Raw genomic sequence first — 63916 nt, forward strand, 5'->3', positions numbered from 1 at the left:
AGGAGCTACTACTGCATGAGTATCTGTTGCTGATGCATGGCCTGCTACTGCTGCTGTAGAGCCTGAGTCTGCTGCTGAATAGGTAGCTGCTGCTGCTGGAACTCATCCTGCTAAGTCTGGAACTGTGCAAACGTAGCAGCTGTCTCTTGAGCCTAGCGTGCCTGGTCCTGCCTTATCCGCTCAAGTATAGCAAGGAGAGCGGGGTCTGTTTACAGGGTAGGTGGCACTAAACTGGAGCTACCAGCCTCATGATCATGCTGACGCGTAGGCATATGAGGAATAGGATGATAATCATCATTTGAGCTGTCACTGGGATCGCTCTTCTCCTGCTGAGCCTCAAGCTGCTCCTCCTCAGTAGCTGCAATGCCCTTGATGATTTCATCCTACTGGGCTGCAGACTCTGGCACCTCAGGACGTCGACATGGCTAACTGGGTGCTATAGGTGTATTGTGCCTGATCATCTGTGTCATGTTATAGGTAGGAAACTCTGTGGTGGCACCACTATACTCAGCACGCATCTCTAGCAGCCTCGTAGTGACTGCCCTATGGATAAGCCATGTGATCCAGTGAGCATAAGGTAGCTGCCTGTGTCCTCTGAAACCCTTAGCTATCATGTCCTCTATCTCTGACAGAATAAGATCCTAGATATCAAAGACTGTCTGCTGCATTAGGGAGTTGATCATCCAAAGGTATATTTGAGTCAAGCCCTCTCTGTATCCCATCCTAAGAAGCAGTGTCCTCTTCATAATAGCCTCAAGTATGCGAGCAGTGGGATTTAGGTCACTGGGGTTCCTGCGTGATCCCTCTCCAAAGGGCTCAGTGAAGCAGTGGTGAACCAAGTCCATAGGGTGCACATTGCCACCATGAGGGCATCTAGGGGTGCTATCTAGCCATAGCACACCTCGTGAAGTCTGACTGGCTGCTCCTAAAGTCTCAGTATCTCCCTAACCCGAGTACTCGTCAGCCGGTAGTCTCTACCTCCAAATGCGAAGTGAATATATCGATGCTACGGGTCAATCTAGAGAGAAGCATAGAACTGCTGAACCCAAGATGGAACATATAGTCCGGACCATCCAATCAAACCTGATAGCCCTGGCAGATTTGTAAGATAGGAGCGAATGTGCTCTCCTGCTGCTTCAACTATAGAGTTAATGTGGCACACCCTCTGAGATTTGAAAACTACCCTACTGTTGAGATAGGCATTGTAGAAATCCTCCTGCAGTGGAGTGTAGAAGCCCTCTGAAGCTCTCTCATCCCTCCTCGGTGGAAACCATACCTTAAACTCAACGAATCTCAGCTGCTGAACCTACTTGGCCGTGGCGGCCCTCAAGTCAAGATGGGTCACTAGAGGCGAACCCTGTGGTCTGGACGGTGGACGAGAACCCCTCCACTATGTGCCAGCCCTCGGCGTGACTAGGACACGAGTACGACTAGAGCGGTGAAGTTGAGGCTGAGGTGCCTGCTCTGTCTCCTCGTCCTGCTGACCCTCCTGAGTCTGCTGTGTTGGCTTTGCTAGTGGGGGCTGCTGTTGTGGCTCCTACTGTGACTCCCCCTAAGGCTGAGGCTCCATAATGGGAAGTCATCGTCCTACCATCATGACAGTCCTAGGTGAACTACCATGAAGACACTCAATACGCTCAAGTCTACCCTACGCCTCTGGTGACAGATATCTGCAATAACAACTCCACTACGAGCACTCCTCTCTCGGCACGGTCTGCGGCCTCTGCAACTGCGGCGGTCCTCACTGTATCTGCATCTAGATACTTGCGCTTTTTGACTACCAGCTTCTTAGTCGCCTTGCCTTTAGGATCTGTAGGCTGGCAAGGCGGGGGCCTCCGATCCTCATCACCAGGACCACCTCCGACGTTCTTTGTCCGAGCCATCTGATGGATCAAAGAAGAATCAACTGCCCCTAACAAAGAAGCAATTGCCTCTATCAAAGATCAACTGCTGCTGACACTTTTGAGGCTTGGCCTCGATCCTTACTCGCGAGCATGGCTCCGAGTTAAACTATCACTGCCACATGATCTCAATGGCACCGACTCACTGCACGATGGAATAGATAGGATATACAATAAATACAATGTATCTAATAGATGTGAAACCCTAGGAAGCAAGCAATTTGGATACAAAATTGAAACGCAGGGCATTGCTACCTGACAAACCGATGATCTGATGAAAAGATAAGCGACGCGCGTGGGAAACCACCGAATCTAGGATTAAGGATTGCAGTGGAGGATCGGCGATCCGATATGGTCAATTGACGGCCCAGTGAAAACAGTGCTGTGATGAATGGCTAGGTCACAGCGAAGTTGCAATATGGATTGCTAGGGCACGATGGTAGGGCCTTACCGGCGATGGACGTGGACGGCACTATGGCTCGGGCTTGCTCGGTGGTGGAGCACGGCTAGCTCAGTGGCGGCTCTGCTGTGGAAGATTTTGGTGGTGAGCTGAGCAGCGGTGGCGTGCAGGGCAACTGGCAGCAGCGCTGGAGCAGCGACGCATGGGCTTGCGGCGGCAACGCGCGGGCAACTGGCGATGGATCTGGTGACTAGGCGCGGCTGCGGCGGCGGCGAGGAACAGCGGCGGCGAGCACAAGAGGCGGCGGCTCAATGCACGGGCATGAGAGGTGGCGATGGAGAGGAATAGGATAGGTCAACGCTCAAATGGATTAAATAAGGTGACCCCCCTGAATCAAAGAAGGAACACAAGAAAAGAGATCTGATGCCACACGTTTTCTACTGACCGGACGCTCTAGTGGTAGCGACCGGACGGTACCACCCAGCATCCGGTCGATTCTAGAGAGGTCCAAATCCTCTAGAATTGCGATCAGACGCATTCGGTGGACACCGACCGGACGCAGCTAGAGTCCAGTCACCTAGCCTTGATGTCTTTATGATCGACCGGACGCGGAAGCACCTTCTGACCGGACGCTGGAAAAACACTATTTCAGCGTCCGGTCACTCCTTCAGCAGCAGGTTCACCTCTTGTGAACTGACCGGACACTGGACATCAGAGTCCGATGCAGCATCCAGTCACTCCTTCTTCAGTAGATCTTCAAATTCCTTCGCGCTGTCTGTTCCCAATCAAGTCTCAACTCCAATAAGATCCAAATAAACACCAATTGGGACTGATATGAGTGACCTCTCTCAAACCCTCAAGTTTTTTCAAAATATTTTGCCTTAGGCTATAATTCTTTTTAAGAAAATAGGCGAGAAGAGGGCGATTTGAAAACAAACGACAAAACAACATTCATGCATATGCAATGCAATACTTGAAAGTAAATCTAGTTGCTTGTCAAGTTTGATCCAAGGTTAAGCTTCTTCACACGCTTTTTGGCGGTTATCTTAACCATGTTAGACAAGCACTATATGCATTATAAAGCATTAAACATGTTGTATATTACAATGCAATGCAAGGGACAACACAAGCTCAATTTTTAGTGAAGTTGCTAAAATCAAGCACATTGAGTTCATTCCGCAATCTACAAAATGTTGCCTCATCTAGCGGTTTAGTAAAGATATCCGCCAACTGATCCTCGGTCCTTACACCTTCTAGTGATATATCATTTTTAGCAACATGATCTCTAAGAAAGTGATGATGGATATCTATGTGCTTAGTGCGAGAGTGTTGAACCGGATTATTTGCAAGTTTTACTGCACTTTCATTGTCGCACAAAAGAGGCACTTTATCTAGAACTACACCATAGTCTAGCAAAGTTTGTTTCATATAAAGTATTTGTGCACAATAAGCACCCGCGGCAATGTATTCCGCTTCGGCGGTGGACAAAGCCACACTATTTTGTTTCTTGGAGGACCAAAACATAAGTGATCTACCAAGCAAATGGCACCCTCTAGATGTGCTTTTTCTATCAACTTTGCAACCGGCATAATCCGAATCGGAATAGCCAATTAATTCAAAACTAGCTCCTTTGGGACACCAAAGGCCAATGCTTGGTGTGTGCTTAAGATATCTAAGGATTCTTTTTACGGCAATTAAATGTGATTCCTTAGGTTTAGCTTGCAATCTAGCACACATACACACACTAAACATGATGTTGGGCCTAGATGCGGTTAAATATAACAACCTACCAATCATAGAGTGGTAGAGAGTTTGATCAACCGTGTTACCTCCCTCATCTAGATCAAGATGTCCATTAGTTGGCATTGGTGTCTTGATTGGCTTACATTCATCCATCTTGAATCTCTTGAGGAGATCTTTTGTATATTTCTCTTGAGAGATGAAGATCCCTTCTCTCATTTGCTTGACTTGAAAACCAAGAAAGAATATAAGCTCACCAATCATGGACATCTCGAACTCCTTCGACATCAATTCACCAAATTCTTTGCAAGAGTCTTCATTTGATGATCCAAAGATGATATCATCAATATACACTTGACAAATGAAGATATGCCCATCAAACTTTTTGGTGAATAGTGTGGTGTCGACCTTCCCAATTGTGAAGCCCTTCTGAATGAGGAACTCCCGAAGGCGCTCATACCAAGCTCTTGGGGCTTGCTTAAGCCCATATAGTGCCTTGGACAACCTATAAACATGATTAGGATATCTAGGGTCTTTAAACCTGGAAGGTTGATCAACATAGACTAGTTCATTAATAAAGCCATTTAAAATGCATTTTTCACATCCATTTGATATAATTTCATTTCATGATGTGATGCATATGCAAGGAGGATACGAATGGCTTCTAATCTTGCAACCGGTGCAAAAGTCTCCAAAATCCAAACCTTCAACTTGAGAGAACCCCTTTGCAACTAGTCTTGCCTTGTTCCTCACAACAATACCTTGATCATCTTGTTTGTTTCGAAACACCCACTTTGTTCCAATGACTCTTGCTCCTTTTGGCCGCTCTTCAAGAATCCACACTTCATTGCGAGTGAAGTTGTTCAACTCTTCATGCATGGCATTTATCCAATTCGGATCTTGAAGAGCTTCTTCAACCTTAGTAGGCTCAAAACAAGAGACAAAAGAGTGATGAGCAATAAATGAAGCAAGTTTTTATGAGTGAGTCATTACACCCTTTGATGGACTCCCTATGATGAGATCTTGTGGATGATCTTGTAGTAGAGGTGTATTTCTTCTATTCATCACTTGAGGAGGAGGTTGTGAGCATCAACATCTTGTGCTTGTACCACAATTTGCTCATGGGAGACATGAGTATCTTCATTTTCTACTCTCCCATCTTTTTCATCATCTTGTGGCACATTTGATGAAGAAGGTGGATCAATCACTTGTACATCATCTTCATCATCTTTAGGCTTGATGTCTCTAACTAGAATGTTCTTTATAGCCTCCCTCAATGGTTCATCACCTACATCATCAAGATTCTCATGTGCTCCTTGGGAGCCGTTAGATTCATCAAATTCCACATCATATGTTTCTTCAACCAAGCCGGTGGCATGATTAAATACTCTATATGCTTTGGACTTTGATGAGTAACCAACAAGAAAACCAATATCACAATGTCTTTGGAACTTCCCTAGGTGTTGTCGCTTCTTGTAGATGTAGTATTTGCAACCAAATACCCTAAAGAAGGAGACATCCGGCTTCTTCTCATTGAGCAACTCATAAGGTGTCTTGCCAAGGAACTTTTGAAGGAATAGGCAGTTTGATGCATAGCATGCGGTGTTGATTGCTTCCGCCCATAGAGCTTCGAGGGTGTTGTACTCATCAAGCATTGTTCTTGCAAGAGTGATCAATGTCTGGTTCTTCCTTTCGACTACACCATTTTGTTGAGGAGTATAAGTTGCGGAGACTTCATGTTTGATTCCAACTTCATCACAATAAGCTTCTATGTTTGTGTTATCAAATTCTTTCCCATTGTTACTTCTTATTTTCTTGAGCTTCACTTCAAATTCATTTTGTGCTCTCTTGGTAAACTTCTTGAAGCAAGATGCAACTTCAGATTTGTCATGAAGGAAGAATACCCATATATACCTTGAATAATCATCAACAATCATAAGACAATAAAGATTTTCTCCCAAACTCTTGTATGTTGTTAGTCCAAATAAGTCCATGTGGAGGAGTTCTAGCACTCTTGCGGTTGACATGAAAGCTTTTGTTGGATGGGTATTTGCAACTTGCTTGCCGGCTTGACATGCACTACAAAGCTTGTCCTTCTTAAACTTCACATCCTTCAACCCTCTCACCAAATCATTCTTCATAAGCTTCTTGAGTGAGCTCATCCCAACATGAGCAAGTCTTATATGCCATAGCCACCCAAGTGTTGTTTTGGTGAAAAGGCATGTCTTCAAGTTTGCATCTTCAGAGGTGAAGTCCACTAGATATAGATTGTTGTATCTAAATCCCTTGAATATCACATGATCATCATCCTTCTTGGATACAACAATCTCCTTCTCGGTAAACAAGCATTGGAAGCCAAGATCACACAATTGCCCAATGGATAGCAAGTTGAAGCTCAACGAAGCAACATATAGCATATTGGAGATTGAATGATCATTTGATATTGCCACTTTGCCCAATCCTTTAACCTTGCCCTTTGAATTATCCCCAAATGTGATTCTTTCTTGTCCATCTACTTCTTCATCTAGTGACGTGAACATACAAGGATCACCGATCATATGTTATGTGCAACCACTATCAATAACCCAATGACTTCCACCGGTCTTGTAGTTCACCTACACACAAGAGATCAAGCTTTAGGAACCCAAACTTGTTGAGGGCCCTTCACCTTCTCAACAAGTGACTTTGCAACCCAAATTTTCTTAGGCCTATTCTTATTTGGAGGTCCTAAGAACATCACTTTCATCTTTCCACTAGAATCCTTTCTAAGCATGTAGTGAGCATTGAAAGCAAAGGGTCTAGCATGTTTGGGCAAGGGTTGTGGTGGTGGAGTTTGGCACTCATGAGCAAAATGGCCTTCTTGTCCACACTCAAAGCATCTCTTTGGTTTTGACTTTGGCTTTGATTGTTGTTGTTGAGCTTGAGCCTTCTTCTCTTTATTTGCCATGTACCCAATGCCACTTCTATCCATCTTCATGACGGTATTCATTAGAAGCTCACTTTGAAGATATTTGTCTCTAGTGAATTTGCTCAATCCAATCTTAAGATGCTCTTTCTCCAACTTGAGCTTCTTGTTTTCTTCCTTGAGAGCATCATTGTTCTTTTCTTCCTTGAGCTTCTTGTTCTCATCTTTGAGCTTATCATTCTCAAGGATCAAACCATCATTATGAACAATAGTTTCTAGCACAATAGGCTTGGTGGTTTTGAGTTCTTCAAGATCTTTCTTGAGCTTTGCATTATCATTCTTGAGCTTGACAAACTCATCATAGTCATCGGCTTCAACCACTTGCTTGCCTTTGCCACTAGATCCTTGCTCAATGCTCTCATCAATTAAATCATCACATGATGTAGCTATATCAATCTTAACAATATTGTTAGTAGCATCATGTGGCTCATTGGGTAAAAATTCTTGAGCAATAACAAGATTGTCATGATTAATCTTGAGAGTAGTATATTCATCTTTTAGCTTGTTATGGCTAGTGATGAGTTCTTTGTGCACCCACTCAAGTTTATCATATTTATCTTTAAGCTCTTAGAAGATTTGAGCTCCTTGAGTTTGGATGACATATCATCATTTGCTTCTCTAAGCTCAACACTAGTCTTTTCGGCTATGTCACATTTAGCTAAAAGAGAATCATTCTTAATCTCAAGCTTTTCATTTTTAGCTCTAATCTTTATAATGATCTTAGTGTATTTCTTTAGCAATTTAGCAAGATCATCATAAGTAGGTGACTCATATTCATCATCACTATCACTATCATCATTATTGGCATGATCATCACCACTACTATCATCATCATGTGATACCTTGCGTTCACTCTTGGCCATAAGGCATAGGTGAGTAGAGGATGATGGTGGTCATGGCAGTGAAGATGATGAGTCAATAGCAATGGTAGCAACCTTCTCGTCATCACTATCATCATCGGATGATCCACTAGATGAATCAATGTCCGTGAGCCAATCACCGACAATGTAAGCCTTTCCACTCTTCTTCTTCTTGTGAAAGTCCTTCTTCTTGCCATCTCTCTTCTTGTATGACTTGTTCTTTTTCTTCTCATCTTCATCTTCATTACTTGAGTCATCTTTCTTACCCTTGTTCTTGTTCTTGAACTTGTCTTTCTTGGGCTTTGTACATTGGTGAGCTAGATGACCAAGTTCGCCACAATTGTAGCAATCCATCTCAGAGATTGGCTTTCTTCTTGAGCTTGTGAAGAACTTCTTCTTCTTGCCATCGAACTTGATGCCACTCTTGTTGAGCTTCTTTAGCATCTTGGCGGTTTTCTTCACCATGAGAGCAAGGCTTTCATTATCAACTTCATCATCACTTGAGCTCTCATACTCAAGCCTTGCTTTACCCTTCTCTTGGCTAGCTTTGAATGCTAAGTCTTTTTCTTTTTTCTTTGTAGAGGATGAGCCATCTTGAGGTGTGATGTGCATATACATCTCGTGAGCATTGATCTTTCCCAAGATTTGCGTCGGTGTAGCGGTGGAAAGATCACCTTGATATAGCACGGTCACAATATGCCCATATTTGTCAATGGGAGGACACTCAAGATCTTTCTTACAGCATCGGATGGTTGCATTTGAGTAAGTCCAAGCCCATTGACTTCCTCTACAAGAACATTCAAACGTTAATACATTTCATTAGCACCTTCTTTAGGAAGCATTTCAAAAGAGTTGAGCTTTTTCATGACAAGATGATAGCATTCCTCACGCTCACTCTTAGTTCCCTCATGGAGCGCACAAACGTCCAACCATAGTGCATGGGTGTCTTTGTGGTTCCTCACCCGATTAAACACATCTTTGCAAAGGCATCTAAAGATGGTGTTTCGAGCCTTTGCATTCCACTTCTCGTAATTTACCTCATCGCCTTGTAAGTTAGTAGCATCCCGAGGTTTTGGAAAGCCTTGTGAGGCGGCTCTAAGTATACCAACATCTAGAGCCTCAAGATACGCCTCCATGCAAATTTTCCAATAAGGAAAGTCATCTCCCTCAAAGATAGAAGGAGGTCCATCCCCATGAGACATCTTGCTCTAGGCGGTTAAGCCTAAAACGTGAGCACGAGGCTCTGATACCAATTGAAAGGATCAAGATGCCCAAGACGGGGGGGTGAATTGGGCTAATTCTAAATTTCTTTGCAATAATTAAATCCTACGGTTAGCCCAATTAACCCCTTGTGCCTAGAAAGTGTTTCTAAGTGTTCTACCACACAAAAGACTTGCAACCTAAATTCCAATCCTACTCTAGCATGGCAATTCTATGAATGTAAAGACAAGTATTAAATTGCTCAAAGTAAATGCTCAAAGTAAATGGGGAGGGAGAGGAGATACGACGATGTTTTGCCGAGGTATCGGAGAGTTGCCACTCCCCACTAGTCCTCGTTGGAGCACCCGCGCAAGGGTGTAGCTCCCCCTTGATCCACGCAAGGATCAAGTGCTCTCTATGGGTTGATTCTTCGACACCCTATCGCGGTGAATCACCCACAACTGCTCACAACTTGAGTTGGGTCACCCACAAGCTCGCCAGGTGATCACCGAACTCCCAATCACCACCAAGCCGTCTAGGTGATGGCGATCACCAAGAGTAACAAGCATGAACTCTCACTTGACCACGACAAGCCTAATAAGAAGGTGGATGCACACTTTGCTACTCTTGATCTTCACTAGTGAGGGCTCTCTTTGGATTCTCAAATCTCAATCATCTCACTAGGACCTTGCTCTTCTTGACACTCTCTAAGGTGTTTCTCAGCTGTTGATATGAGCAAAAGTACCCCCACACACGAGTGGAGGTTGTATTTATAACACCGGCTGAAAAACAAACTGTTATGTGCCTCTGCGGGGTGACCGGACGCTTCGGTCATGTTGACCGGATGCTTCGGTCAGTATACCCCAAACTCTAGTGTTTACAGTGTGACCGGACGCGTTCGGTCATGATTTTCCCTCTTTGGAACCTTACTGGAGTCGACCGGATGCTGGCTCTCAGTGTCTGGTCACTTGACCTTCTAGCGTCCGGTCACACTAAACAATTTCACCTCAGTCAAATGAACTGACCGGACCCTGTGCCAGCGTCCGGTCGCACCGAAGCCAGCGTTCGGTCAGTATTTGACCCTCCATTCACTTCCAACTCTCGATCATACATGAATGAAGTTTGCTTCATTGGATCATAGGGCTATTGTGGAGCTACCTAGTGCTAGTTTTAACAAGTGTGCACCACACCTAACTCACCAGACTCACCTAGGTCAAGCTACCCATCCATACCCCCCTTAATAGTATGGCCAAAGGAAAAACAAAGTCCTAAACTACTCTAAGTATCTCTCCAACTCTAATCGACACTTAGAACTAGTCATCCTTAACTTTGTCGTCCATCATTTGAAAACTGAAATGATTTCCATCGTAGGGGCATGACCACCTCCATTGCCCAATCGATCTCTATTACCATGACCTAACTTAATTGCCTCTACAAAACACACGTTAGTCATAGTAATCTTGTATTGTCATTAATCACCAAAACCCAACTAGGGGCCTAGATGCTTTCAATGCCCATGAAGGGGTTGCTATGCCGTAGACAACATATCGTAATATGCCTTTATGGTTGGCTCTGGCTCCTCCCTACATCCTTCATTGAAGTGTGCTTCATGATAGTCATTTAACATGTATCCTACCCCCGCATCAGCATCATAATCCTCGATGCGTTATCTCACGACCTCGTCTCTCACACGATCGGATTCACCATGGTAGATCCATCAGGTATAGTCTACCATAAATCCATTCTTGTAGAGATGTTGACCCATGACCACCTTTGTTTGTCGATGCGAGTTTGCACAAATATTGTAGGGACACCAAGTGACACGCGCTCCTTTAACCCTTGCAAATGCTAGTTCCAAGAAAGCATCGGTCTTCTGAATCCATTCATCGGTCAATGAACCCTGACTAGAGCGGCCCGTATACATCCACTCACGGTCATCCATCCTCTAATATATCAGCAAGTAATATAAAAATCAATTGCATCTATAGATTCCTATACTGTCTAATAGATGAAGATAGGTCCTAATCCTACCCAAGGATGTGTAGATGTAGTTAGTTTCCATGCTCTACTCCTATCCGAGACATAATTTTGGTAGTACCCCCCCCCAGTGTTCTACAAATACATGTCCTGGCATGGTTATTGTATATGTGGAGAACAACAGGGAGATGCTACCGAAACTCTATCTCGGATCAGAGTAGAGCATGGAAACTAACCCTATAACACCTCGGGTGTTAGCCTTGCATAACTTGACTTGCATAGCATGAGCATGATCATCACGCATTCATAAACAAGCATTTATAATTGAAACATTTGATTGAAACATCTGCAACATTTGCTTGTTATCGCATGTCTCATTAACGTATGCAACCTTTCTCGTTATTTCATGTCTCCATGTGTATATGCATATGATCATGAGTGGACACATGTACTTGGTTAAAATGAGTCACCAAAATATTTTGGCAATGCTTAGGTTCATAATTGGAACATGGTTCATGAATGTCATTTTCCATGATCAAGTCCTTAAGTCATGTTTCATGTGATTACTTTAAATGGCCCTATGAGAGACTACTACATGAAATGATTGAATGACCTTGCAAATTGCTTAAACATGTTTAGAGTATCTTTATGAACAACTTTGGTATTTAGGGCTAGGGCTAATTTGGTCATTTAGTCATGGTTTGAGTATGTATCATCATTTAAAAGTGACATGTTTGACTAAAGTTGAACTATGTGCTAGAGACTTTGCATGGAGGAGCTCACTAAAGCAAAGTTGTAGTGTTTGACATAAGGAACAACTTTTATTTTTAGGTCATGGACTGATTTAGCTTCTAACATGCTTGAATGGGTCCCACAAAAATCAGAAAAATCAAGCTTTCAACACTTAACGAATTTTTTCTAAGTCCTGGATCACTGACAGCCTGACAAGCTGACCTTGAGCGTGATTTTTCTCAGTCTCAGTTGAGAATTGGAGCATGATCCTTGAACGAAAGTTGTAGCTGGTACTTTGGTTTATCATTTTGGTTTAGGGTGTTTGCACATTGGAGCTACGGATTAGTTGTTAAATCGTTGTCAATACGCGCTATTGGGCTCAGCTGGCTTAACTGAATCAACTGATGACGCCGTTTGGTGGCCGACCACCGGCAGAGCCCACGTGTTGCGTGTCTGTGGCGATGGCCGCGCGTCGCCGTTGCCCTGACGGCGCAGGCCACGACATGCCTGAGCGTGGCTTCAACACTCCAGCGTCCGCCCGCTCCCTCCCATGCTCACCATTCTCATTTTCCCCGGCCTCATTCCTCGCCGCAGCAGTAGCCGAGCACCGCATCGCTCCGCCGAGCTCGCCTGAGATCACCGCTGCCCCATTCTTCGATCAGTCGCGCCTAAAGCTTCGCCTCCCTCTACTCTATCCTTCCCTCATAGCCGCATCCACAGCCAATCCGTTGGTAAGCTAAGTTCGCCTTGCGCCGCCGCGGGGATGCCTCACCAGAGCTCCGCCATGGCCGCTGCCGTGGCCGTGCTTCGTCGGAGCAGCTCCAGCCATTTAGGTCGCGTAGCCACCGTAATAGAGTCTCCGTAGTCCTGTAGAGTGCATCGCGTGACTTTGCCGTGGCCTTCACCGGCGTGGCGCCGCCGTCCTGCTCCTCCGAGCCGCCATGGCCGCCACCGTCGTAGTTAGCGCCGGCGAGAAGCCCCACCAAGTATCTCAATGGGTGCACTAGGTCACATAGGTCGCTCGGTGAAGACGTCACCGCCGGTGGACTCGTCGTCGATGAGCCATGGTCACATGAGCTTGCTCAGCGCCGCCAGCTCTGTTTTGGTCTCGCTGACCGGTGGGGTCAACTGACCAGTGGGTCCCGCGTGTCAGCGACTCCATGTTTTAAATCCAATTCATTTTGAATGCAGATTTCACATGTTTTTGTAATTTTTGTATCTTTAGTTTGCTGGATCCAAAAATTGTGAAAAAAATTTGGTAGTGCTCCTTAGGAAGTGTAGTATTTAGGAAAAATATGTTCTTGACATTTATAGTAGTAATTTTTGGAGATTTAAATAGAGATTTGAAATGTGCTTTTGAATGCATTCAAATTTGTTTATTTTATATCTAGAGTTCCTTTGCTCCAAAATTATGAAATTTTTGTGGTAAGCTAGTCTTAGCATATATGAGCTCTGGTAAAAATTTAAGGACCAGTGCATGGGTAGATCTATAGTTACAGATTTTTCTTTTATGAATAGTTAATCCTTGTGTAAATTTTTATAAATTATTTATGAATCCAAAATTCATGAAAATTTTTGGAGGTAATCCTAGTAGTATATGGATGCTAATAAAAATAGGAAATCTGTTGCTTGACACTTTTTAATAGGGTTTTCCATTTATGCTATTTCAAGCCTTGCTGCCTTGTCATTTTTGCATAGGATGTTCTACTTGGTAAAATGACATGAAATTTTTATAGTAGTCATTTGATAGCATTAGTTAGGCACTGTAAATTTTTGAGAATTTATGAAGCACATCTGGTCTGTGTTTATTATTTAACCTAGATATCTAAATAAAATAATAAAGGCATTTAAATAAATAGTTTGGGCTTCACCATTATACTATCTAAAATGTATTTGGTATGCTCACACTGTTGGTAGATTTTAGGTTGTCAAATTTGGAATGATTACATGAAGTAGAAGTAGTGTTACTTTATATTGCATGTTGAATAGTTTCTAGACTGATTCTGGAGTTGGATGAATTGCATGTTGAAAATGATGGGTACTGTAAAAATAGTTAATAACAAAGTTGTAGAGAATTTGATAAGCTTTCCAGAAAGTCTAGGATCACTGAATTTGGATTAGTAGAACTCCATTTATGAGTAAAAAAAGTAGCTACTGTTTTGTGGCATAATCGATGCGTTGGGGAAATAGTTAATTAAATAATCGAGAAGAGATATGCACCTACTCAATAAACATGATGCACTGGTTAACATATATGCATTCGTAATACTTATGCCATACTCATGCATCTAGGATTGGAGGAAGAGATCATGTTGCTGGAATTCGAAGAAGCAGAGGAAGGGAACCAGCAGGAGGATCCGCAAGCCGCAGCTCCTGAAGGCGTGGAGCAGAACCCTGAAGAGCTTTCGGAGTGTCCTGACCACCGCCCTACTTCCTTTCTATGAGGCAAGCCCCAGAGCATTCTAAGTCTCCCCATAATTTACAAATGTTTACTTACGTACTTATGATTGATGCATTAGGTTATAAGAGTTGAATGGAACCACTTGATGCATGTAAATTCCTTGTCCAGATATTAACCCTTTAACCGGTATAGGTCCAGGATCGAATTTATGCTTAGCCATGCTTAGACCGGTAGAAGTTGGGTGATGTCCTGTCACCTGTGAGATGTAGGTGGATACCGGAGCACGGTTGGCTATATCTGCTATCGTGGAATAGAACCATGGGGTAAAAGTAAATTGAGACCGGACGGGAAGTCGATAGAGAAGCAATAAGACATAGAGGTCTTGGGTGTGGATCTATCCCCATCTATGTTGATTAAGGACCATACCGTTGTTGGTGCTTCTGACAAGATTGAACGCATGCCTCTCACTTAGCTGGCCGGATAACTCATTCCGACCGCGAAGCCGAGTAATTCAACTCAGGCTAGGAACCGTTCTGTTGTGCGCTCCTTTCGGGGAACGAACAGACTGAGCCCAAGGGCAGGCTTGGCCTGAGCATCCTGGCATCTAATGTTCTAGATTGTGCGGCGCGGTACGGACCCGCGAAATGTGTACCTGAGTTATACCAAAGGTGACCTAAGGCTATCATGGCTGGTAGACCTGGGTTTGTGTTAGGAATAAATTCCCAGCTGGTTGAAATCGATTCGAATCGCCGTCTCTCCCAGATAGTGAGAAACTTGGCTAGTCCCAACATCGTAGCAACTGTGTTATGAAACATGATGGTTCGGATGAATATGGAATTACAATACCTGCTATGGTTACTATTGTATGCTTCTAAATAATATACCACATGTTTGGTATAGGATAGTTGCTAATCTAGAAATGGATAGTTATAATTAACCTGGTAAAGAAATTGTAACTGTACCCTAATTCAATTGCTTTTACGCAAAAATGTTGTCAAGTTACGTCCACTTATACAGCCTTGCATAATCCTTGGAGTCGTTTTATTTCTAGTTCATGATGGGTAAGTCTAGCTGAGTACCTTCTCGTACTCAGGGTTTATTTTCCCATTGTTGCAGATGGCACTGTGTATCATGGTTATTGCAAGAGTTGCTTCTATCCCGCTGTGGATGAGGAGTAAGCCTTGGGCAGGCTTCCTTATTAAATCTTCTATATGCTTTTGTGGACCGTGATCATATGGTTGGCACTGTATCAAACTATGTTGGAAACTTTATTTTCAAACTTAATTGCTTCCGCTTTATTTATCAACTCGGTTTGTAATAACTTTTATTCATACTCTGATGACGAAATGTATCTATGAACTTTATGTAATATGTGGCATGAATGTTGAATTCTGTACGATCTTAGTTGTTGTAAATCGTTTATCGAGACCCGTCGTGGTACTCGACGGACTACCGGGTTTATATGGGTTCAAGTATGACAGTGCGACCGCTTGCGGGCTGCCATTGTACTTGTACTCTTATAAATTGGTTGGTTCTACGACAAACCCCATCTATACATCCTTGGACTGTCCAAAAAACGTAGACATTTCGAAACAGATACGGTTATAGATATGCAAAGATCTGCATATTTCCAATCATATTCCTTTTGAATGGGAGATGCCTAGCTAGGTTACGTGATATACAAACATCCTATGTTTCACATCATATGGAAAGAGGGGTGTAGGATGCCTCACCTTGCTGTAGGGCGAAGTGATGAGTCGAGGACGGTGGGGAACGATCTTTGCAATGGCCTCTCCTGCAACAAAGAAACATAATAGTGTCAATTATAAATTTTGGCAACACCTCCCCTGCACGGAGAGGTAACCACAACCTACAACAAACCAACGGCACGATGGTCGACAACCACATACACAGCAAACCAACGGCATGATGGCCGATAACCATATACACAGCTTATACCTTGCAAAACCACGACAGGGAGAAGGTGGGGGTAGTGGGAGGGCAAGTGATGAGGACATGGCACCTTCGGATATGAACAATGATTATAAGGTGCGCTCATTTCTACATTTGCATAGTGGCTTTGGTTATAATTCACTTGGTTCCACATGTACATGTCACTATTTGATTGTAGGTTCAAATGTGTTTCATAATGGAAGTTCATCAAAGTTGAACTTTCGGTTTGTCGGTAGCCCGATAGTGCCTCATTGGGAAGGCCATAACTCATCCATCCAGAGTGCGATCGAGGTCAATGAGCACTTGATGGAAAGCTTGTTTGATAAGCTTTCAAATAGATCTAGTTTAATCTCAATATCACGTCGACAAGGCCTCCAAATCACCAATATATTTTGTCGCTATTTCTAGCGGGAGCTACACTATCGTCATGGGCTTGTTAGACATCCTTGGGACCCAGGCCCAAGTTGGAGTATGCCCCAAGAAGATGGAGAACGCCTAAGAGATGGCCTTGGACGTCCTCCTCCTTGGCCACCACCTTAGGAGGCCAGAAAGGACGTCCAAGCCAAGCCAGAGGCCCAGTCCAATCCGAGTTTGAGTCTGCCTCGGCTGTTAGGACCAGTCTGTAATAAAATGGACACCCAAGACGCATCTGAACTCCATTTTTGATGATCCACATATGGATAGAAAGATAATTTCATAAGGAAACCAATGGAAGTGGTCCCACATCAAAATTCCATCAAAATCAATGGGAATTGTCGAAACAAGTTGACATCTAGAATCTATCACGACGCTGCATCGTCGTCTTTTGGGCCGTTAGGCCTTGTAACGTGTTGGGACACCTTTAGGACATGAAGAGGGATCCTTGGACATCCCTTAGGCTATATAATCAGTAGCCACCACCTACATTAGGTTTTGGGTTTTGTTTTAGATCAACCTGTCATTGAACAGTCACCGTTATCGGTTTGCAAGACCCCAACTTCGAGTGCTTAATCATTCATCTGCAATTGTCACTTTAATTGAGTTGCTTTTTATCTTGTTCTTGCTTGTGTTCTTCGATTCACAGCAGGGATTAGTCTTCTTGGCGAGGTCAACCAGATTGTGATACGGTTGATAACCAGAGGAGACGTGGTGCTAAGGTTGCAGGGTTTGGGTCTTTATGATCTGAAGCCGGATCGGTGTGTTGCTCTCTGAACAAATCGTTGTTTATCTTGAACCTAACGGAAGATTGGGACCCTCATCCCCATTAGCGAGGCACGGAGCGACGGACGGCGATGGCAGGGCGGCGCAGGGAGCGGCAGCCGCATAACCTATTAAAACATAAAACAAGCCATGTCACTTGTATGCTGAAATTAAATGTGCATGTAGCAAGAGAAGAACTTGTAATTTCCTAACTTTCTTATGCTCATGGCATATAATCGAAGTATGTTTAACTAAGAAATTATGGCATTTCCATCTAGTATCTCTTTATACTATCTTTCTAAAAGTATGTTTAACCAAGAAATTATTATGTCTCTAGTAAGATATATCGGCACTTCTTTTCTACGTCAAATAGCTTTTCAAACCACCAAGTATGTCACATTCAAACAATTCATAGTTATCTGAAATCAAGATTCATAGGTTATATGGCAAACAGATGCTATTGACAAGCCAACAACTTCATCGACATTTCATCAAACACCTTCAATGCATGGTCCAAGGCCCTCACCTGCTTGGGCGTCGGGGGCAGCAGTGGTGTCATGGGTGGGTGCGCGGAGGGGCACGGGGCTAGTGATGCGAGGCTGGCGGAGGGGGTGTAGGGCCAGTGGCAGGGAGCGTGAGGCCGATGGTGGTAGGGCCGACGGCGGAGGAGTAGGCAGCGTGAGGCGGGACCGGGAGGCCAGTCGCCGAGGATGGGGGGCCGTGCACCGGCGGTGGGAGCACGGCGCAGGAGGACAGCGAGCGTGGCCGCGGGGCGCTGGGTGTGCGAGTGGCTGTGTGTGTGTGCGTGCGGCCGGCCGTGGGGTGCATATAAGGTGGGTTTACCGAGTGCCCCTGATCTGACACTCGGCAAACCCAAATTTGTTGAGTGCCAGATCAGGGGCGCTCGGCAAACCCATTTTTTTCATTGACACTATGCGTGTGTCAGGTCGGTGGGGGGGGGGGTTGTCGAGTGTTCCAGATTTGACACTCAGCTAGATGAGGGGCACTCAACAAACTTTTTTTTCATTTTCCTTCTTTTCTTTAACGTGTTTTTCTAAATTTGTTTCGATATACTTTGAAAATACCCTGTCAAATTCACTCAACAATATATATTTGATTTTTCTACGAATATTATTCTATTATTTCAAGCAGTTATAACTCAAATTCAATTTATATCAATTAAAATTCTATAATTGCACTTAATAAATTAAAAATTATCAAACGGATATAAAAAATTACCAAAATTTCACATGAAACAATCTATGTTCTTTATTGCCTATAGAAAAATTTTTGAAGTCAAACCCCAATTTGACCGTCACTTTGACTCCAAATCTTACCGAATCCTTCTCAACGCTACGATTCTTCTTCTAAGATGCTTCGATTTCTAGACATCGTACGTAACAGATTGTGTGAAACCTTCTCAATTTTTAGCATAGCCTCCACGCATGATATCATGAGATCTTGACAAATGTCATGATTTTGAGACTTCGTTTGCTTTTTTAGAATTTAAAAACCATTCGGCCACACGTTCGGGGTCGTGTTTTCTGAATAAGATGTTCAAAATTTCTTTTCATTTTTTGGATAAGGCCTCACACAGGACTCAATAACATGAATATCATTTTTGTACTCATTTTATTCTATTATTTGAATCACTTGCAGTTCAAATTTGACTTATACCAAAAAAATCCTTGAAATGCAATAAACTAATTAAATATAGCAAATAGATCCAGAAATATACCAAATCTTAACATAAAGTACCACATGTTGTATGTGGAGAGTAGAAAAAGTTTCATAGTCAGAAGAGAAAAAAACTTATTATTTCATGCAGTTATAACTCAAATTCAATTTATATCAATTAAAATTCTATAATTGCACTTAATAAATTAAAATTATCAAATAGATCTAAAAATAACCAAAATTTCATATGAAACGATCTATGTTCTCTATTACCTATACAAAAAGTTTTGAAGTCAAACCTTAATTTGACCGTCACTTTGACTCCAAATCTTACCGCATCCTTCTCAATGCTACGATTCTTCTTTTCAGATGCTTCGGTTTATAAACATCGTACATGATAGATTGTGCGAAACCTTCTCAATTTTTTACCACAGCCTCCACGTATGATATCATAAGATCTTGATAAATCTCATGATTTTTAGACTTCATTTGCTTTTTTTAGAATTTAAAAATCATTCGGTCACACGTTCATGGTCGTGTTGCCTAAACAAGATGTTCAAAATTTCTTGTCATTTCCTGGGTAAGGCCTCATACTGGACTCAATAACATGAATATCATTTTTCTGCTCATTTTATTCTATTATTTGAATCACTTAGGTTCAAATTTGACTTATACCAAAAAATTCCTTAAAATGCAATAAACAAATTAAATATAGCAAACAGATCTAGAAATATACCAAATATTAACATGGAGTACCACATGTTGTATGTGGAGAGTAGAAAAAGTTTCAAGGTCAGAAGAGAAAAAAAACTTATTTATTTGCCGAGTGCTAAAAAAACACTTGACAAACTTATTTCTTTGCCGAGTGAAAAAAAACACTCGGCAAACTCGAGTGTCACTAATGGACACTCGGCAAACTCCTAACGGCCGACACACTAACTGACAGATGTCCACGTGGCGGTTTGTTGCCGAGTGTCTCTCTTTTGTCGAGTGTTGTTTTTAGCACTTAGTAAAGAGTTCGTTTGCCAAGTGCCATTATTTTGCCGAGTGTGTTTTTTGCAGCACTCGGTAAAGAGCTTGTTTACCGAGTGCCCAATAGAATAAACTCGGTAAACATTTTTGCACTCGGCAAATCTATTATTTTCGGTAGTGCACTGTCTTGGTCCATACCTACTTATATTCAGACCCTCCCTCGTACTGCAATTTCATTATTTTACTACATCTGAAATAAATTTGGGAAAAGAAAATTCGTGTGTGCAAAGTTATTATCCATATAATGGGAGTATTTATTGGGTATAAGTTTATTGGGCCAGAGATGCGTGTTGATTTGTTTACCCCGTTAAAACACAGAGGCACTTTGCTAGACAAGCAGTGAGCGAAGTTGACAAGAATCGTGTACAGATACAAATACAAATGGATTTAAGTTCGCTTTTAGCCCCTCAACTGTTGGGTTAGTCTAATTTTGACCATCAACTACAAAACCATCATATACTGGTATCTCAACTGTCAAAACCGTTCAGTTTTAGCACCTGGACGCGGCGCGGGGCTGTGTTTGTCCGACGTGGAGCGGGTTTGACCACACCACGTAGGACGTTGGCCTCCATCTCAGCGACATGTGGGCCCCACACATCAACCACTCATCCCCTCCCTCTCCATCCTCACAGCAGCGCCCCCACGCCACCACTGCCCGAGCGACGTTGGCGCCGTCCCCCACGCCAGTGCCGCCCCTATGCGGCCCCCACGTCTCATCGTGGCTAGCGGGCAAAATCCCGACGCCGCACCCTACCTATTGCCTACACCAGCCCTCCCGCGCGTGGCGCGCCCCATCGCCGGACTGCGCCGCTGCGGCGCCACGGCCATGGCGTCGTCGCTGCCACAACTGCCTGCACGTGAACCCAGCCCGAGCCCCCTCTGCCCTAGTCGCGCCCTCTACCGAGCCCCCTCCACTAAGCCGTGGCCGACCCCAAGACCACATGGCCCTGGCACTGCTCGCCGGTCGGTGTCCTCCGCTGCTGGCTAGTCCTGTCGGCCACTCCCCCCCGCCTCCTACCAGTGAGTCACCAGGGAGCAGGGCCCTATGGATCTGACCGGCTAGAGAGCAGGGTGTTACGGATCTGGCTAACATTAAGGCGGGGAAGAAGCCAACCCTCACCCACGCTAGGAGGCTGGCCCACGCCGGTGAGAGGAGTAGAGGCCAGCACCGCCGCGTCGAAGAGAGCAGCGCCCTCGCCGTCGCGCCGGAAAGAGGAGGCGACAGGGGAGTGGCCATGAGTACGGAGAGGGAGGGGAATGAGTGGGTGACGTGTGGGCCCCACATGTCACTAAGATGGAGTTGGCGTCCTACGTGGCGGTCAATGCCAGCGTGGCGTGGTCAAACCCGCTCCACGTCGGACAAAACAGACCTGCCGGCGCCTAGGTGCTAAAAGTAAACGGTTTTGACAGTTAGGGTACTCGCATTTGATAGTTTTATAGTTGAGGGTCAAAATTAGACCAACCCAATAGTTTAGGGTGCAAAAGTAACTTTTGTTTTTATTTCACCGAGCACAGTAATAAGAACACAAAACAACGGTCGCAACCTACAGAACAAAAAAGGAGAGGGCGCGAGATAACTATGACTGTAGATCTATGCCAACCACGCTACACAATGATTTTTTGCAAGCAAAAGTAAGAGAAGGGGAAGAGCCGAAGAGGTGAGCGATTGGAGATCAAAACCAAAATGGATTACTCGCCTCTTTTCGTCGAGCAATCGGACAACCTAATCTGAAGCCAAATTCGTACCTGTACACCTGCACATCGCAGCAGAAAGGCGACGATGAGGGCCGAGCTACGACGGCGAAGTTGATGGGCAGGTGCTAGAGGCGGGGGATGGAGTTATACCAGAAACCAACAGGAACGTGGGGAACCTGAGGATCCCGGTGCTCCGGCGGCGCGCGCTCCGCGCCGCCTTCTCCCGTGCTCCAGCCGCTGCGCCGGCGGCGGAGAGAGTCCGGAGAGACAAGCGAGTGGCGGTGGCAGGCCGAGCGGCGCGGGTGGAGGAGTGACCGAGTGAGGCTTTGGCCGACTCCCGAGCCGGAAAAGGACGCCTTGTCTGGCGGGCCCCAAACGTCACATTTGGGGCCTTGTTTAGATTGAGGTTAGGAATCAGTATTAGGCACTGTAGCACTTCGTTTGTATTTGACAATTATTGTCCAATCATGGCCTTACTAGGCTCAAAAGATTCGTCTCGTAATTTACAATCAAACTATATAATTAGTTATTTTTTATCTATATTTAATACTTCATACATATGTCTAAAGATTTGATGTGATGGAGAAAGAGTAAAAAAACTTACAATCTAAACGCCTGGGCCAAGTTCAACAATAAAAAACTCGGGCAGCCCACTAGCCCACCGAAGGCCGAAGCTTCCTCCTGCTTTGCCCGCTGCCCGGTCAACCATTCGGCGACACGCGCCACCCAACCTGCCTCCACGGCACCCACTGACAGTACAGCCCCACCGGACGCGCTGGTGGGCCCAGCGCGTCATCCTCCCGCGGCTAGCCCGCCGCTTCGTCGCGGAAGAAGGCTATACCTCGCTTCGCCGCTAGTCCACCTCTCCACCCGCCCGCACGCACACACCTAACCCCAGCTCCTCGCCAACCTCCCCGTCCCGTCCCGTCGATTCGATTCGGTCGAAGCGGGCGGGCGGAGGAGAGGCTAGGGATTCGGATGGGCGTGGCTCCGAGGAGGCTCTAGAGGCGCCAGCCGAGGTCGGTGGTCCGTGGGGACGGGGAGGGGAGCGGCGGGCGGGAGGGCGGCGATGGAGGAGAAGGCGTCGTCGCCGCTGATCCCGCCGCCGTCGGAGATCGACCTGGAAGCGGGCGGCGGCGGGGAGCAGCTCCAGTGCCGGATCTGCCTCGAGACCTGACGGTGAGGGAGGCTCCGCGGTCCCGGCCGGACTCGCGCGTGCCGTTGCTGGCTGCGTTTTTTTTAATATTTTGTTTCCCCTGATTGTTTTGGTCGGGATGGCAGGGCGGCGGAGATCTGACTGGTTGTGTGGGTGTGCGTGCGCAGGGAGGGACTTCATCGCGCCCTGCAAGTGCAAGGGGACGTCCAAGTACGTGCACCGCGACTGCCTCGACCACTGGAGGGCGGTAAAGGTGAGCGCTGCAGTGCTTACTCGGTTACCGCTCCTCCCCTTTGTGCGGGTGGATGCTCAGGAATTGCTAAATGATGTCGCTTAGAGTTGGGGTGGACGGGGTTTTGTCTGCATTTTCTTTTTGGAGCTGTTTCAGTGGCATCTGACTGCAGGAAGTGGTTGAATTGCATGGTGAATCCGTCCAAGGTTGAATCTGTGACTTGATTTGCCTGATCCTGTGAATACGTGGAGGATTGATCTTCTTGATTTGTTCTTAGATGTTGTAGCTTTTTGTTCTGTTTGGGTGCTGTTTGATACTCCCTCCATTCCAATGTATAAGATGTTTTGGTTTTTCTAGATACACAGCTTTTACAATGCACTTATATATATACACTATGTGTAGATACATAGCAATAGTAATTGCATCTAACAAAGACAAAATGTCTTATAGTTTCAAACAGGGGGAGTATTTTGCGATCTCTTAGTGCTGTAATTTGAAAAGAACTTAGCAGCATTTCTTGTAGATTGTCGATTTTTTCTTATCAATCTTCTTAGTGGCCTACATTGTTTTTTCCAGAATTTTGCTATAGATAATAGGAATATGTTATGAATGTGTTGAAGGTTACAGTTGTAATCTTCATGATTTATTGGTTTAGCTATGCAAATGGTGGAAGCTTTACACCTTTGCCTTCTGGAGATGTGTTGTGCATATCTATAATTGTCAAAATACTTTGTTCTTTTTTTGTGTAGTAGCAAGTCAGTGAGTAGTTGCAATCACTTAGCCAATAGAACATGAGATGCAGACCTTTTGTTCCCTCAATATTGGAGATGTGTTGCCTATCGGATTGGTTGAATTAGCTATTGACCTCTTATTGGAGCCATTTTTGCTTATGTTCCTATGTTTGGTTAATGCCATATTGAGTCTCATCTGTCTAATGGGCAAATGGAATTGGCTTCATGTGTTTATGAAGCTTTGCTAGTTGCCTGATTTTGTTGACATCACTTGGCATAGCTTCTTGTTTTCACAAGGCGCATTACATATTCGCATAACCTCTTTGCCCTTGTGCAGGTTTAGTGTGTTTGCTTTGGTTGGGTCGTTTCATCCTTGTCACAGGCAAGTTGGATTGCTAGTAGCATGGTTTTTGTGGTGTTGGTGTGTGTGTTTGTAGGGCTCTTCCCCTATTTTTCTTCTTAATATAATGATGTGCAGCTCTCCTGCATGTTCGAGAAATTTTTTTTTGCATGACATCATTGTTATTACACCTGATGTAAGTAAAATTTCAGTTTGTGCAAGTCAGTTTGACAGGACAGTAGCATAACTATAATGTATAATTTTATTTTATGCATGAGGCTACTGTTTCTCACAAATATCTTAACCTATTTGTGTTTTATCAGTTGGATCTATGATTACATCAATAGAAATTTTTGAAACTGTTACTGAATAACTTTATTCGGACAAAAAGTTATCTCAATCAGGCTTGCTTATTCATTAAAGTCCATCGAAGACTAGAAATTTGTTGTCACTATTTACACATGTAATAAAGATCTAGCTCAATCTGATTGAAACACATAGTTTGACATGACTTGAGTTCACCAAAAAGGGTATTCTTTTAAAGCTTATAAATTTCTGTGTATAATGAAAACTTGTCATGGTGGATTTTTTTCTTTGATGAAAGTTATTTGATTGAATCATAATAGGTCGATCATTTTCCCTGTTTCTTTAGCTTATATTTTACTCTTCACATGGAATTCCAATATGTGGGTGCCAGTGGTTAGACAGGGGTTCCCAGGTCAAAATCTGGTTGGTGGTATTGCAAATTCTGCTTTCTGTTAGGATGTTGGAATGTTTACATCCATTTGGAAGTTGTGCTGCTTGGTAACCGCAGATGCAGACTTGGATGGGATTTTACGTTGAACTTGGATGGTTCAGGACTTCAGGTTATGCCAAGAAACATGTTAACGAACTGAGAACTATAGTTTACTGTTTGGGTTAGAAAGGCTACACCTTTTTCCTGCCAAGTCATTCCTTGATATGTGAATTCTTTTGTGCAGCACAAATTAACTAGTGTCTCTTCCTGGTGTAAGTATATATAAGTATGAAAGAATTCGGTAGTTTGTGTTCATTTTGCTGCCTGTCCTATCTAGAGCTTGCTACCAAAAATTGATTGTTGATTTCTTTGCAAGACCAGTAAACTAACCAGGTTTCGATGCTTCACAAACAGGAGGGATTTGCATTTTCCCATTGTACCACCTGCAAGGCTCCATATTACTTGAGGGTTCATTCCCACACTGACAGGAAATGGCGAACACTGAAGTTTCGTTTCTTTGTTACTAGAGATATACTATTCATCTTTGCTCTAGTCCAGATTGTAAGTTTTTGAAACATTCTTTTATTCATATCCCTATCTACATTCAATTGAGTGACCAGTGGTATTTTCTTATTCCTTCATTCAGGTCATCTCTGCATTGGCATATTTGGTACATTTTATTGATGGGTACCAGCAATATTGGTTAAGGACAGCCTGGGGTTTTGATAATGAAGTTAGTTTTTATTATATATGTGGTAAACTGCTTAATCTTTCCTTTATTACTAGCTTTCACCTGTTTTTGCATGCCTGTTCGATAAAAATCATGCCCTGATTTCTATGATATCTATTGTCACCATGGATCCTTAGAACTCAGCAATTGCATGAGAATTTTTTAGGTTTATAAATTAATGTGAAAAAGAATATGAGTAAAGAATAAGGAAAAGCATTAGGATTCAGTGTTCTTTGTCAGAATAAAAATGCAATTATTGGGAGTTAACATGCAAGGTGCCATGAAAAGCTTTGCTTGCAACTTAAACATCTATCCATGGCCCAGATCAAATCAGTGTTTGTTATTCTTATAGAAGTGATCAGATGTGTTTGCAATTATTATGATTCATAAAAAGCGTACAGGCATGTGACGAAACTGAGCTCAGAGAGAAGATGTTGAAAGTTGTATTATCATTGATATATAGAAAGTTGTATCATTGACATATATACTTCAACAATATGAGCCAAACTGCTCAAACTTTTACTGGAAGACTATGTTGCTAGCATTTTAGTCAATTCTGTGGCACATAATGTTTTCCTTCTGAACTGATTGTGAACTTATCTCTTGGTTACAGGTGCATTATTGTTTTTTGCTTTGTTGGGACTATCGGGATGCTTCATAACCTGTTATGACCGAAGAGTACGGAATGACTTGGCTCAGCCTTGTCGAGAATTATGTCTTTGTTGCTGTCAGCCAGGGTATGCATTTGGTTAGCTCAGTCTTCAAGTCATAAAATACTGTCTTAAACTAAAGCTATGTCTCTTAACCCCTGAAAAACATTCGTCAACACAGTTATTGTGCCATAGTAAAAATGTACACAAAAGTAACGTAAAGAGATTGTGTTTTTTATCTAATTATTTGAATGGAGGCTAAACTTCATAAAAGATATACAGATGGTTTGTTGCAGCACTTACCCAGTTTCACTGGATTGATAAAGCACCCAATTTCACTGGACTGATGAAGCTTGTTCACCTGTGCATATGCATTTATACTGTGTTCGTCATGTATTCTCACAGGCCATGGTTTTCATGCCTTGTACTGTTTGATTGTACCGACATGTGTTCTATTTCATTCAGGATGTGTGCAGATTGCCATCTACCTGGCACGCTTTGCATGTGGACTGACTGCACTACCTGCTTCGAAGGCTGCGCTACCACAGCTGGCGAGTGTGGTGGTTGCTTGGGAGGTGCTGGGGAAGCCGGGCTACCGTTGCTCCTCATCATGGGGGTTATTATGCTTGGGCTTTTCACGGTTATCGGCATATTCTACAGTGTCCTGGTCGCAACAATGGTTGGCCAGCGGATCTGGCAGCGGCATTATCACATTCTTGCCAAGCGAATGCTAACCAAGGTGAGTACTTCCATGTGTTCATCAGCTGTCTCATCTACCATGGTTTTACTCATGTTTGGTGTCAATATCTTCCAGGAGTATGTCGTAGAGGATGTCGATGGCGAGCGCACAGACTGGTCTCCGCCGCCACTACCCGCGGAGCACATCAGCCAGCTGAAGTCTCTGGGGCTTCTATAATAGCTCACGCCATCACGTCGATGGCAGGTGATGACCATAAGCTAGGACTCGGCGGGATTACCCAGCTGTACAGAGGCGATACAAAGCAGGAAGTCAGGCATTCTGTGTTGGAAATGTGGCAATGTTGATATCTTATTTTTCTTTTTGTACATTGTAACGGCAAAGATTTCTTCCTGACAAACCAAACTCAAAATTTTTATACCAAGTGAAATCGCGTACTTTACTGAAGTCTGTGACCTCTCACCACTGCAAATGACTTTTCATGTATGAACTCGTTCAGAATGACGACTGGGATTCATTGTACGAACCTCGAATTCTGTAACTGAGACCTCCGTAACCATTGTTCGCCATTTCTACTCAATTCTGCATGCACAATATCAAATTATTATTTCTATGTTTGATTACTGGATGATTTCTTCCAAGAAGTATAAACAAAAAGGATTTTTTTAAAAGGAATAAAAAGGATTTAAAACTTAGACGGTCTTCAATAGGAACTCGTATGGACATCCAAACTAAAATAGGTCAAAAGGATTTTTTTGAAAGAATAAAAGATTTAAAACTTACAAGCCCCAACTCCCAACTTCGGAAGCGGGCCTGTTGGGCTTAATACTTTGGTCCGATGGGTCCCATTTCCATTGACGCCTTACGTTATGAAGGCTTCCCCTTCCCAGCCAACGAGGCCTAGCTCACTTCGCTTCGCACTTTCTTCCCCACGAAACCAGAGCAAATCCGGCGAGCCGGTGCGGCGGCCAGCGGCGGAGGAGGGAGACGACGGCGCGAGCAGGAGCATCAGGAGGAGGCAGCGGAGATGGATCCGGACTCGGTCAAGTCGACGCTCTCTAACCTTGCCTTCGGCAACGTCATCGCCGCCGCCGCCCGCGACCTCCAGAAGGTGACCGACTTCTCCCCCAATATTCCGGCGCCGCCTTACGCTGCCGCCCTGCCGCAACTCTGCGTTTTGTACCGCAACTGGATCGCGGAGTTTGACTAGGAGGTAGCTAGCACCCGCGCGCCGGATCTCAAGGCTGGCGCGCGCGTACGCGGAGTTTGATCCAGACTATGTTTTTTGATCGGAATAGTAGCTTCTGATTTCGGCCCGCGAGTTGCTGAGTTGCGCCTCTGGGAACGCTTGCATGTTTGCTCGCAGATCAGTAAACTGGTTGCGAGTTCGAAACGTAACCTGATGTTATGTTGGAGAGTTTAGTTGGGTGTGATCCATGGGAGTAATGGAATGTAAGTTTCAGGTGTTCGATAGAGTGATGGTGCTGGATGCACAAGTACTTCTTGTGAACAAATCATTTCATGGGTTTGCACAAACGAGTTTTGTCTAGCTGGGATGTACTGGATTTTGGTGTGGAGTGTGCTTCGGCCTTTGGGGAATAAGTACTGGATTTTCCTGTCTTGGGAGCAGAGTTGTATCCTGTTGCGAATCCTGGTATTCAAGTTGCTCTTCTTGAGTTCTCCACTCATCAAAAATATCTTATTAGTGAACTTCCTGATTTTACAATGTTTGGTCTAGGGGGGATAGTGTGTTTATTCATGAATATTGTACTTGTGACGCTTTGCATTGTCTCAGGTGGTTTGTGTATGGCAGTGAGTTTTTAGTTAAAGGGCTTATTTCAGCAGTGAGCATGAGCTAGGAATTGCTTGAAATTGGTAAAGCTTAGAACTCTTAGCCTGTTGGAGGACCATGGATTCGTCAAAAAATTTTTTGTATAAGCCCCCTTACTTTGTACCCCTTTATATAGAAGAAGATGGATCTATTGACTCCTGCATACAACATTGTCTGGCTATCATGTGAAAACTTCATTTACCAATTTCGTTATTTCTGACATTTTTTTACGGTCAGTTAACCCACATTAATTGTTTATTTGTTGTATCATTGTTTTCTTTCCACCATTGTACTGTGGTTGGCAGACTCCCCATCTTGTTTCTATCATTTTCAGTTGTTTTCGACTTTCCAGTATGGATAGAGATTAAATGTTTCTCCTTTTTTCCTTTGAATTTCACTTCTGACATTGTAAATGGAGCATGTTTTCCATGTGTTCCATTATGGATTTTAATTTCGTCATGCTGACATTGCTGCACTTCATCTTAGGAAATGGTGGCTAAAGACAAAGCTCAAGCAACACCTGCAAGCCATGATGAAGTTGATCTTGATGAGTTGATGGATGTGAGTAGAAGGAGAAATGTTTATTTACTTATCCCTTGTATTTGCCTTATTTGAAGGGCGGGCCTGGTGCAAGCGGTAGAGTCTTACCGCCTGTGACCGGAAGGTCCCGGGTTCGAGTCGCGGTCTCCTCGCATTGCACAAGCGAGGGTAAGGCTTGCCACTGACACCCTTCCCCAGACCCTGCACAGAGCGGGAGCTCTCTGCACTGGGTACGCCCTTGTATTTGCCTTATTTGTATGGCACATAGTATTGTGTCATATTGTGGGTTGTCAAATTCATGGAACTTTTCACCAGGACCCAGAACTTGAGAAGTTGCACGCGGAGAGAATTGCTGCCCTTAAGGTACTGATCTCCATCTTTCACTTATGAAGCTTATGCAAGTGTCATGTTCTTTTTATTCATGAAAGCTCTCTATGCAACAGAAAGAGGCTGAGAAGCGTGAAGTGCTAAAAATGCAAGGTCACGGTGAATACAGGGAGATAACTGAAGGGGACTTCCTTGGGGAGGTTACTGGCAGTGAAAAAGTCATATGCCATTTCTATCACCATGAATTTTACCGTTGCAAGTATGGCATAACTTACGTTCTTGTTTTTTGAGATATTGTTTTGCTTTTGGTACTTATGGAAATTATTTTCTGTGAATATTTGCTAGGATCATGGATAAACATTTGAAGGCCCTTGCCCCAATCTATGTGGGAACAAAATTCGTCAAGCTTGATGCTGAAGTCTGTATACTACCACTTGGCTATAAATTACTTTCTTTTAAGAACCCTGAAGCCTAATGTTATCTATAACTTACTGCAGAATGCTCCATTCTTTGTGGCCAAACTGGCAATCAAAACGTTGCCATGTGTAATATTGTTCAAGTAAGTGCACAAGTTTTTCATAACTCCTGCCTATTTGATAATGTCTATTGCTGTTTGGTACCCTGCAATCATCCTGCTTCACCATACTATGATCCCTGTCCTATGTCAGGAAGGGTATTGCTGTTGACCGGTTAGTTGGGTTTCAAGATCTCAGAAGCAAAGACGATTTTTCAACAAGAGCATTGGAAAATATTCTCAAGATGAAAGGTAACCATGAAAACTATACGGCAGTCCTTGACAATTTTGGGATGACAATGCGTTAATGTCCAAAAACAAATTCTAGGGATAATTGATGAGAAGAAGAAGAAAGATGATGACGATGATGAAGAAAGTGAGTCTAAGAATAGGAGGGTTAGATCTTCAACTGCCCAAGATTCTGACTCAGACTGAACATGAGATGAAGATTGGGGATTCACCTTTTTGCACTCTAGATTTTGTTTGTCTGTTCTGTACTGTAATTGATTTGTGTGACCCATGTATCGATACCAGATACCAGAACAAGAGCATGTACAAGAGATTCTTTACTAAGGGGGTGTTGGGTTCTTTAGTCGCTCTTAAAATTTATGTTACATCGAATGTTTAGATACTAATAAGGAGCATTAAATATAGATTAATTATAAAACCAATTACATAGATGGAGGCTAATTTGCGAGATGAATTTTTTAAGCCTAATTAATCTGTCATTAGCACATATTCACTATAGCACCACATTGTCAAATCATGGACTAATTAGGCTTAAAAGATTCATCTTGTAAATTAGTCGTAAGTTATGCAATTAGTTTTATAATTAGTCTATATTTAATACTCTATGCATGTGTTCAAATATTCGATGTGACATAAATTTTAGGAGGCACTTAGGAACCAAACATGGCCTAACTCAGCATATTAGGGTTTGTGTAAAAGCTAGGGTTTGTGGCTGCCTTTTATTTTCTTGCTCATTTGTCATAAGATGGTCCGACTGATGTATTGTTGTCTGCTGTGGGCATCAGATTTATGGCCTGTTCGCTGCTTGGGCTGCGTTCGGCTGGCCGGTTGGGGCTGGGCCGGCCAGCGCACTCACACTGGCACTGTGGCCAGCGCACTCTCACTGGCACTATGTATGTGAACAGTGTTTCCATAGAACAGTATTTTGTTTATTTTTCAGTCCCGTCCAACGCTCTTTTGTTTCTAGGCTGATAAGCCTGATTGGTGTTAATTTGTTATGAAAGAAAAATCCTGTTGTGAAAGAAAAAATCCAGCGCCGCTAGAGTGAAAAAGGACGAACAGGCTGTTATTTTTTAGCGTCCGCTAGAGTGAAAAAGGTGGCATGATCACCATAATGGCCTGGCGGCTGGTTGGATGCATGGGCCCCACGTGCCAATGCAAATCCTTTCGTACTTGAGATTCTCATTATTAGTATTATGGTTTGAGCAATAATTCAGCCTCGTAAATTTTCAGCCAAAATCATACTTTTTTCTCACACCAAACCAGCCAACAGTAATAATCCACGATCGTATACGATCATTTCAGCCCCAGCTGAACAGGCTGATTGTCCGCTGTGTTCAGTCACTAGTCCACTAGTACTCTGAAGCACTGTCCGTGACCGACCGAACCACTCGCTTAAACATGCGCGCGTGTTCGCTGGTTGGTTTTTAGGCTGGTTTGGGCTGGCTGGTGCTGGTTTGTTGTGAGAGGAAAATATTGTTGGCTGGTTGAATAAGCCTGGCTGAAACTAACAAGCGAACAGGATGATGAGAGTGTTTTGCTGCGGTTGCAGTAGATTTTTTTTAAAGCTGACAGTAGAATATTGTGTCTCTTTGACCAAATACTAGATGGTCATTTCTTATGTTGCCCATTTTTTACCACATATAATTTGACAAAAAATTGACACGTGTTTTACTGGCAATTTGTTTTGCCGCCCGTCGAAAACGGCATGTACTTTCTTTTTACAATTCTTTTCAATCATAGTATAGATATAAATGTAAACGCTCACTCTATAAATACACGCTCACACACCCTAACTTATGAACACTTCTAAAATATTGAGCTGGCATATTTTAATTGATGAAGTAACACAGTGGAGAGAGAGAATTAAATAGTATTGGTCTTTAAACTAGAGGTGGTTACATCTTATGTATATTAGACTGTCTCCAACGGGCCAGACCTAAAAACGAGACGCATATCATGATTTGAGTAGCGCACAGCGAAGGGTCGCGGACGCAAAAAATCTCGTTTTCCAATAGCCGACGCAAACGAAGCTCCCGTCGCCTCCCCATCCTCTCTCCCTCTCCCTCTCTCTCCCGAGGTGGCGGCGCGGCGGCGGGTCCCGAATGCGGCGGCCTCCCTGCGCTGCGCGTGGATGTGGGCCCCGACGGCGGGCGAGCCCGGCGTGGCGTGGCGAGCCACCTCTCTCTCTTCCCCCTCTCCGCTGGCCGTCCTCCGGCAAGGTGGCGCAGCGCGGGCTTTCCCCCTCTCCCTCTCTCCTGCTGTGGGCGCTCATGGTGCTCAGCGGCGCGAAGGTGGACCCCGCGGAGCCTCCTTAGCACCGGGCGGGCAGGAAGGGGCTGGGCATCGTGGGGCCTCAGATCCGGCCGAGCCCGGGCGCAGGGTGGCCGCGGCGGCATAAAGCAGAGCCCGGCGGCGCTCGACGATGGCGGCGGCGGCGGCCATGCCACGCACGCGCGCGCGCCCTCGCGCGGGTGAGTCGCGGGGTCAGGCCTCGGAGGGGAGAGGGAGGAGGAGGGGGGGGGAGGAGGGGCGCCGGCGCCTGGGCTTTCTCCGACGCGGCGGCGAGCGGGCCACAGAATTGCGTAGCGATGAGAGAGGAGATGCTTTTTTGCGTGTTGTTTGGGCTGGTACCCAAAATGGGTCATGCGTTTGGGTTAGCTATTGGAGAGGGTATTTGATACCTAAAGCACTGTGCGCGACGTATTTTTGGGTTTGCGTCTCCCCGTTGGAGACAGTCTTAGGACGGTGGGAGTTTATCTAGAGAGGCATATTTTAATTGATGAAGTAACATTGTCTCGCTACCAACGGATACATTGGCTACCATTAAAACCTATAAACACACTATGCATGCACACATGTTACCTTATAAGTACTTTTGAAATATTGAGTCGATATATGTAGAGATTGATGAAGTCACCATAAACATCTTACTGTCGAAGGATGCGTCGTCTACCACTAAAAAACATCGTTAGATCCTAAAATACTTTTTTAAAATAATTTTGTGAACACCTAGGTCAAACCTAATGGGCAGATTCGGTTACAAAGAACTTAACCGGTTGAGTTATACTTCGTCCGCAGTGAACTTAACATTTATTTGTATAACTCGACAAAACGTGGATTCTGTCATGCAAAAAGAAACTTGTAGGATTGATGAAAATTCATTCTCATCTTTTTCATGCAAAACATGTCCAATTTTCTAAGATGTGTTTTGTTTCTTAGTAAATTTTGGTGACCAAAGTTGGTCAAATCTAAAGCAATCGATTTGGTGACTAAAGTTTGACCATACCAAAATTTAGATTGGTTAGGAGATGGTAAAAACTAAAACACCCCTATGTTTGGATGCACCAGCTAAATTATAGCTAGCTAATTTAGCTGTGGTGCATCCAAACACCCCATTCTATTAGCAGCTAAAAGGCCTCCCAACTAATGGGAACCAGGCAACCAGCTAATCCAATTAGCTTGGTTATTAGGAGATGGTAAAAACTAAAACACCTCTGTGTTTTACTAACTTAAAAGGCAAAACGGAGAAAAGAAGAAGAAACAAAATAAAGATTCTATTTGGCTGATCCTGCGTTGACAAGACGGCTCATGCTATTTTGTTGTCTGAGGAAAAAAAAAAAAAACCTGAATGACTGACGAGCTAAGTGAACAGCGCGCTCATTCTGCTACTGCACACTGCAGCGCCATTAGCCAGTAGCCCAGTACACCGCACTATCAGCAATTCGAGATTCCTGCGTCCCACTCCCACTCCCACTCCCGCACCTCCGTTACTCCCCATTGCTCCCAGTCGCCTGGCTCCACCCACCCGGCCACCCCTGCCTCCCTGTTCTGTGCCCTCACACGGTCACCTCTCCGGCTCTTCCCTCGCCAAGAACCAACAAAACCCTATGCCTGCCTGCCACTGTGCGCACGTGAGCGACCCACTGCCCTGCTCGCCCGGGATCGAGCCGCGGCGGCCGCATTGCCGCGTCCGTCCTGGAGTCGCCGCCGCCACGGAGGTTTCGGTGAGTGAGGTTCTCTCGTCGCCTCTTTGACTAGCTGTTGAGCTGGGATTTTTGAGTTCTAGGCTACTGGACTGTGGAATCGGGTGGGGTAGGTAAGAAAGTATATCTCTTTCCTGTGCTATAAATAAAGCCCTGGTGGTTTAGGGCGGGTTTTAGGTTAATCCTTGGGTGGATTCTTGGTTTGGTTTGGATTCTCCGATGCGCTGCATTTGATTGATTTGGGGATCCCTTGATCCGGGCTCTAGAGAGGTTCCCATGCCGATTTCGGGGGCGCCTTGGTCTGGAATGAAAACCACATTCTACTGTATTGAGGATGAAGAAGAGGGGGGAAACATTTTTGCCCCAATTACCCCTTTTGCCCATTCCGTCTTGCTGGTAGGAATGTAGGATAATGCTGGTTTCAACTTTCAAGAACCGGATTTGCGTAGTGCCCTGGTCACCACCTGGGGATTTGGGGGCTGCATTAGGAAGATTACCGTGGTGCTGAAGTGCTGCTTTTGAGGTAGTAATGGGTTTTATCATTTTTTTTCTCTCACTATATGATACAGTTGTTTGATCAGAGGTTGGAATTGGAGAAAGGTCTCGCTTTACTGGTTCCTTTTCTTACTCTGTTGTGCCAGCTTATCTGCTGCCACAGCCCCTGCTTGCTTTAATCATAAGACTGCTTGCTTTAATCATGGCACAGGCTTCCAAGAAATACACTTTGACCATTGGCTTATGATGTGTTGTCAGTGTTGAGCGCTTGAGGTTATCTTGTGAAGCAACAAAAGATTGGTTGGTTCTTATACCTGCGCCATGTCCTACTCTTATAGTCTGATATCTTCAATCAGTGTCAATTGTTCTGCCCTTTTTATCTTTCGTGTACCAGATTAATTGTCTGCCTGAAATGACTATTGTGAGGCTGTGTAATGTGTGCCACTTCAGCTCAAGTTGGTGGCAGATGTGGCCAATTTTTGTGTACAGTGGCCCTACATTGAGTATTTAGTTATTGCCCTATTCAAGTGCTCTGTAGTTTGATTTAGGTCAATTCTGTTAAGTGTTAAATTCATTTCTGTATTTTACATGTTCTGTACTCTGACAAGTATTGTTTTTTTCTGTTGATAGGATCTGAGGAGCAAAGACCATTACTTGTCATAAGCAAGATTTCTAAATTGGTGGAGCTTTCATCTGTAGTTGGACTGTGATGAATTTACTGGTCTCTAGTATACAGTAGGGAATCAGTTTAGTGCAACTCAATGGGTTCTTCTCCTTCCAAAGCCACTGGAGAGGACGCCCTGGTTCTGTGCAAGGATCGGATGCGCCATATCAGACAAGCCATTGACTCAAGAGATGCACTGTCAGCAGCACACTTATCTTACACACAATCCCTCCGTACTGTGGGTACTGCACTGCGGCGGTATGCTGAGTCTGAGATCTTACCAGAATCATCACTCTCCATTTCAGAAGTGGATAAGTCGCCATCGCATTCCTCTATGGCATCTCCCTCGCCTTCACGTGCAGTAGAGAGTGTTGCCTCTCCGGCGCATCGAGCAAGTCCATTGACTACTCCGCCCTCAACAAGAATCCATTGCATGAAAGCAGCCGCAACTGCTCCTTTGACCTTTGTGATAGATCCAACTGCTGCTGAATTTGCGGGGCATGAATCCCCAGTCTCAGCTTTTGTCCCACCCCCGCCACCATTGCCTCCAGAATTGTGTACCACATGGGACTTCTTTGATCCCATTGATGCTGCTGGTAGCTCTTCCTCCAACAATGAGAATGGGGTAACCCTGAACTTCAGTAGATTGAAGGGTCTAAGAGAGTCAAGGGTAGCTGAAGTAGTTCCATTGAAAGAAGGTGAAGAAGAAATCATGTCTGACAGAAGGCATACAGAACTTCCTGATGATAATGCACTATCTAAGCAGGAAAGAGAGCCAGAGCAAGGTGAGACCAGGAAACCAAGTCAGTTGGTGGATACTTCAACCAAAGCTACCTCTGAGCAGGTTGCTGCGAAGTTGGGGGAAAGCGAAATGGAAAAAGAATTATGTGCAGAGGCAGAGGATCCTTCAGAGTTCATCACTCATCGAGCCAAAGATTTTGTGTCGAGCATGAAGGACATTGAATCCCGGTTTATGCGTGCAGCTGAAGCAGGAAATGAGGTTTCCAGAATGCTTGAAACCAAGAAAATCAGACTTGACATATGTGCTAAAATACCAGGTGATAATCATGAGTGTTGCATGTCTTTTTTTTTTCAGGATTGTGTCAGCATTTTTTGAATATTTTTAATTCGTTATATTACCCAAATTCTAGGTTCTCCAGGCAAGCTACCTACTGCCCGATTTATGTCAGCACTTCAAGTGTGCTGCAATCGTGATGTTATTCTCAACCAGGGTAACCAGGGTGTTTTCATTATTCTCTTCCCTATCATAATGTTTTCCTGAAGTACTAATTTTAAGTGTCTCTGTAGAAACTGCACAGCATGTCTCAAAGGTTGTCACATGGAAGCGTTCTGTTTCATCTCTGTCATCATCATCTAAGAGTGCACTTATGACATCAATAATTAAAGATGATTTGGATGACAGTAATAGTGATTTTGTTGAGGAATTCGCCATGGTATCTGGAAGCCACTCTTCTACGTTGGACAGGCTACACGCATGGGAGAGAAAACTATACGATGAAATCAAGGTACATCATAAATACATATTCAGCAAGCTCATCTAATATGCTGTCAATCTCAAACCTTTTGCTAGTCTCATGAATACCTCTACATGGAATGCCTGTTCTTTTATAGATGTCAAGTAAAAACTGGTGTGTTTAATCTTCAAGCACTTATGACTTTATTTTTGAGACAGTGGTACATTGTCACAAGGGTCGTTAAATGAGAACATGTAATGCATGATCTTTATTAATATTGCATTTTTTAGTCTAATAGTTCAAATGTAGTTTGTAGATCGTTTATTGTGTGCTAAGTGCTAACTACTCTCTCTATTCCAAATTATAAGACGTTTTGGCTTTTGCTATGCACTTAGATATACACTATGTCCAGATACACTTGTAAAAACAATGTATCTAGAAAAGCCAAAACATCTTATAATTTGGAATGGAGGGAGTAGCAAAGAAACTAGGGTGTAGGCTATGAGATGTTTGGACACTTGATGGCATAACGAATCATTGTTACTGCCTTACCGCCTTACTTGGTTTATGTAGGCAAGTGAAAATGTTAGAAAGGCCTATGATGAGAAATGTAACCTCCTCCGGCGCCAATTTGCACGAGGCCTAAATGCGCAGCTGATTGATAAGACTAGAGCTGTTGTGAAGGATCTCCATTCCAGGGTATCTGTTGCGATTCAGGCTGTCGATGCAATCTCCAAAAGAATTGAGAAGATAAGGGATGAAGAACTGCAGCCACAGCTTGTCGAGCTAATTCAAGGGTATATATACCTGATAGACAGCATTTCTTATACCAGAATTTCGAATGCAAATCTTCCTGTTTCATTTTTTTACAGTGTATGTGAGTAAAGATTTTTTTTTCTCGAACACATAAGAGTTGCACTGCCATTCCATTAATAGGTAGAAAATGGTCAATTACATGCCGATTCCACTGCTCTGGTTAATATCACACCAAGTTTAGTAAATATTTTAAGTGTCAATATCACTCCAAATTTATTTTTGGCAGAATGATAGTACAATGCTGAGAATCAGAAGATTACAGTTCACAACCTATTCTCAGAAGTTACCTTGTTTTGCTGAAATATTCTGATGGCTCATAATTCTACCTTCAGTCTTAGCTGATCAAAATCCTGTTTTTGACATTTCTTGTCTACTAACCTTGATCTGACTTCATATAGGCTAATCAGAATGTGGAAATTGATGCTGGAATGTCACCACAAACAGTTCATCACGACCACATTGGCATACCATGTGAAAAACTCAACCCCAGTGCATCAAGGTGAGCACCGCCGCCAGGCGGCAATGCATCTGTGGAATGAGATGGACAGCTTCTCCTCCAGCTTCAGAAACTGGGTCACTGCTCACAAATCATATGTCGAGGCCCTCAATGCATGGCTCCAGAAGTGTGTCCTGCAGCCACCCCAGGACCGACGCAGGCGCAAGCGCAAGGTCTCCTTCCCTCCTCGCCAGGCCATATCCCCTCCCATATTCATCCTCTGCAGGGACTGGCTCGCCATGACAGAATCTCTCCCTGCTGACGAGCCTATGCAAGTCCCTCAAAGATGTGATGCAGCTCCTCCGTGACTCGTTTGAGCACCACGACGAGCAGAACAAGCCAAGAAGCGAGTCGCAGGAGTGTGGGATGCTGGAGAACAATAGCGAGCAGGAGGCGGCAAAGAGTGGGAGTGTAGCATCAGCTGAAGGGCTGCAGTCGAGACTAACGGCGGTTCTTGACCGCCTGACAAAGTTCTCAGAGGCATCACTGAAGTGCTACGAGGAGCTCAAGCAGAACTATGAGATGGCCTGTGCTGATTATAAGAGAGTTGGACCAAATGCTCAGCTTTCTTAGGATTATGTTGATTGTGGTATATGACTTCTTGCTATCTGTTCTGGATGACAAATTCTAGTGTTTTGGTATATTTTGTGAGCAATCAGGTTATAGTACAATCTTTGGCCTAATATTTACTGATTTAGTGGGTATGCCTCAGTGTTGGGCAGATTTTAAGCTTCATCACCTGCCATGCTTGGAAAGGCATATGAGAACCGTTTTCGCAAAGATATCACAGGCAAGATATCATGATTTCTGTGCGCAAGTAATCTGCTACTCATCTTGCAGCTATGGCATAGGTACCGGCATTACTTTTTACAGGAGTTCTGCAAGCATGTAATCTCCTACTCACCTTGCAGCAATGTCATAGGTACTGGCATTATTTTTACATTGATGGAGAATAAGCGGCTTCATTCGAAATTTATCGAACCAAGTGAAAATCAAATCTATATAGCCATTTTTAGCTCACTGATAAAAATATTCATTCAAAACAATTGAGCCAAAAAAATCTGACAATTCATTCACAAGGAGCCAGTGCTTTGCATTTACTGTTTACATATACTACTGAAACTTATTTGCTCATCTATATATACCTTAATTGCAACTTCGTAATATATGAACTTATCGGACCTATTGTTTGTATGTATATACTCTACTAGAAGCCCACATACTGGGTGTATTGTGCATAGGCCTCCGATTGCATTCCAATTGGGGCACGGATGATGAGATCTGGAAGGTCAAATGCGTCGATGAGTTCTCGTGCCACTAGCCTCACTTGGTAACTGAGGTAGTCTGTCAGCTTATGAATAGCCTGCAGACATACAAGGGAGTACTGCTGTCAGGTTCTGGGATTCAGGTTACAGTGTGAAGCTAGAGCTAAAATTGCAGTATGAGATGAGACCACACACCTTAGCTTTGTTTGGGGCAACATAGTCTACATTCCGATATGTTCCAATATCTTTCCAGATCCTGTCGAGCGCATAAAGGTCGCATACCAGCTTCAATACTCCCCGTGTTTTTTCAGTCAGGGCAACTGCATATATGCATTGTAAGTGGTTGCCAATTGTGGTCACAATAAAGAGCCAGAATATTTCAAAAGAGGTATGAAAGACATCTGAACTATTAGCTGCCTCAGATATAGTTTAACTACAGTTTATTTGTTGTGGTTTGCCCGTTCAGTAAAACAGAAAAGCTAGGATAACAAGGGTTAAAACAAAAAAGGAGTTCCAAGTAGCTAAAGCCGGGTGTCCATAACAGAATAATATAAAGAGCTCAGCACTACAATGGGTTCTGCTATTCAATGATTTTGTGGCTTGATGATTCAAAGAGAGTTCATTCGAAGCACAAAGAATCCGAACCAAAGCGGGTGCAAAAATGCAATCAGAAGAAACTCACTAGAAGAATTTACCGTTTTCACTGATTCAATGTAACTTTGCAAGGATGACAGACTCAATGTGTGATTCTGCAAGTGTAAGCAGGTGATTCAAGCATCTATTCCACGCACCAAAACCTCCAAGTGTCTTGCTATGTTTCTGTAGCCGAGCAGCGACACTATGTAGCAACCGAGATGTTCGGTACTGAGAAGAAAGGTTGCCCAATCAGTACCGGAAGTGAACATGAGAGAACTCTCAGTAAATAGGAAGAAATGACTCACTCTGAATGCATCCAGCTGGAAATTAGGATCCCGCAGATGATCTTCGCCCTCCCATCGGGCAGTGACAGGATTAGGCTGGGACAGGTAAGTACCCATGGAGTCTCTCAAGTAATTCCAGGTAACTGAAAGTGTCCCTCCCTTAAATTTCTCCTGGTATTGCTTCAGGAGATCTCCAGCAACCTACAAGAGCATGAGAAGATGCACATTATTTAAGGAAAAGTAACTTCATAGCATTTTTAGAAACTGATCCCAACTTCTTCTGAGCTCAGGTTATTTGAGCAAACATGCCCCTCAAATATTGTCAGTCTGAAAACAAACCATCAGCTGGCTCTTATGAAGGATGCGATCAGTACCTGCTGCAGAAGAACTGTGTTATCCCCCTCAAACGTTTGGAATATATCATGGTCATTGCGCAGAGCTCCAAAACGATTTACAGCAGCATAGCCATGGCCACCACATGCTTCTCTGCATATGCTTATAGACTTTGCTGTATATGAAGTTATGTAGGCCTTCAACCCTGATGAAAGAACATGTACGTCAACAATAAGATCCTCATCATTGGTTTTCTTCATTTCCGAGTACTTATCCACTAACTGTACCGTGGCAAAGTGAAACGCATATGACGATGCTAACATGGGCATTAATTTGTTCTGGTGAGACTGATAATCCAACACACTGATCTCAGGCTCCTTAGGTGGACCGAATTGGTGGCGCAGAAGAGCATACCTCACAGCAATTGTTACTGCGACTTTGAGAACACCCACAGAACAATATGCAATGCCAACTCGACCACCGACAAGCTCCCCAAGGGTTGCTGCAAATCTTTTGTTAATTGTGGGCAGACTGCTTGTGTATTTTCCATCCCGTGACACATCACCAAATCGATTCAGAAGATTATCTCTGGGTATCCTAACTGAGCGGAATCTCAGTGCACCATTGTCTACACCATTAAGGCCAATCTTGTGCCCACAATCATTGATCTCGATTCCAGGAAGAACAGCATGAGTTTCAAGGTCCCGTGTGGGGACGATAAATGCATGGATGCCCATATCAGCAGGTTCCCCTCCTTTTCCTTGAAGGGGTAAAATTAACCTTGCAAAGACAGTAGCAAATTTTCCATGAACTGCAGCATTGCCAATCCACCACTTAATAGCTCCATCATTTGGGGTGTTAATAATGAATTCATCAGTGACAGGATCAAATGTAGCGGTAGTCTGGGGCTTGGACATTCGATCCTATTTGCAGGAAAAGAGTAATAATGGTAAGGGGAATTGAGTATCAATTCTTTTGAATATGTAACAGTGCGTTAGGTGCTGGGTACAAGCCCTACTGTACGCCATTCAAAATAAATAAAACACAACAGTATTGAGGCACTGTAGCTGCACTGTACATTGATAGACTGCCAAGCAACAAAAGAATAGAGACATCACTGATTAGTGGATAATAAATAAATAAGTGGAGAACCTAACCATGATGTAGTTCTGTCATTGCAAAACAGCCTGGATAATCCAAATTGTCAATTCCATCAAAGTACTTATCTCTGTGCTTTTTGGTTCCTAGATTTATGACAGAACCACCCCAGAGGCTGCATTAGCAAGGACGTTAAGGTAGTACAATATGAGAGACTAAGACTGCCATTAGGTAGAGAGTATATAGCTGGCTACAAAATTTAATCCACAAGGACACTTTCACAAATTCAAATATGTTGAAATGTACAACTGATAATAATGGCAGCAGAGTTTGGATCTGGGCCCATCATCAAAATAAACAAAACCATATAGTAGAGATAAAAAGTGTCCACATTGATTGTGATTTCAAGGCAAGTAGTTTGATCATTATCATCTGTCTGATCAGTTTAATGGCTGAAAAACAGCCGCAGCAGAAAGTTCTCCAAAAGCAACCTCAACTGCTCAAGTACATTTTTGCAGTGAGATTGAACAAATCATGGTCCTGAGTAATTAATGCATCTTTATGGTAATATGTTAAGCAGGACCTCATTCGCAAGAAGGAAACTGAAATCCTATGTACACCCAAAACGGAAAATTTCATCCCAATAAAAGAAGGGGAAATAATGGAAAAGAAAATGAGCTCAAACTCTGTTTTCATAAACCCTGTCACTGAAAACCACTCGCACCAATACAGGTGAGGCTTCAATGGAGAATAGTTCAATTCAGATATTAACAAACCCAACCTCATTCTCACAGCAGTAAGCATCCTTATAATCCTTTTGAATGTGACAACAGATTGCATGTGAAGCCTATAAAGAAAAGGTTGCTAGGTATTTGTACAGACAGCTGGATCAGTTCAATTGGCCCATAAATTAGGTAGCATGGTCTATGTACCCTGTCCCCTATGATCGATCATGTTATATTAAATAGCATACTTGAATTTTCGGCTTTCTTTAAAGCAGGCACACAAAAGTCATGCAGCCTAAAATTTTACAACGAATTGGAAAGCGGGGGCAGATAATTTTTGTTCGTAACCGTCATCCCCTAGTAAAATTAGTTACCACGTATTTTAGCCATAAGCCCTCTGCAGTGCTGATTAACAAACAACTAACGCCAATGAACACTGATCTAACTCCATCACCTACCGACATGTGTGTGTCAACATTAATAATAATTGTTCATGAGGTTTACACATCTTGTGTTTACCTCCAACTGTTGGAAGGTTTACAGTTTTGTTGACTACCTCCAGCTATCCAAAACAAAGTGACAAGATATGGAATCCCTAAATTTTGCATTGGATACAACATCAGCATAGTGATTTTTAATTTACCTTAGGTGTCAATTAATTAAATCAAAAGTCTGTCACATGTTCTAGATACTGACTTTAGAGAAGTCTGATGAACTCGCTCTTGATGGCATCATTATCCCACATGGACAATGGACATTGACTTTGGATTTATCCTATGGACTAATGGAAGCATTTAATGAACCTCAATTAGGGGTTACTCTCATTATAGATGAAAGGAAATTGTGCCTTACTGTTGTTAAGGTATTGCGTCCATAAAGATCTTCGATAAGAATATCTTGTGGAAAGAAATGCATATTCTTCGTGGCTTCACTCTTTAGGAGTTTTATGAACAATAAATAAACTCATATAGCTTTGAGGCTAATCATGAGTGGATCATGTCTCTAGATTTTCAAACTATTAAAGACTATGATCATATTGTTCATACAATTTGCTTCCACTAGTAAAAGCAAAAGGCCTAATGTGCAATATGAGTAATGGCATATGGCAATATGAACCCAAGAATGACAGAGTAATGTCATATATGTGGTTGTGTTTAGCATAGCGCTAAACAATGCCGTACTCTTAAATTTATAGTTGATATATATATCAACATTCTATAAGGGATGAAACATGAGCTACAGAAATAAGATATGAAGGGTGCTTCAATCTTAAAATCTAAAGTTACATAGGAGATTGGTTGTTTATGCTGGATCTTATGGGATCACATAACAACACTTCTCATTTTCTCGTAAAGAGAACATAATATAGATGGACAACATGATCATCGAATATGCTTCGAATGATTCGTTTTGAGATTCGGTATAATCTCATGGTAAGTAAATAATATGTGATAATGTCCATCGAAGATGTTGTAATACTTGTGTTGTCAACGCATAACTATTGTGGGTATCATATTGATGTATTTGATACTTCAGCAATATTTATGGATTTCTATATATTAGACGAGAATCTCATTAAACTCTTGTCATATATAGATTGTACGAGAATCATTCCAATATGGAATGATAGTGTGCCTAGTGAGCATTTATTCCACAAACTCTAGAACTAGGGAAGCAAAATGTTTTTGGTTCTTATGACAAGAAGAGAGGAATATTTTGGCCATCGCTGATGCGATGCAGTTTGGCCTATTTTGCTACTATCATTCTTCCTTAGATACTGAGTTAGCAATTGAGAATATTTAATTATGTCCCAATTCAACTCGCATCTTACTAAATTATAGAGATATCCAAATGTGTTTTCGTATGTGAACACAAAAGGACGACATTGGATATGGCATATAAGTAATGAGATAAGTCTCATTTTGGTTGTATTATGTATACAACCATCCCCGTACAACATGTTGCGTGTAAGATAAATTTTCACACTGTTGATGCATTCCGGATTTAGAATGAACAACTTGGCCATCATATGGGATGAGGTGGAAAATTATTGGCAATTCTTTTGGTCAAGATTTCCCCAAAGTATGGATACGATAAGTGTCACAAGGGAAATAGATTTTAAGACCCTCTTATCTTAAAATCAGATTAAATATCTTAGATTTCTTGATCATATTCAAGAGAATATGTGTGGGTTCGATACAAAGATTGTATGGATAGTTCAGGAAGATACATCTATAAGATGATCTAAAATGTGTGAAAGTATCCACACTCAGTCATGCATTTTGTAAATAATGGCTCTTGTTGTGAGCTCATAATCCTGAACACTTCTAAATTTTTGTACCTAAAATGATGATTGTTTGGTATAACAAGAATTTAGTTACGTATCCGAAAGGATAAATGGAATCTATGAGTATGACATCAAGTTCATAGCAGGACCGTTGTTAGTGAATTGCTATTTGTCAACCTCGTATTGGGGTCAGGTAGATTTACACACTCCTGATTTGAGATTAACTGCATATCCCCATATGCATTTAGTATGTGAGAATCCAAAAAGATTTCCTATTTGTGTAAGATTGAGTACATTGTATACGTACCAATCTCACAATCACAGCATACATTGATGGGTACACACAGAAAATTGGGGATCAATGTGAGATTTCAATCTCCGTCGATTGTTAAGCATTTAGATCTCTTATGTAGGATCCATTTACGACTGATATGCTAGTTTTATTTTGATAATGAGCATTTTCGGGCATTAAGGGGAGATTTGATGTACCATATATAATGCTAGGAAATTATTTGGAATACATAAAGCATTTCAAGCTTAGGATCACAGTACTAAATGTTGAGTTCAAAGAATTGATTGATTTACATAATATTACAAATAAACTACCAAATGCATTTACTGATTGCTAAGGTGTCTTATAAACTTTTTTAAATTTTAAATTTAAAAAATTCAAACATAGTTAGATGATCTCAAATGAAAAAGTTGTCAACTACAAACTTCTATAACTTTTTTGAGACCTACAACTTTTATTTCGGTCATCTTTTCCTATGACTTTATTTGAATAATTCAAAATTTGAATTTTAAAAAATGACTACTTCAAACAAAATTTTGAACTAGTAAATGATTTTAGCTAAAAAGTCATCAACAACAAAGTTGTAGAACTCATCAAGATTTACAATCTTTATTTATATCATTTGTTCATCTAACAAATTGATAGTATACATTGTTCACAAATTTACATATCTCTCTTATAGTTCACGAAACTAAACGAGAGACATAAATTTATGAACAATTTTACCATCATTTGCTCGGATGAAGAAATGACCAAAATAAAAGTTGTAGATCTTGATAAGTTCTACAACTTTGTTGTTGATGACTTTTTTATTTGAAATCATTTTACTCCTTGCAAATTGTTGATTTAATTTATCATTTTTAAATTCAAATTTTTAATTGATAAAACAAAGTGACATGAAAATGACCAAAATAATAGGTGTAACAACACAACAAATTGATAGAGCATCATTTTAGAAAAAATTAAGAAAAAAATAATCAAATTTGAAAGTTAGTACGAGGAAGAAAGACTAGTTAGAAGTTTTAGCCAGAGATTAAAAAGAGAAATCAGCGTTCTTCAACAATTTAAAAATTGAATTTTCAACATCCTTTTGAAATAGTAAATGATTTCAAATGAAAAAGTTGTAAACATCAAAGTTCTATAACTTTTTGAGATCTACAACTTTAATTTTTGTCGTTTGGACAAATTTAAATTTTAATACTTATTTTTTACTATTTAGCATCTATTTGTAGGGGTGCCTCTATATCTAGCCGCCTCTACAAATCAGATTTGTAAGGATGGCTAGATATAAAGCCGCCCCTATAAATAGGGCTATTTTTAGGGACGTCTAGTAACACCAGCCACCCCTACAAATGGATTTGCAGGGGCAACTCGTTTAAGAACCATTTGTAGGGGCGGGTCAATATAGAGCCGCCTCTAAAAGAGGACGTTGCTACAAATCATTTTTGTAGTAGTGATTTATCTATGGTTCAAAAACCTTATAAGATATTTACCAAATATTTTGTTAAATAAAGAAAAAAATAGAACTATATTTAGGCCCTGTTTGGATCCATGAGGCTAAAGTTTAGCCCACCCCTTTTGTCACCTTTTAACCCTCATGGATCCAAACACGAAGGCTAATAGTGGGGGCTAAACTTTAGCCCACTCCTTCATTAGCCCCTCCAAGGTGGGCTAAAGAGGGCTAAAAGTGGTCCCTTCATAGCAAAAGAAGACGCATATGACCCCCAACCACCCTCTTTTAGTCATGTGCATGAGTATTAATTAGGGACAAATGGGTCATGGTAAGGTAAATGGCTAATCTTTAGCCCCTGGATCCAAACAGCCCATGGGCTAAACTTTAGCCTCTTCATTCTGAGGGCTGATCTTTAGCCCGGGCTAAAGTTTAGCCTCATGGATGCAAACACGGCCTTAAAATCACTCTAAACCAGGAAAAACATAGTTTGAATGGTTTTAGAATTTAGTGATAAGAGTCCGATTGGTTGATGACCAAAATTTAGTTGTCAAAATTTGGAGAGGCCAAGATTTGGTTTGGTACTAAAATTTTGCAATATCTCACAATTGGTATACCAAATCTATGGTAAATATTTCTTTCTATGTTTTGATATCTTTTTTTTTCTCAAATCTTTGGCATGGCAAAATTTGATAGCCAGCCAAGCTGGCCCAAAATGCCTGGTTTTGGAGTTGGAAAAAAAAATCAGACTATAGTGATGGTAGAATAGAATTTGCATTTTGTGCTGTCCATGAGCACCAGATAGAAGAACTTGTCGAGAGGGAGTTGGTCCACTAAACCAGACACGACTAGCAAACGAGTTTGAGACAGATGTTCCATTGTTTGGAGCAGTGCTGATAGCTCTGGATTGGGATGGTGGAGGGCTAGCCTCCGTGGTGTCTCTATAATGTCTCCATCACTTGCTTTAGGTGAACGTGCCACAGGTAAAAGCAAAACCTTTTACATATAATAACTGATTTTCCATTGGCAGGCCTCAGCTTCATCAGAAATATCTCTGTGCCTCCAGTTAATTAGCTGCTACCGGAGTGATGATATTCCTATCGACTAGTTTCGAGAAATACTTCTCAGCTTCTTCTTCATCGTCTTTTTCCATAATATCCGGATTATGTGTCAATCCTTCATGTGAGAACAATTTCATGATGAGACAATCCTTCTCGAATAGGTAGCCCTGTGAAATAAATATGCTTGTCATGTACAACAACAATAACTTCGATTTGTAAGAAAGATTATTGTAAGTATGTGGTAGTGATTCTTCAAACTGTTTCAGTGATCTGGGGACTTTCTCCACACAAGACAATGCGGAGCTCTGTTTGTGCACCTCCTGTTGCTTCAGTTCTTCTTTTAACCAGTCGGCCATACCAGTTATGAAAGGAGGTATACCTTCGCATCGCCTCAAGATTTCATCACACATTAGTTTCAGATTCCTTGGCAGCTGATCATCCACGCCAAATAATTCCAACAGCCCCGCAACCCCTACGGCTGTTGGAATTTGATCTTGGCCAACATGTTTGTTGAATGGTAGAAATTGTTGGGAAGTTATTATCAGCTAGTTGGAGTTCATGGATGGGTGCCACAATGTCATCAAAACACACAATAGAGAGTTTGTTGTGACTATATGGATAGCAACCTAGTAGTGGCTGACAATGTTGAGTGGGTTCTTTGGTCATGAACGCGATGTTCTACACTAGCAATCATTCTATAGAAAGTTTGAGCATTTGTTGTAGGCTCCTCATCATTACCTAGTGATGGTGCAGCTGCAGCTAAATCTGCCAACATATCATCCATTCTATCCGTCTCACCAAAACCCTCAAGTCCTTGCTGCTGGTAGCGCCTCTCACCATGTGCGGTCCAAGTTTTGTAGTTGGACTAAAACCCATTTTGACATAGATGCAGCTCTACCTTGCCCCTTGTGTGCCGAAAATAATTCCTACACACAGCACAAGGGCATTTGATGGTACCCTCTTGTGCTACAGACTGATTAGAGAATGCAAAATCCAGGAACTATTTTGTATGCTCAACCCAATCACATGTTGGTCTATCACGTTTCCGTCCACTATAAATCCAATCACGCTCATTGATAGTTTAGTATTTCTGTCAACATTCACAAAGTGCTATAATTAGGTGTCCACTACAACTATCTATATAGATATAATTTCTTATAGACAGCAAAACATATTGCCTTCTACATGGTTCTGATAAGCCTAAGTTTGAATCCGTATATCATGTTTCTATTGCCTAACAAATTAGCTAGCTCACCTCGACTTTTTTTATGTGCAAACAGACAATTAGCTAGCTCAGCTGCACTTTTTTCTATGTGCAAACAGACAATTAGCTAGCTCAGCTGGACTACCTAATTGCAATAATTTGTATATAATTAACCAAATTTTCTAAGCCTAAATTAACCAACAGTTACTGCAAACAACTAATACTACTCCAGAAATCACATTTATTCCTAGGCCACTAAGCATATATTGCACAATCAAAAACCATATACACCAAGATATACAGAGCCACTATTTCACAATTCACACTAATAATTCGGTATCCATAAAAAATTGCAAGGGATGAATCAAGGATGCATTTGGTTGGAGAGCGAACGGGAGCGGAGCGGTTCCCATCCCAACTTCAAGTGTTTGGTTCCTGGACATCAAGGAATGGGACGGTTCCACCGGAGAATATTCCCTCAATATCTTTCACCAGCTCACTCCTCTTTTTTGGCCCAATGCAGCCATCCTTCCTTGACGACGTCAAGCGCCGTTTCTATACCTCTCTCTCTCTCTCTCTCTCTCTCTCTCTCTCTCTCTCTCCCTCTCTCTCTCTCTCTCTCGCTCTCCCTCCCTCTCTCTCTCTCTCTCTCTCTCTCTCTCTCTCTCCCTCTCTCTCTCTCTCACACACACACATCTCTCTTCCTATGGTCGGTGGACTGGTGGACGCGGGGGCTCTAGCGACAGCACAAGCAAGTAGTGCCGGGCGGTTGAAGGAGGCGCAGGTAAGCGACGGCACATGCTCGCATGGCCAGGTAGCGCTTGTAGCGCAGCAGCCTGGGTGGCGCACTCACAGGCATGTTGTCCACACTGCCTGGCGCCCCTCGCCGGAGACAAGTCGAGCACACTAACTGCACACTAGGAACTCAGAAGAACACACACGAACTCGAGAGTGTTTTTGGTGCCGCGCACTACTTGCGACGTTTTCTGACTCTATTGATATAAACGTACAATGTTTGAGCACACTTCGCGCCACGACGCTGCACTCCCCATGACCTCCGACTGGACCGTGCCATCCCACGGTCGAGAGCATGTCGAGTACCTCCACTACTCTGCAGAAACTAAGAAAACGGGAGGCCACTGCATGAACGTAGCATGCATCTGGCTCCAACTAACTGATGCGCTCAACCTGGTTAGGATTGGGCTCTCCTTATTCTAATCTAGGCCGATAACTATGAGCTAGTCCAAGCTAGGGTTACAACATTTCTCCCCCTAAGACTTACTCGGATCAGCTCAACTTGATGACGCCAATCTTGGTACGCAGTTCGCAGAAGCTTCCTCGCCCAAGAGACTTCGTCAGGACGTCAGCGAGCTGCTGTTGAGTGCTCATGTAGTACAGGCAAATCCTCCCGTCCTCCACGCAGTCACGAATGAAATGAAAGCATGTATCAATGTGCTTACTCCTGTCATGAAGCACGGGATTTTTGCTCAGCGTGATGGCGGACTGACTGTCCATCTTCAGTTCCGGTGGCTGAACTTGAACGCCGATGATGTCTGTTAGCAGCCGGGTGAGCCACACAGCCTGGCACGCCGCAAGTGCACCGGCCATGTACTCAGCTTCACAGGTGGAGAGTGCCACTGATTTCTGCTTCTGGGATTACGATGAGATCGGCTTGTCCCCAAGGAAGAAGATTACTCCTGCAGTGCACCTCTGTTCATCGACATCTCCCCCCAAATCATTGTCACTATACCCCGTCAGCTTGTTGTCGCCACCACTGGCGACCTTGGAGTAGAGTATGCCAAATTCCACCGTGCCTGCGATATATCACAGCAAACGCTTTACAGCAACCAGGTGCTCGTTGCGTGGTGTCTCCATGAACCTGCTCAGGTATCCCACTGCAAAGGTTATATCTAGACGTGTATGGATCAGATACCGCAAGCTGCCGATCAAGCTTCGGTACTCAGTAGCATCCACCTCCGGTGTGGTGCTCTTGGTTGATAGCTTCAAGCGGACTTCCATAGGAGTCTGACACGGGTTGCAACCGGTCAGACCCGCCTTGTCGAGCAGCTTCTTTGCATAGGCGGCCTGCCCTAGTGAGATGAAGTTCTTTCTCTGTTTCACTTCGATTCCTAGATAGTAAGAGAGAAGACCAAGGTCGCTCATCCGGAACAGCCACTGCATCTCCTTCTTGAACGCTTCAACGTCCATGTGTGTCGCGCCTGTGATGATGAGGTCATCAACATAGACACCCACCACCACCCGTGACGTTGCAGCTCCCCTTGTGTACATGCCATACTCACTTGCACACCTCTTGAAACCGAGCTCGTGCAAGCTGTGATCAAGCTTGATGTTCCATGCTCTGGGAGCTTGGCGGAGCCCATACAATGCCTTCTTTAGCTTGAGCACCTTGCCTTCATGCCCAGCAGCAGTGAAGCCTGGTGAAAGGTCCTAATATGGCTAGAGGGGGGTGAATAGCCTATTTAAAAATCTACAAATGAACTAGAGCAATTTGATTAGTATGACAAATAGCGAAATGCAAACTTGCTCTAGCTCTACAAGGGTTGCAAGCCACCTATCCAACAATTCTAGTTGCAATGATAGCTAGACACACAACTTGCTATGATACTACTCACTAAGAGCTCTCAATCTTTCTACTCTAAAGAGCTCCACTAAGCAAACATAAATAGCAAAGCAAGTTCTCAAATCTAATTACACTAAAGAGCTTGCTACAACTAGTTTGCAAGAATATAAACGAGTGAGTAGGATGGTTATACCGCCGTGTAGAGGAATGAACCAATCACAAGATGAATACTAAACCAATCACTGGGAGAATATCAAATGGCAATAGACAACTGATTTTTCTCCTGAGGTTCACATGCTTGCCAACACGCTAGTCCCCGTTGTGTCGACCAACACTTGGTGGTTCGGCGGCTAAGAGGTGTTGCACAAACCTCGTCCACATGATTGGACACCGCAAGAACCTACCCACAAGTGAGGTAACTCAATGACATGAGCAATTTACTAGAGTTACCTTTCGGCACTCCGCCGGAGAAGGTACAACTCCCCTCACAATCACCGGAGACGACCACGAACAATCACCAACTTGTGCCGATCCTCCACCGCTGCAATGAGCCGTTTAGGTGGTGGCAACCACCAAGAGTAACAAGCAAAATTTGCAGCGCAACACGAATACCAAGTGCCTCTAGATGCAATCACTCAAGCAATGCACTTGGATTCTCTCCCAATCTCACAAAGATGATGGATCAATGATGGAGATGAGTGGGAGGGCTTTGGCTAAGCTCACAAGGTTGCTATGTCAATGAAAATGTGCAAGAGAGTGAGCTAGAGCCGGCCATGGGGCTTAAATAGAAGCCCCCACAAAATAGAGCCGTTGGCTCAAATATTTGGCTGACTGCGCATCGACCGGACGCTCCGGTCACAATGCACCGGACGCAGTACCGGACGCTCTGGCCATGAATACCGGACGCGTCCGGTAGCTCCCAGACTACCACGTGTCCAGTTCAAACCAACCAAGCCGTTGCTGCCCATTCTACCGACGACCGGACGCTCATACCGGACACACAAACACAATTGATCGAACACTGAGCCGCCGAGTCCAGTCGAGTCCAGTAAGCCACCAGGGCCGATAGGACGTGTTTGTTAGAAACTGACCGGACGTTGAGCCTCAGCGTCTGGTCGAGTACAGTAAGCACCCATGGACGACCGAACGCATCCGGTCACACCAGACCGGACGCTGCCAGCGTCCGATCAACAGATCTGACGAGCACTGCGTTTGCTGAATCACACCGGACATGTCCGGTCACTCTATAACCAGAGCGACTAACTCCTTTTCGACTCTATCTCCTTCACCCTTGCTCAAATGTTCCAACCACCAAGTGTATCACCTTTTGCACATGTGTTAGCATATTTTCACAAACATTTTCAAGGGTGTTAGTACTCCACTAGATCCTACATGCATATGCAATGAATTAGATCATCTAGTGGCACTTTGATAACCGTATTTTGATAAGAGTTTCACTCCTCTTAATAGTATGGCTATCTATCCTAAATGTGATCACACTCGCTAAGTGTCTTGATCACCGAAACAAAATGGCTCCTATAATTTTACCTTTGCCTTGAGCCTTTTGTTTTTCTCTTTCTTCTTTTCCAAGTTTAAGCATTTGACCATCACCATGCCATCACCATTGTCATGATCTTCACATTGCTTCATCACTTGGAGTAGTGCTACCTATCTCATAATCACTTTGATAAACTAGGTTAGCACTTAGGGTTTCATCAATTAACCAAAACCAAACTAGAGCTTTCAATCTCCCCCTTTTTGGTAATTGATGACAACCCTTTCACAAATATATGAATTGAGATTTAATTGAATTCATGTTGCTTGCCCAAGCATATCTACCATGTGTAAAAGAGCATGGACAAGTTTTATGAACTCCAAATGGTAGTAATTGCTCCTCCTACATATGTGCTAAGAGTTTGGATTGTAGCTTGCACATATGCTTAGATAGGAAATATAGGAGTCAATTTCTACCAAATGATGCTAAGGTATAAGAGATGGACCTTTGAAGCGTGATACCAATCGGAGTGCACCAATATACCATCCTTAGCACCATTAGTGACTAGATATACAAAAACTAGAATACCCCATGAGATCAACATTAAAAGTAAGGGTCTTGTTTTCATAATGTGAGCATGAGTCTAGTTACTTAGCCTATGCATGCTAGTTTTTTATTTTATCACTCAAACCTATAGCTAGCATACACCACACAAGCATGGATATTGAAATTTAAAACTTGTGCTATGCAAGCAAACATATGAAATGCACATCAAAATGCAACATACAAGTTTATAAGCTTGCCCCCCTACTTGTGTGCTCAAAAATTTAATTGATCCCTTCCCTTTCCTTTATCATATCTCTCCCCCTATGTCAAATACTCTCCTATCACTCATATCTTTGTTTCTCTCCCCCTTTGTCAACAATTAGCACAAAAGGTGAGCTCAAATTATAGATAGGTTGGGGTGAAATCATGTGAAATGAGGATCATTTTTCCAATTTGGTTCAATCTAGATTACTTGCAAAAGATATTTAACTTGGTTTGATCCAAGGACAAGCTTCTTCACACCTCAAATAAGGGTTATCTTGTACCATGTTGAGTTAAACACTTATAGCTCATTTTATAGACCAAACACTAGGTTTACAAGCCCACAAACATGTCATATGCTACCACTAGATCATTTCAAACATACAAGCAATAGTGGTACCATACAAGCATCAAATTCATTTGATTTTCATGAATGAGCCTATTCAAATATGAAATATGTCTAGATGCACTAATCATGTCCTTAGCAAGGATGTATGCCATGCCAATCAACTTTTACCTTGGGATGCTCGAAGGAGAGGCATGTCATATAATGGGGGTGCATCAACACATATTGGAGAAGTCAAGTATGTTCAATTCATTCCTTAGCTTGCAAAACCTCTTCTCATCAAGTGGCTTGGTGAAGATATTCGGCAAGTTGATCTTCGGTGCCCACACTCTCTAATGCAAATGTCCCCTTTTTGTTGGTGATCTCTTATGAAGTGATGACGGACATCTATATGCTTTGTTCTTGAGTGTTGAACCAGGTTGTTGGTGAGCTTTACGGCACTTTCATTGTCACATAGCAAGTGGCACTTGCTTGAACTTGATTCCAAAGTCACTCAAGGTAGCCTTCATCCAAAGTAATTGAGCACAACAACTACTGGCCAAAATGTACTCCGCTTCGGCGGTTGAAAGTGCTACACTATTTTGCTTCTTTGATGACCAAGATACAAGTGATCTTCCCAATAGTTGACATGTGCCCGATGTGCTCTTTCTCTCAACTTTGCATCCCGCATAATTGGAATCCGAATATCCAATCAACTCAAATCTTGCTCCTTTGGGATACCATAATCCAACATGTTGTGTATGCTTCAAGTACCTCAATATTCTCTTAGTTGCCTTCAAATGACTTTCTCTTGGTGAGGCTTGAAATCTAGCACACATGCATACACTAAACATCACATCCGGCCTTGATGCGGTCACATAGAGTAGACTTCCAATCATAGACCGATACATCTTTTGATCCACCATGTTGCCACTAGCATCACTATCTAAGCTTCCACTTGTCCCCATTGGTGTACTAATAGCTTTACTCTCATCCATTTCAAACTTCTTGAGCATGTCCTTGATATACTTGCCTTGACTCACAAATGTGCCATTCTTCATTTGCTTGATTTGAAGACCAAGGAAGTAACTAAGCTTCTCCAATCATAGACATCTCAAACTCACTTGCCATCATCTTGCCAAACTCCTCACAAAATTCTTGATTTGTTGATCCAAAGATGATATCATCAACATAGATTTGCATTACAAACAAGTCATTTCTAAGCTTCTTGGTGAAGAGAGTGGTGTCAACCTTTCCCATCTTAAATCCCTTAGAGAGTAGGAAATCCATCAATCTCTCATACCATGCTCTAGGTGCTTGCTTTCAATCCATACAAAGCCTTTCTCAACTTGTAAACATGGTTGGGTTTCTTTTCATCTTCAAAACTGGGAGGTTGCTCAACATACACAAGCTCATTGAATGTACCCATTGAGAAATGCACTTTTCATATCCATTTGGTATAACTTGATGTTGTGGGCACAAGCATAAGCTAGCAAGATCCTAATTGCTTCCAATCTTGCAACCGGGGCATATGTTTCTCTAAAGTCAAGACCTTCAACTTGAGTGTAACCTTGAGCCACTAATCTTGCTTTGTTACTTATTACTATTCCATCTTGATCTTGCTTGTTCCGAAAGACCCACTTGGTTCCAATCACATTATGATCCTTAGGCCTCTCAACTAAATCCCATACTTGGTTTCTTGTGAAGTTGTTTAGCTCTTCATGCATAGCATTGACCCAATCAACATCCCTCAAAGCTTCATCTATCTTTTTAGGTTCAATGGATGACACAAATGAGAAATGCTCACAAAATGAAGCCAATCTTAATCTTGTTTGCACACCTCTTGAAATATCACCAATGATAGTGTCCAATGGATGATCTCTTGCGACATTGGTTGGTTGAAGCACTTGCACTTGATTGCTAGCATTTGATTGATCACTTGGTTGAGATGATGAACTAGCCATTTGTTGATCTTGCACATTGTCATCACTAGTGCTTGCTTGGATTTGATCATGAGAACCACTAGCTTGCACATTTGAGTTAGAGAGCACTTGGATTCTTGTCATCTTCAACATCAATCACCTCTCTAGGCCTTATATCACCAATGTCCATGTTCTTTATTGCATTGACCAATTGAGTGCCTCTTACATCATCTAGATTCTCATCTTCCTCTTGGGAACCATTTGTTTCATCAAATTCCACATCATGAACCTCCTCAAGAGTACCACTAGCCAAATTCCAAACTCTATAAGCCTTGCTAGTAAGTGGAGTAACCAAGCAAGAAACCTTCATCACATTTCTTTTCAAACTTGCTCAATCTAGTGCCTTTCTTCAATATATAGCATTTACAACCAAAAACCCGGAAGTATGCTATGTTGGGCTTTCTTCCATTCAAAAGCTCATAAGGTGTCTTCTCCATCATGGGGTGACAATAGAGACGGTTGCTATAATAGCAAGCCATGTTGATTGCTTCGGCCCAAAATGAATGACTCACATTGTACTCACTCAACATTGATCTTGCCATGTCAATCAAAGTTCTATTCTTTCTTTCAACTAGCCCATTTGATTGAGGAGTATACTTGGCCGAGAATTGATGTCTAATTCCAAATTCATCACATAACTCATCAATTCTAGTGTTCTTGAACTCACTTCCATTGTCACTTCTAACTTTCTTGATTGTTGTTTCAAACTCATTGTGAATACCCTTGACAAAAGATTTGAATGTTGCAAACACATCACTCTTGTCACCAAGAAAGAAAACCCATGTATATCTAGTGAAATCATCCATAATCACAAATCCATATTTATTTCCTCCAATGCTAGTGTATGTGGTTGGTCCAAACAAGTCCATGTGCATCAACTCAAATGCCTTAGATGTGCTCATCATGCTCTTCTTAGGATGTGTGTTACCAACTTGCTTTCTGGCTTGACATGCACTACATAGCTTATCTTTCTCAAAAGTGACATCTTTCAAGCCTCTAACTAAGTCATGCTTGATTAACTTGTTTAATTGTTTCATTCCAACATGACCAAGCCTTCTATGCCATAACCAACCCATGCTAGACTTAGTGATCAAACATGTTGACAATTGAGCTTCTCTAGCATTGAAATCAACTAAGTATAGATTCTCATATCTAAATCCTTTGAATATCAAGTTAGAGCCATCTACACTTATGATCTCTACATCATCCACACCAAATATGCACTTGAAACCAAGATCACACAATTGAAGCTACCGATAATAGGTTGAAGTTCAAGCTCTCTACTAGTAGCACATTGGAAATGCTCAAATCATTGGATATTGCAATCTTACCAAGCCCTTTGACCTTGCCTTTGCCATTGTCACCAAATGTGATACTATCAATCCCATTGCTCTTGTTTTCATTGATTGAATTGAACATTCTTGGATCACCGGTCATGTGTTGTGTGCACCCACTATCAAGCACCCAATGCCTTCCTCCGGCTTTATAATTGACCTACAAAAGAGGATCAATTCCTTTTAGGTACCCAAACTTGCTTGGGTCCTTGAAGGTTAGTTACCAAGGTCTTTGGTACCCAAATGGCCTTCTGTCTTTGGGCCCACAATTGGTGTACCAATGAACTTAGCCTTCACACCATTGGCACCCTTAAAAAGCATGTAACAAGAATCAAATTTAATTGAGGATACATTAGGTAGCTTGTTCTTGTTAATCTTGCAATTTTGCTCTATATGCCCAACTTGCTTGCATCTATTGCAAAACCGACCATTGCCCTTACAAAGCTAACTTTGGGAGTGACAAAGGCCGCCTTGCCTTTCTTGGGGGTATAGCCTAATCCCTCTTTGTTGAGAGAAAACCTTTGGCTACCCAAGCACTTTAGCAAGCGGACTTCTCCACCATAGGCATTGCCTAAGGCATGAGTGAGCTCATTCACCTCCTTCTTGAGGGTCTTATTTTCCACCATTAGTGAGGTTTCACAAGTGAGACCATCATTCAAAGGTGAAGTAGAAGTGGTAGTGCTACAAGAAGTGTTAGTGGGAGCAACTACAATGGGCTTATAAAAGATTCATCAATAAGATCACAAGTTAGTCCCACATCACATGATATGATCATTTGCTCCTTCTTGGCTTCCTCCACTTTGACTTGCTCAATAAGAGAGGAGTGAGCCTTTTCAAGCTTAGAGTGAGCTTTGCCAAGCTTCTCATGGGCTTCCATTAGCCTCTCATGAGTAGCATTGAGCTCATCAAAGGATTGCTCAAGAAATTTTACTTTCTTGCGCAATTCTTTGCACTCCTTTCTCTTCATCTCATTGCAAGCGTGCACTTGCTCACACATGTCCAAGAGCTCCTCCTTGGTGTACTCCTTATCCTCATCATCATCATTCCTACAAGAGTCGCTTTTCACTTTCATCATCATCACTCTCATCATATTTTACCTTGGTAGGCTTTGCCATGAGACATGTCGATGGAGTGTCGAAGATGGAGAGCTTCTTGTTGATGGCGATGCTTGCTAGTGCTCTCTTGATAGATTTCTTGTCATCATCACTAGAGCTATCATCATTCGAGGAACCATCACTATTCCAAGTGACTACATAGCCTCCACCCTTTTCTTCTTTTGGAAGGTCATTCTCTTCTCCTTCTTCTCCTTCTTTTCATTCTTATCTTTCTTGTGCTTCTTCTTCTCATCTTCATCATTATCACTATTGTAGGGACAATTTGCTACAACATGATTGGGGCTCTTGCAATTGTAGCATCTTCTTACATACTCTTTGCTCTTGGTGTGATCTCTTCTCTTTCTTGCACCATAGCCCTTCTTCTTCATGAATTTTCCCATCTTGCGGACAAAGAGGGCCATAGCTTCATCATCAATATCACTAAGATCATCATCATCACTTGATTCTTTCTTGGACTTGCCCTTGTTCTTGGATGATGATGAGCTAGCCTTGAATGCTATACTCTTCTTCTTCTTGTATTCTTCTTCCTTCTTGTCATCCTTGTCATCCCCCTCCCTTTCCACACGGTATGTCTCTTGGGTCATGACATCACCTAAGTACTTAGTTGGGGGTAATCTCCTTGAATCCTCCTCTTATGATGAGCAATCTCAACATCTCAAATCTTGGAGGTAGGCACATCAAGAACCAATGAGAGACATCATCATCCTTGATCTTCTCTCCTAATGCCTTCAAATCATTGACAATCACTTGCAAACGATGGAACATCTCTGGAATGCTCTCATCTTCCTTCATCTTGAAGCTTGTCAATTTATCCTTGAGGATATACAACTTGGCACTCTTCACCGCCGGTGTGCCCTCATATGTTTCCTCCAATCTCTTCCACACCTCATTTGCTCTTTCACAATTCTTGATTTGCTCAAACACCTTGGAATCAATGACATTGTATATGGTGTTGAGAGCCATTGTATTGCATTGCTTGTTGATCTTATCTTGGTTGGTTGGATGATCGGGATCATTGATAGCAAAGTCATTCTTGGTCACTTCCCATACTTGATCATTGATTGAACCAAGATACATCCTCATCTTTCTCTTCCAATAATCATAGCATGTGCCATCAAAGAACGGTGATTTGCCCCCACATGGTTGAACACAACTTGAGCCATAATTTGACACCGAGGTTGTTAAGCCTTCAATCAAATGGTGACCATGGCTCTGATACCACTTGAAAGGTCCTAATATGGCTAGAGAGGGGGGGGTGAATAGCCTATTTAAAAATCTACAAATGAACTAGAGCAATTTGATTAGTATGACAAATACCAAAATGCAAACTTGCTCTAGCTCTACAAGGGTTGCAAGCCACCTATCCAACAATTCTAGTTGCAATGATAGCTAGACACACAACTTGCTATGATACTACTCACTAAGAGCTCTCAATCTTTCTACTCTAAAGAGCTCCACTAAGCAAACATAAATAGCAAAGCAAGCTCTCAAATCTAATTACACTAAAGAGCTTGCTACAACTAGTTTGCAAGAATATAAACGAGTGAGTAGGATGGTTATACCGCCGTGTAGAGGAATGAACCAATCACAAGATGAATACTAAACCAATCACTGGGAGAATATCAAATGGCAATAGACAACTGATTTTCTCCCGAGGTTCATGTGCTTGCCAACATGCTAGTCCCCGTTGTGTCGACCAACACTTGGTGGTTGGCGGCTAAGAGGTGTTGCACAAACCTCGTCCACATGATTGGACACCGCAAGAACCTACCCACAAGTGAGGTAACTCAATGACACGAGCAATTTACTAGAGTTACCTTTCGGCACTCCGCCGGGGAAGGTACAACTCCCCTCATAATCACCGGAGACGACCACGAACAATCACCAACTCGTGCCGATCCTCCACCGCTGCAATGAGCCATCTAGGTGGTGGCAACCACCAAGAGTAATAAGCAAAATCTGCAGCGCAACACAAATACCAAGTGCCTCTAGATGGAATCACTCAAGCAATGCACTTGGATTCTCTCCCAATCTCACAAAGATGATGGATCAATGATGGAGATGAGTGGGAGGGCTTTGGCTAAGCTCACAAGGTTGCTATGTCAATGAAAATGTGCAAGAGAGTGAGCTAGAGCAGGCCATGGGGCTTAAATAGAAGCCCCCACGAAATAGAGCCATTGGCTCAAATATTTGGCTGACTGCGCATCGACCGGATGCTCCGGTCACAATGCACCGGACGTAGCACCGGACGCTCCGGCCGTGAATACCAGACGCGTCCGGTCAGCCTACCGGACATGTCCAGTAGCTCCCAGACTGCCACGTGTCTAGTTCAAACCAACCGAGCCATTGTTGCCCATTCTACCGACGACCGGACGCTCATACCAGACGCACAAACACAATTGACCAGACGCTAAGCAGCCGAGTCCGGTCAAGTCTAGTAAGCCACCAGGGCCGACAGGACCCGTCTGTTAGAAACTGACCGGACACTGAGCCTCAGCATTCGGTCGAGTACAGTAAGCACCCATGGACGACCAGACGCGTCCGGTCACACCAGACTGGACGCTGCCAGTGTCCGATCAACAGATCTGCCGAGCACTGCGTTTGCTGAATCACACCGGACATGTCCAGTCACTCTATAACCAGAGCGACTAACTCCTTTTTGACTCTATCTCCTTCACCCTTGCTCAAATGTGCCAACCACCAAGTGTATCACCTTGTGCACATGTGTTAGCATATTTTCACAAACATTTTCAAGGGTGTTAGTACTCCACTAGATCCTACATGCATTACATGCATATGCAATGAATTAGAGCATCTAGTGGCACTTTGATAACCGCATTTCGATACGAGTTTCACTCCTCTTAATAGTATGGCTATCTATCCTAAATGTGATCACACTCGCTAAGTGTCTTGATCACTGAAACAAAATGGCTCCTATAATTTTACCTTTGCCTTGAGCCTTTTGTTTTTCTCTTTCTTCTTTTCCAAGTTTAAGCATTTGACCATCACCATGCCATCACCATTGTCATGATCTTCGCCATTGCTTCATCACTTGGAGTAGTGCTACCTATCTCATAATCACTTTGATAAACTAGGTTAGCACTTAGGGTTTTATCAATTAACCAAAACCAAACTAGAGCTTTCACCTGGCGGCTGTCGGACATAGACTTCCTCCTTGAGCTCCCCATTGAGAAAAGCCGACTTGACATCCATGTGATGGACAAGCCAATTTTCCTGTGCAGCCACTGCAAGAAGGGTTCGAATTGATTCCATTCGAGCAACAGGAGCATATACCTCGTCAAAATCAATTCCGTGCTGCTGGACATAGCCTTTTGCAACGAGCTAGGCTTTGTACTTGATGATCTCCCCTTGTTCATTGCGCTTGAGCTTGAACACCCATTTCAGACCGATCGGGCGATGGCCTGGGGGTAGATCAGAGAGTGCCCTAGGTGCTGTTCTCTTCTATGGAGGCCATCTCCTCCATCATGGCCTTCCTCCAGTGTTCGTCGCCACATGCGTCCTCGAACGTGGCGGGCTCAGTCATCCACGGCGAGCATGAGTTCGCCATCCTAGCTCCCGATCATCAAGCTCCAGGAGTAGCTGCCTGGTCCCTAGAATGTTCTCCTAGTGTTCTGAAACCAGAGTGGCACCTCGTCGTCGTGGTCGGTGTCGAGGTCCAGCTCCCCTAGTGGTGGGGATGTGAAACTCCACTCATGCAGATGTTCCTGGTGTAGGCGAACCCTGCTGAAACAGCTTCCTATGCTGGTGTCGCTGGTGACTGCAGCACGTGCCTGCTGCCCTAGGAAGACAACTGTCACGTACTCCACGATGAATGGCTCCCCCGGAGCCATGCTCGCCGCCTTGTCTCCCCTAGCTCTAGGCCCTTCCTTCTTCAAACACCGCATCTCAGCGATATGTGAACACACTCCGTGCTCGGATTATAGAACCTGTACGCCTTTGAACCAGGCTTGTAGCCGATGAACACCATGGGTGTGCTATAATCGTCTAGCTTATGCTAGTGTCCACCGGTGACCTTCACATGGGCAACACAACCGAAGGTGCGAAAGAAGTGCACAGCCGGTTTAGGGCCATACCAGACTTCGTAAGGCGTCTTCCCCTCCACACTCCGCATAGGCGATCTGTTCAGCACAAAGATGGCAGTGCTCACCGCCTCACCCTAGAGCCATCCGGGCGCGTTCATTGCCTTCATCATGCTGTGGGCCATCCCCAGCACAGTTTGGTTGCACCGCTCCACCATACCATTTTGCTGAGGCATGTATGGCGCAGTGAAGTGTCGCTGGACCCCATGATCGGCGCAGTGGTCAACGAACGCCTGTGCCGTGAACTCAACGCCACAGTCGATGCACAGCGTGCCTAGCTTCTCTCCAGCTTCCACCTCGAGACGCTTTGCAATTGTATAATCGCAGCAGCAGCTTGATCCTTGGACGCCAGCAGGATCAGCCACATGTACCAGGCTCCTGTCATCCACGACAAGCAGGAACATGCGCTTGTCGCCCGGTGTCTCCGAGCATGATCGGCCCAGCAGAGATCCGCGTGCACGAGCTCTAGGGAACGCGACGCGCTGGAATCTGCTCACCGCTGGGAATGGCTGACGACGTTGCTTCCCGGCGAGGCAGCTCTCGCACACCTGCTCCACGTGGTCGATCGCCGGGAGCCCTCGGACCATCTCCTTCCTGGACAGCAGCTTGAGCCCTTGGAAACCAAGGTGACCGTACCTCGCATGCCACTTCCAGGCGACGTCGTCGGCGTGTGCGGCGAGACACACCGGCGCACAGATGCTGAGGTCGAGGGTGTACAGCCGTTCGCCGAGCGCTGCACCTTCGCCAGAAGACGCCGGCGTTGATCCCAAATGCGTAGGATCCCATCCTTGATTAGGACCTTGTACCGATCCTCATCTAGCTGCCCGAGGCTTATGATGTTCGCCGTCAGCTTGGGGATGAGGTAGACGCCAGGCGAGCCTCTGGTGCTCCCCGGTCTTGCAGCTGAACAAGATGGTTCAACGCCCCTCGATCTCGACGACGGAGCCATCCCCAAACCGGACTGTACCATGCACGCCGGTGTCGATGTCGGAGAAAGCAGACCGCTCCCCGGTCATGTGATTCGTCGCCCCCGTGTCGAGGATCCACCGAGTCCGCCCGTTGCCGCCGTTCTCGCCAAGCTGGACGAACAGCTTGCTCTCCTCGAGGTGGACCGCCTGGCGCTCCTGCGACGAGGATGCGGATGCATCTGCCGCGCAGCGGACAC

The 63916-nt window shown here is 43.5% G+C and overlaps 2 protein-coding genes and 2 pseudogenes across 2 annotated transcripts; 3 read left to right on the forward strand and 1 right to left on the reverse strand.

Annotated features, from left to right (window-relative positions):
* Positions 1–22962: 22962 nt before the first annotated feature.
* Positions 22963–27431, forward strand: LOC136482650 (uncharacterized). Its single transcript, XM_066479859.1, has 6 exons — positions 22963–23121; positions 25322–25468; positions 25554–25662; positions 26251–26374; positions 26753–27026; positions 27102–27431. Exons 1-6 carry the CDS (start codon positions 22987–22989, stop codon positions 27201–27203), a joined length of 891 nt encoding a protein of 296 aa, XP_066335956.1. The 5' UTR covers positions 22963–22986; the 3' UTR covers positions 27204–27431.
* A 532-nt stretch (positions 27432–27963) lies between these two features.
* LOC136482651 (thioredoxin domain-containing protein PLP3B-like) lies at positions 27964–30784 on the forward strand. Its single transcript, XM_066479860.1, has 8 exons — positions 27964–28095; positions 29302–29376; positions 29671–29718; positions 29799–29941; positions 30028–30100; positions 30180–30241; positions 30351–30448; positions 30525–30784. Exons 1-8 carry the CDS (start codon positions 28012–28014, stop codon positions 30629–30631), a joined length of 690 nt encoding a protein of 229 aa, XP_066335957.1. The 5' UTR covers positions 27964–28011; the 3' UTR covers positions 30632–30784.
* A 3440-nt stretch (positions 30785–34224) lies between these two features.
* Positions 34225–39248, forward strand: LOC136482652 (protein ALTERED PHOSPHATE STARVATION RESPONSE 1-like; annotated as a pseudogene).
* A 318-nt stretch (positions 39249–39566) lies between these two features.
* LOC136480576 (acyl-coenzyme A oxidase 2, peroxisomal-like) lies at positions 39567–48164 on the reverse strand (annotated as a pseudogene).
* Positions 48165–63916: the final 15752 nt, after the last annotated feature.

This window comes from Miscanthus floridulus, chromosome 9, assembly GCF_019320115.1.
Source record: "Miscanthus floridulus cultivar M001 chromosome 9, ASM1932011v1, whole genome shotgun sequence".
Taxonomy (NCBI): domain Eukaryota; kingdom Viridiplantae; phylum Streptophyta; class Magnoliopsida; order Poales; family Poaceae; genus Miscanthus; species Miscanthus floridulus.

Bases quoted from the DNA above. Each gene is read 5' to 3' on its own strand.
- LOC136482650 (XM_066479859.1), top strand. From the start codon at position 22,987: ATGGCAGGGCGGCGGAGATCTGACTGGTTGTGTGGGTGTGCGTGCGCA. The intron at 25,469-25,553 runs GTAAGTTTTTGA...TCCTTCATTCAG, and splicing joins TCTTTGCTCTAGTCCAGATT to GTCATCTCTGCATTGGCATA. The intron at 27,027-27,101 runs GTGAGTACTTCC...AATATCTTCCAG, and splicing joins CCAAGCGAATGCTAACCAAG to GAGTATGTCGTAGAGGATGT.
- LOC136482651 (XM_066479860.1), top strand. From the start codon at position 28,012: ATGGATCCGGACTCGGTCAAGTCGACGCTCTCTAACCTTGCCTTCGGC. The intron at 28,096-29,301 runs GTGACCGACTTC...ACTTCATCTTAG, and splicing joins CCGCCCGCGACCTCCAGAAG to GAAATGGTGGCTAAAGACAA. The intron at 30,101-30,179 runs GTCTGTATACTA...AACTTACTGCAG, and splicing joins TCGTCAAGCTTGATGCTGAA to AATGCTCCATTCTTTGTGGC.